A 72089-nucleotide genomic window follows, 5' to 3' on the forward strand; every position below is an offset into this window, starting at 1 on the left:
TCCATGTTCCATTTGGCTTTCCTTCTGTTGTGTTTAATCCACTCTTAATACTGACTCAACCCACCTTCTGTGGGTAAACCAGCTATATGAATCACATGACAAAGACTGTTGTGCCACATATACTGTGTGTAGTCCAGATACCTCATTTATTTATTTACATATTTATTTATCTTTGCTTACAGATAGTTTTTTTTCCTCTAAACCGTGCATACATTCATTTCTACACATAGAATCAGATTGATCAGTTTCTTCTTGTGGGAGAGAAACTGCATGAATTCAGAACTACTGATCATGTCTACAAATAGACTTCTATAGACAGACAAGTGTAATCAGGAGTAAATTGATGCCAAACACTTTATGATCTTGGAAAAACAAACTATATTATAAAATATACACTGTATAATATAATACTAATAAACCAATAGAAAGCAAGCTTTTTTAAGCTTTCACCTGACATTTTACAAAAAATACAAATGATATAAAAGGAACAGATATAAAAAGAAATGATATAATTATTTTTTCCTAAAATGTCACATTTGGTAAAACCAATTCTGATATCAGCTTGATAAATTAGTATGATAAAGGACAGGTAATATGAAGCTGTCCAAATGAGTCAAATCAAATTAACATATTCAACTTCCAAGTATCTTTTACAAATTTCCCTTTTTGTGTTTCTCTGGACAGTAACAGTAACAAAAAGTGACATTTGTATTAACAAAGGATTGTAACTTTGGGAGATATACAGTTGATTTGACTCATTTGTACCTGAAGTCTCATATTAGCTTCAGATAAACTTCTTTTGGAAATACATTTTTGCACAAACTGAGGACAGTGGATTTTGTCCCCCTTTGAAAGCACATTGAGGAATGATTACAGCAAGAGACACATCTTACAGTGTTTATATGGGCACCTGACATTTATGAAACATTGTGAACTTGTCCTTTAAGTAGCATATATCCATGTCTGAAAAAAACACCAACCGTACTAATGCAAGTGAATTATTATAATGTTATTATAAGGTGCCCTGTGGAGTTTTCTTACAACAAAAGATTATATTCAGTGTTTCCCACCAAAACATGTTGAGTGCATTTACTTCCTCATAGAACATTTGTAAAGGTGATTGTTTACATCTCTTGCTGTCTTCTTCCTTGCCTTTGTTGTCACATTACTATGCTTGAGACGCATCAGAATCTGTCCAGTGACTGACTGACTGATTGATCGCGTCGTACGTTCGATTTGCAGTAATTCATCAGAGCAGCACATTGTTCTACAAGCTGGGAAAGTGGAGGCAAACAACTCAATCAAGTTATAAGCAGTTGAGGATGTGCCTGGGATGACTTACTGCACAAACACCTGAAGTTTAGTTTGAAAATCACCAGCTGAACACATATTTTACCCAAAAAGAGTGGATCCATATTTTGTTGTCTTTGTTTTTCTACCTCGTACCGTGCCCCATCTATTATTTAACTCTGCTCTCAAGGTACAAGTTTCTCACAAGGCCTTATAACTTTATTTTGAGAACAAGGAATCATTATTTTAGGGTAAAACTTTCATCCATCCCTGATGACAGCAATATCTATTCCATCTTGTGTGCCTTGTACTCGCTCACTGAAAACCTGTAGTTTCATCACACCGCAGACCTTCAGCTGTATTTGGATGAATTAAGTCAGATGTGCTGAAACTAGTTTTTTGCACTGCAATTCACCACCACAGTTTAATGTCAAGTTTTAGCCTCTTTTTAAACTTTGTGGCACATACAACATCAAATGCCTTTAGTCATAACTGTCATGTAGCAGCACCTCAACCGATGTGATGTCTTTTTCTTCTGAATTGATATATTGTTCCGCAAGAAGTATTCCTAACTAGGCTTAATGCATTTAGGTATATCAAAGTCAATGAGCATGAGTGAATACATGCAGAATAGGTGCAACAGAGTCAATTATATAGCAAATGTGTTATAATTACACAAAATCTGTAAATAGTTACATCCTGACGTGCTACTCCACCAGGGTCAATATGTGGAACATTTGAGACCCCTACGTTCACTTCTGTGGGTGGTGGGGTGCCCGGGGTGCCCCCCCCCCCCCCCCCCCCCCCCCCCCCCCCCGCCTTTACCTCTCCCTTTTTCTTGTTGTACTCCATGGGAGAGGTCGAAGCGACATTGTGCACTCCTGTTGAATTATGGTTGTAAGTTTGTCTATTAGCTTGAACTTCTTGTGCAGTATGCTAACACATTTATATGTTATTTATTCGAGATTCAACTGACCGGAGGATTTTTTTATTTACTTCTGTCGTCAGAATAACTGGTTGCCTCCAAAAATATCCTGGTCTGAGCCTCTTCATCAAACACAACGCATGCAACGCTAGAATCCGCCAGTTACATAGGTAGGACTTACTATTGCGATACAATAGGTATGTGACATCTGTGAAGATTCTCAGTCATCCAGGTCATCCAACGAGGGTTGGGTTAAGGGCAACTGGGCTTGCTTGTAGATACTTGAAGACGTTTCGCCTCTCATCCAAGGGGCTTCTTCAGTTCTAACTGACTGGCGGGGAATCCCAGGTATTTAACCACTTGGTTCGTTAGTGCTCCTGGCTGTTGTAATGACAGTCGTTAAGAGTCCTTGGAGTCACCTGAGACCAAGTGTAAACAACAGTCGTTGGAGTTGTCACATGAGGCCAAATGTGAATGGTTGTTAAGTCTCCCGGGAAGGGTTGAAAGGACGGCATTATAGGTGGGGGATAAGTGGAGTCCTAGACCTCCTCCTCTGTTGAGGGATGGTTTCTCTACTTTGATAGAGATGGCCTCCTTCACTCTTTCAAACCATCTGTCCTTCCTGTTGATGTCCTCGAAAGAGTGTCCCTTATCTTTCAGGTGTACTTTGACATGAGGAGTTAGCCTTCCTGTGTTTAGCCATGTGTTTGTTTAATGGCTGTTTAGTTTCCAAGATATACAAATCTGTGCATTCCTGACTGTGTTGGACTGCATATACTAGATTGCTTTTCTTGTGTTTGGGTGTGCGGTCTTTCGGGTTTGAAAAACACAGGGAAGCTGTGTTTGTTGAAAATCCTCAGATCTCAGATATTCCAGACACATATGGAATTACGATGTGTTGTTGTGTTTATTCTTCTTTTCCTCACCACCCGCAGTGTTGCTGTTCTTCCTGGATCTTGTGGCTGTCCAGTTGGGGTATCCACAAGCTTTAAGTGCATCCTTGCAGGTGTTTATGCTCCTTCTCTTGGGCCTGGACACTTGTTGGTATATTAACAGCTCTGTGGTGCAGGGTTCTGATAACCCCTGGCTTATGCTCCTGTGGGTGGTGAGAGTCAAAGAGTAAATATTGGTCTGTGTGTTTGTGTGTGTGTGTGTGTGTTTCCTGTATACTCCAGTGTGGAGGCTCCTGTCCTCTTCAGTGTATACAGCATAATCCAAAAAGACCAAGCTGTTGTTCCTGACGTCCTCTCATGTGAATTTACTGTCCACTGAGTTAATGTGTTGTGTGAAGACTTACACTTCCTTGGTTTTAATTGTGACCCATGTGTCTTCCACATATCTAAACCAGTGGCTCAGTGCTGTTCCCCTGAAGGAGTTCAGGGCTCTGGTGACAATGGGAGATCCTGATGAGTTCATGGCACAGCTATGCTTTTGTAGGTGTGTATATAGGTAGGTATGTGAATGCACATATTCGATAAATACCAATCTTCTTGTGCATACTGGCAGGATTTATATGCAGACTTCGAAATACTGGACTGGAGCAACTCACCAGTAACATCTAGCTAAGACTGAGCTAGCTAGGTTTTACTTCAGGCTAGTCAGTTGGTAGCTTGAACTAAAACCAAGCAAAGACTAAGTAAAGAAAAAACCACACTCCCAATTCCCTGCATCATAGAAACGGTGTTTAATTCCAACAAAAAGAAAAGGTTTTCACACTCTTTACATTTTACTTTAAGACAGTTTTGAAAATGGTTCAGAATTTCACAGAACAATGCAGGTCACAACCATTTTCTCTTCAGTATGTCTGTTTTTGTTTTGTTTTTTTTTTTTAAAACATTTTCTCATATTTAAAATTGTTTACAGGCAATTAACTCTAATCAGTTGTACTTTAACAAACTTTCTTGAAGTCATGCTGTTGAAACTCATCTCTTACTGCAGCTGTTTCTCAAGGAGTTTTTAAGATTGTTGCATAGTCTTTAATGCCAAACAAACACTGTGTTAAATTTGCATCAACCCTTTTGAAGTGGGTATACCCAAATTAAAAATGGACTATTTATGATTGCAAGATCCTTGTTATGAATTTTGATTTGTTTTTATGATTTAATAAGAATTTATTGCAGTGTTTGACTGCCAGACTGCTTGTAATGATAAAGTTTACTGTCACTATGCTGGGACATGATAACGGTCTTATCTATTGATACATTATGTCACAAGTTCATTTTCATGTAACTTGTCATAAACTAGCAGTCCATTGAAGTTTTACATGGTTTTAACATCACACAGCTTGAAGAGTGTGTGGAAAAAGGTCAGTAACAGTTAATTATCAACGGCAAATATATAGATATATAGAACCAGTCTGATTCCCTCTCAAAATAAAAGTCCAGTATTTGAGAATTTACAGCGTTAGCCGATTGATAAAACATGACTTCATTTGTGTGAACCTGTAGTTGTGTTGGCAGTGTAAACGGATATCGTATATCATCCTCAGTATTGGGTTCATGTTTGACCCCGTGGGTCTTTCTCTGGCCTCCCTACCACCTGTATGTGAGGCTTGTTAAAACTTTATGAACGTATGAAGGATCTGGGATGTGTTTCATATGACATAGATAGCTTAGTAGAGGTGTGACAGGGTCAAGTAAATGTGCAGGCTGGTGTCATATAGAACAGAGTCAGCACATATAAAAGATCTGGGAGTGTGCCCAGTTTGAACGTTTGCCAGCAAACCTAATATGCATTTTTATACATTTACAGTATTTACCGCATGTATCTTAATCTGAAATTGCTGATTTCAACCAGCTGTAGTTTTTTCACCACAATTTTGCCAATTATACTGCTTTTAATTACCACATACATCTGTTTATGAGTGCATGGATGCCTCTAACACAAGAGTAAATACACATTTTCTTACCCCATAGAGCATAGATTATTTGTACCTGCACATGTGAGACTTAAGTGTATGTACCATGTGTGTACAGTGTTTATTAAAGAGTTAACCCCACTGGGACCCGATGGTGTAATTCATATTTTAATTCATTTATTTCTCCAGTTAAAACTCTCAATGATTCCCCAGATAGTGTTTTTTTTATTGCAGTCTACACTGCACATATTAAAGGCAAACAAATACACACAACCTTGGAGAGGACAGCAGCCTTATTTCATAATTACATTTAATCCCGCTTTAAGCTCCAACCATAACTGCCTGCTGCTGTTCCCATAAGTCTATTCCTGGTTTAGTGAGCATGTCTTAGCAAGAAACCAGCAAACACTGGTCTCATCTTTCATCAACAAAACAACAGCTTCTGGAGATTCTCTGTACTCAAATAAACTGTCCTGTCCCATTAGAAATCCACCCAAAGCTTTTAGAGTTGAGATTGTTTGGGAAGATGTTTTGTTTCCCCAAATATTCTTCACCTGCCCCTTCGCCACCATAATCACATCAGTCACAGTGTCACATGAATGGAAGACTTTTTTATGTTTCCTTCCTGAGCTCCTGGGAATCTTTTACAGTACATATTGTTGTGAATCTGATTTGTTTTGTCATTTTAACCAATACCAATGTTCCTATGTGGATTGATCACAGCTTGTATTTAATTTTCCTTCTGGAAAGTTGTCTAATATATGGAATTTGTTTAAGAAATCTTTTTTTTAGAAACTACTGTGGCAGGAACGTTTGGACAGAACTCTTCAAAATACATCAGCAGTCAGCCATAGCAACCTGCAAAATAACCTTTTTTGTTCACAGTGGCTATGTTTGCTTCATCAATGCTTCCTCTTATTATGGATTTCATAGAAACCCCCTACTTACTTTTTTGTCTCACATTTTTGGGGAGAATAATACAGTCATAACTCTGTGGAAGCAAAGACCAAAGTCAACAATATGTTAGTCTGTCTCATAATACTTTCTGACTCTCCTCCCTCAGATCCTAAACAATGAAAACAACTGATGCATTCTGAAGATGTAGATTTTTTTAAAAATAGACACAAATATGCAGTTTCATTTTTAAGAAAGCCTTTCCTAAATTTCTCAAAAAAGCTGGACTCTGTAGTTTTTAGCAAATGTTACTCAAACAGAAGGAAACAGTGTGTTTGTTTGGGACTATTTTCAGTGGCGGATGAATCCACATTTGGTACTAATGAGTGTTTCTGACAGCAGGGCGGTGTGTGTGTGTGTGTGTTGAGTCAAAATAAACTACAGTGTGTGTGTTCATGGTAATGAAGGAACATGTCACCCAGTGCAACAGTGTGTGTGTGTTTTTAATATTTTTAGGAACACAATTGAGCTCTACAGCACAGAGGAATAACATTTGTCAGACTCTGGATAGACACACATAATAACAACAACAACAAATTGATATTGTCTTCCTGCCTTTCTCCAAACTGCACACCTATTGAGTCACTCTGAGAAAACAATATATACAGAATATACTGTATATAATAATAATAATAGGTAAACATGAACAATCACTTTGTTGAATGCCCTTTCCTTTCTGTTGTAGATTTGTATGTGGGCATGAACATACTTATACTGAACACATGTAAATGTTATGACCAAAGACATATATATACAATATATATACAGACGGGTGACAAATTAAAGGAAAAACCAACATAAAGTGTTTTGTTAAGGTGTTGGTCCCCCACGTTTCTACAAGACTCTGAACTCTACTGGAGGGATGAACACCATTCATCCAGAAGATATTCACTCATTTGGTGTTCAGTGATGGTGGTGGAGAGCGCAGGCTGTCTAACACGTCAGTTCAAAATCTCCCATAGGTGTTCAATTGGGTTGAGATCTGGTGACTGTGAAGGTCATAGCATATGATTCACATCATTTTCATACTCATCAAACCATTCAGTGACCCCTCGTACCCTGTGAATTAGCAGCCTATTCTCACTCCCAACATGTCGACGCTTGGTCAGGTCCCCGTGGCGTCACTTTTTAACGCACTGGGTACCCCTTTAGCATCATTTCTTCTGCTGAGCTCCCACAACGTCTGAAATAGACACTATGAGACCGATGACGTTTAAATAAGGTGACAAATTTCAGCCTGGTCGCCAGAATAAAACGTTGTACGTGTACATTTCTGCAAACTACAGATAACGTTGAATATGTACACCTGTAATATGGAGCATATTAACATTTCTGAAGTGACGTAAGTTACTTCACATGACATCTATATAAGCTGACTTACTTTATTATTAGGAGGTGGAGGGGTTGGTGGATGGCTTGTAATGTAGGCAGAAAGTTGGAAATCAGCACAGAGCACGGTACGAGACCACCTCACCGTTTTTATTTTATTTTTTATTTTAACCCAAACCATGATCTTTCCCCTAACCCCTAACCAAGTGGTTTTTGTGCCTTATTTTTTGAACAGCGACTGCCGTGATACTGCGCGTTGAAAAATGACACTAAAGGGGTACCCCGTGCGTTAAAACGTGACGCTGGGGGGTCCTGACCAAGCGTCGATATGTGACCAGTTGGGAGTGAGAACGTGTTGGAATTAGGGCGTTGTCATCCTGGAAGAGACCACTCCCATCAGGATAGAAATGTTTCATCATAGGATAAAGGTAATCACTCAGAACAACTTTATATTGATTTGCAGTGACCCTTCCCTCTAAAGGGACAAGTGGACCCATGTATATATATATATATGTATATATATATATATAGATAGATACTCTATGTCAGCTGAGCATGTGAGGCCATGAGCAGGTTCATGACCCGGGCAGAGGGTCGTCATTCTTTCTCTGCCAAGGCTCTGTCACCTCCACCTCATCTTCGTCCCACCCTTCATCTCTCCTCTGCCTGCGTGCCCAGCAGTGAGGCTGGGAGGCCGCCCGGAGCAGAGGGCCAGGTGTTGTGAGTTAGAGAGAGCGTCACTTCAATAATATCAGTGCAATCAGAACCTTACACCGCTCGCACAACGGGGCGCCTCCTCAGCCGAGAGGTGTGAACAGCCGGTCGCAAATTAGTCGGCTTGCACGCCTCATCCATCATCCCCTTCTTCTCTCCTTTCCTTTATTCCTTCTTTTTTTCTAATTCTCTCTCATTCTCTGGCTTTCAATCTTAACATTTTCTGTCTGTCTTACATTATCAGTTAATTACATAAAGATGGAGAAAAAGCAGTTTTTAGATCTGTGTTGGTCTCCTCCCTCGTTCTCATTTCTCCATGGTGTTCAGTAAAACAGGTCTCACGTCGCAATTAGTAGTCTGATTAGAGAAGGAAATTGCAGCTTCATCAAGTGGCATTTACAAATGGCCCATGAATGCATCAATAGTGGGAATAAAATGCCTGTCAGTGGCTTCAATACGACACAACTGCAGTCTGTGGTAATCACACAATCAATGTTCAGGGTCATGAAGTCATTGTGCAAGGCTGGTGTTGCATTGATTTGTTGAGGCTGTTGTATGAAAGAAAAGGTGCACAGACTAAAAAAAAAAAAAACAACCCATGACTTTGTGTTGACGACTGGCATGCACAAGCGTCTTATCTTCGTGTTTATGTGTAATGGTTTTTTGCGGGCTCGCATGCTTTCTGTTTGCTTGTGGTTCATGCAGTTTATTTGTCTGTGTGTTGCCATGTGTTGTGGGAGTGTATCTTTAACACATGGGCTTCTGGCAATATACCACAGTATATCCCAGAGCTAAGTAAAAGGATAAATAAACCATGGAGGGAACTGTGCATTTTACCGTTTCCCTCAGTCTTTCTGGAAAAAAAAAAAAAAGAAAGCTAAGTGCACTCGCTCATGGTCGATTTTCAAATCAATAAAGTGGTTATCTCTGAGATGACACATAGACTTGCAGATCTCCTGTGCAGCATGAATTCTGGCAGCGATGCATTTCGTATTCTGCACACACACACACACACAAACACAAGCGCGGCCCTACATGCACGTTCGAGCGCGTATAAAGGAATACGCTCACTTTGTGTCTGTTTCCTGTTTAGAAATGGATATCCCTTCGTGGGAGACGGAGGGAGGACAAGGGACTTAGAACTGGGAGACAGAGAGACTGCAGACTGAGTTATGTGTTGTTATTGTTGTGAAAGATGTCAGTTAGCGGGGGTCATAACTCACCACCCCAATGGCAGGGGGGGGGTTAGATGATGTAAAATGAAACTTGTGTGTGTCACTTATGAAGTTTTAACCTGAGATTTAATCAGAAATCAGCTGGCAAGAGGGGTGTGTGTGTGTGTGTGTGTGTGTGTGTGTGGACAAGTGTGTATTTGTGGACATTTCTGATCAATGTCAGCTCTGGCATCATCTACGGAGGCCCAGAAGGGAAACTAGAGACAACAAATAAATTGATATTTCACTAATATGAGTAAATATAAGAATAAATAGACATAAGTTAATTACAAATAAAACTAAACATTTGCTTTTTTTATATTAAGTGACTGAATATCTGTTTACATCTGTATTTATTTATTCTTGTATTTATCCCCCTGTTCATTTTCCTATGTATTTATTTCCTTATCTGTTGCTGTTTTTCTCTTCTTTATGATAATAAAGGGATGCTGGAAGTCAGTTGCCTCACAGTTTCTCATACTTCTCATTGGCTGATTGATGTCGGGGTGCGCTGGTTTGTAGTGTAGCAGGTTTCTCATGAGGCGGCAGCTACGACTTTAAATTTCTATCAGCTGATAATAAACAGCAGCGTTTGGTAGAGATGCTACAATAAACTTTACTTTGATCTTCTCAAAGAATCTGCATGTTTCCAGAGAGAGTAAAGTACCTTTTCCCGTTTGGATTCAGCCTCTGTAAGCCATGTGAAATATTAGTTCATTAGTGTTCATTGTTTTACGGTGCTGTTGGTGCATGTGGTGTTTTGTTTACTCACTGCTAAGAACCATCGATGCTGTTCAGTGACTAATATGGTGTAATAATGCTGACCCGTCTCAAACTAGCAGCTGCACAGGTCAGGTGTTGGAGTGCACACACTGATTACACCTTCCTTACTGCTTACTCATTGGTCCTCACTGTTGGTTACATTGATCAACATCAATACAGTACATTCAGTACCAGTCAAACGTTTGCACACACCAGAAAGTGTGTCCACATTTTTGACTGGTACTGTACATTAAAATACATATTGTACTTTCTTACTTACATACACATGCAAGTCCATACATATAGTTTTGGTTTTATTTGTCCAAGTTTTCAGATTTCTGCATTTATCCCGATATAATAGAGGTGAATGGGATTTACACCACATAAGACCAATATCAACTGAAATAAAGGTTAATTAATAAAAATGCAGAAGCCACCAAAAAGGCTTTTATTTTAGTGGGATGCATATTACCAAATAAATGTCTAATTAATTAAATCGTCACAACATTATTGCCGCTGTGGTGCATTCAGGGCCAGTGAAGGTCTGGGGCCAGTTGGTTGCGCAGCGTTGTACCCAGAGTAACTGTTTAACATCTGGAAAGATGTGTTGCTGCTGCATTATTTTCATGTAATTATTCATAACTTTGACCTCCACAAACTAAATTCCAGTCAGAAAATGTGTCTTTTTCTAAAGCGAACCAACCCCAGGCTCTAAGTATAGAAGGTGTCCTGTGATGTACAGATTATAAAGCTAGAGGCAGATTTATTATTTATGATCTTCTTAGAAGGAGTCGTCTAACTCATCATCATCATAATCCTCATCATTATTTACATGACGTACTGTACAGCCTCAATGCAAATTATGTTTTTTTTTTATCTGATGCATTTCTGTAAAATACAGTTTTATCATTGATAATATCACTGTCATCATCTTCCTCCAAACATTAACACTTGTCCCTCCTCCAGCGTCTCTAAGCCCAGTATAAGTTAACACATCTTATTCGCCACATTTCCCACGTTGCTCTGAGCTTTTCCAGGATGGGAACATAAACCACAATATGGTACCGTATCAAGTGTGTGTATGCAAAATAAAAGTGTTCCAGCTGGCTGCCAAGCCTGGATTCACTTTGTAATCCCCGGTCCTTACCTTCAGGCTGACTTCCATTATGTTTTCACACGTTAGCACGTTCACCCCTTGGTTTTTCTGCCTCTCCATTTTTCACTCTCTGGTTGAGTAGGAGGAGAAGGGAAAAGAGCCTAGGACGGGCCACCTGTGTTGTGTTGTTGGTTGTGTAAATCAGTAATCAGAGGATTTAACTTCAGTGTGTGTGTGTGTGTGTGAGAGAGAGAGAGAGAGAGAGAGAGAGAGCAAAGACGGAAAATTATGTATGACGTGTGTGCATGTGTGTGTGAGTATGTAAGTAATCTCACGTGTGTGTGTGTGTGTGTGTGTTCAGGTATTCCACTGGTGGTGAAATTTCATCCTTCCACACCGCTGCACATTACTTGCTTCTACATATTCAGCTTCATTAAAGAAAACCATCCATAAATGCAATAGCATTAAAATGGGTTTGCAGCAATATCACAACATTATAGAGGAGTAAAGACTTCTTCTTCATTTTCTCTCTCAGTGAATGTACAGTTTTCCTTTTCTCTAAATTGCTGTAAATCAATTTTTGTAGATTATTGCAAGTCAGAATAGATGCATATATAAAGCATCTGGTAAATAATCTCTTAAAATACACTGTAAAAACAAAAAAACTTGAAATTGTTTACATTTTTTGAAAGTTATTTACTTCAAATAACTATTTTCTTGTGAAAATGTGGTTATAATAATAATATATTAATATATACAATAATATTATTTACCAAAATGTAAGTACACCAGTTTAAATCTCTAGCAGTGACTGGGCCAGTTTCTTTTGCGTGCTCATGTCCACCATGTTGTCTTCTTCCATTAGCTGAAACAAGCCTGTAGGCTATGAGGCAAATTTTAGCACACTGGCACAAAAATCCTACATACATACATTACAAAAGAAACAGCCGTAAAAAAGGTGAATACATTTTTCTGAACTTCAGAAATACCAAGACATGACATAATATCAGAATTTCATTCATCAGTTTCAAAGACCTGTATCAGTGAATTATTTTCATGGGATTCATGCGTGCAGGAAGCCGGAGGGAAGTGAGTCGGACCAGCCGGAGAAGAATTCTGATGCTCAACGTCTTTGCGCCAAAAAGCAAAGTATCCCCGTTCAGATTATTGATCGATACGATGCTTGTTGGAATTTTTGTAGACATTTGTCTGTTGCTGTTTTTCATGGATGTAGCAATGCCATCCCCATTATTCATCCAGACTACAATGTTCTGATTAGTTGACTGTTTTTCCAACCAGCGGTACCGCTATAATGGATACAACACTATACTTGAATCAAAATGAAACACTGTAAACCCTGATGAAGACAGATATCTACTCCAGTGACTCCCTCATACTCTCTCCTTTTCTTTTTAATGCACTTTAGTTAAAAGTATCACATTAATGGATCAATACTGGTCCTGATCTGAATGTGACTTCCCCCAGTTTGTGATGACACAATACACATAACTGAAAATGAAGCTTAAAAAGCAAATCTTGTCAACTAAACATTTGTTAAAATAAAATTCTTTGTGCATCTCAAACTTTTATTCATTTTAACAAGAAGAAAAGTTAGATTATTATTAGATTACATAACTTTTCATAGTTAAAATCTTGGTAACTTGAGTCTTTATAGTTTCAGATTAAAAGCTGATTTTGCTTTTCTAGTATTATTAACTTTATTGATGTTAAGTTGCCTTTATATTTGGAGCTTGCTCAACCTCCTTATCTTTACAGTGAATTGATGATAAGCAAAGCATGAGCTTATGCATGCACGTATGCACGAGTTTCAAGGCAAATAGAGGGAGATTACACGCTGGTGAACACAAATGTTCATGCTGAAAGTGTTTCAGTTGATACACTTTATCTCTTTTAGTGCCACCTCCAGCCGTTGAAGTGTTGCACATGAAATGCCCATCCTAAGCTGAAAATCAACACGACACCTTGTCAATGACAACACTCGTACGACACCCCGGCCTATACATGCTATATATACTATGTTAGCTCTTGTGAACCTTCAGAGGCTCCACCAGCTCCATTCGTAGCAAAGTAGTGCTGAGACCTCTCCTCTTCCCTTTGCGGATCATAAATAAATAAGAAGAAATGTAAAGCAGACCTCTATGTCTGGGGAGGGATCTTAAAGACACCTATTCAGATGGAGTGTCGGAGTCACAGGGGGCCCACAGCACACTCCACCGAGGTTTGTTTGGCTAACAGACCAGAGCCGCCATCTCTTCTTTCAGATAAGCAGAGGGAACCAGGGATGAAGGGGGGGCGGGGGGGAGGAGCAGGAAAAGGGGTAAAGAGAAAAAGGATGTATAGAGGTGTAAAAGTATTTTCAGGTGGAATCAGAAATAGACGTGACAGCGGAGTCTGACGTGTGTGTGTGTGTGTTTGAAAAAGGTGAAAGAGACGGATGCTGAGCAGCTACAAAGTAGACACGGTTTTCAGTCACACTGAAGCAGGAGTGTAACCTGATGTGCCAGATGGTTTGTTACACAGAACCATCTGAGAAGTTGTCCTAAAAAACAGTTTGGGAAAGGGGCAGCCGCTTTCAAAAAAAATACCTGGCAGGTGATTGGATGAACCGACTGTCCGTCACCTATCACGGATATATCGCTTCTCACGTAGCTGCCAGTAGTTCCAGAACGCCGATCGGCCCAAAAGCACATGACCTGAAGCCTGACGAGATGGATTCTTGCGTGATCTTATCCAGCTGCCTCGCGAGGTAAACAGGAGTGGGTGATATGGATCAAATCTTCTGTCAGAGTATATATAATTTTATATCGATACAAATCATGATATAGTACGTTTTCTGGAAAATCAATTCAGAGACGGTTGATTTAATACCTGACAATCAAGACCCTGCATCACATTGATGCAGAAATCATACATGCAATATTACCATAAAACAGTCCTGCTCATTGATTTGTATTGCCTGTAATGGACTAAAACATGCAGAGATTAAAGCGATAGTTATCACGGTATAGATTACATGGTACATGGTAGACAATATTATATAATCTCACAGTATGTCTTCTTATATTGCTCAACCTTAAATTGAAGTACACATTCCTAAGGGTGTAAATGAATATGAATACATTACCACCATCTCAAAATGTGCATGCAAACAGGTCAAAACAGCTTTTCAGAGTTTTGTCAATAACTTTCTCATGTTTTTCATTTCAAACTTCATTTTCATCCCGACCTCCATCCACTGCATTAACAACGTCCTTTGTTAAAATGATGGGCCTGTTTTTTGGTCTATAGATTTCTCATTTTTTTTATAATAGAAACTTCAAGCCAAAGTTATTTTTTACTCAGCCTCCTCCCATTATATTGAGATTTAAGATTCAAGAGCTTTTATTGTCACATGTACAGAAACACAGCAGACGGCAACACTGAAGGCAGTGAAATGTGGCTTCTTTAAGCTCTAGTTCCAATTAGAGTTTATAATAATAAAAAAGGAAGATAAGAAAGAGACAAATAAAAATATATGCAATTATACAATATGGATTATATACTACTATATACACAAATATATATATAAAATATATGTTATATTGCACACAATTTTCTAAAGAAAACATGCAGTATGACGCAGTGCATTTCTGGCTTATTATTGTCTATTTCCACCTGCACCTTTAACAGTTACACAGATAGACAGACTACTTCTTATTCTTTTTTTAAAGGTGACCTTTAAAGAAACCTAAGTAAAAATAAAGAACATCACACTTATCCAAAAATAAAAGCAAAGAGGGGGACCGGACTATGTGCAACCAAGTGAAAGTCCAAAGCACAAAAAAACAGTTTGCACACACAGGTCAGTTAAATCCTTTAGTTTTCTTTGTCAAACTTGAACACAGGAAAAAATGCGCAGACGTTTCGGCTTCACCTTCTTTAGTGTGCAATAGTCCTTCAGGTTAGTGGTTGGGTCCTTTTAACTTTTTTATCAACAGGTGCACCGAGTGGCTACCTGTAATCTGCCTCACAGGGCCACTTCCCAACATTAAATCCCCAAAAACAAAACCATAAACACATTTACAGAACAGTATACAGATATACTTATATATTTGTGGTATACAGGCCCACATTCATATCTGTGGTGTACAGTGAAAGAAGAACGTACCAAGACAACCATTATACATCATTGTAGTATCAGACAAAACACGGTTCAATAAAGTTTTCTACAAGTTATACAAGTTCAACATCTTTTTGCTCAAGTTTGATGAAGAAAACAAAAGAAAAGGAGCAATCTAACTGATGTGCAAATTCTTTTTTTGTGTTTTTAAGAAATCTGCCCTTGATCCTTTATTAACTATCGACCAGTCTCTAACACTGAAGGACACTTCACTATTGAACACGGAGCCTCTAACTGAAGCATTGTGCTGTCCCATCTACACTGATTTTCCCCTAAAATTACACAAAATTAGCTGCTGCAGAGTCACCATGATGACAAGAGCAATGTATTTACCATTAAAGCCACCGCCATCCCCCCTCCCACCCCCCCATACATATGTTGACAGACGCAGCAAGCAATAGCGTGTCTGCTGTCTAATCGTACGGTTACCCAAGTCACCCAACCACATCAAAGAGTTTCATTTGATGTTTCTTTAGGTGTCTCTTTAGGGAGACAGCCCAGGGGTGACGAGACTTAATAGGACTTGTCTGTTTTAATGAACATTCGCCCTGTCGCACACCTTGAATGAACAACACCTGCATTCAAGGTTTTCCAGACAGCAGACAGTGAACACAGCATGGTCAGTCTTAAAGCTGTACTATCACATATCACCAAATCGGATGTTCTTCTAAATTAGTATTTTAAACAAACAAAATGGTGTGTTTTTTCTCATTTTATTGCTGTATTTCTTGTCATCAAAGTATATGTCCTTTGTTGCTTTTGTCGCTATTGACTATCGTACTAGTCTAGTATCTGAGGTACTGCTGATAAAGACTATGGGTCCAAGCCAATTCCCTTATTTGATTGTTCCTCACTCCTCACTTTGACCCGGAAATCATTTCCGGTCCTTAATCTAGGATGATATTATCTTTCAGCAAGAAACTAATTTTAGTTGTTTATCATCGTTTCCATTGAGTCACATTTGAGGTTGAAAGTCTCTGGCTGTCAGCTTGTAGAAACAGTTTGATGTGAGATATATTTACACCATTTCCACTTTTTCCCCTAAAACAGTCGGCCTAATAAATCATTTATAAAGTTTACAAGATATTCTAAATCATAACCTGGGTTGTTAAATAATTGATTTACAATCAGAATATCAATAGCTGTGCCGGCGTCATCAGAAACGGCGGTTCAGAGGAAAGGGCGACTCGTTTCTCTAAAATCGTCTTCCCTCATTTCCTCTCTCCTTACATCTTCAGAGGGAAGGACTAAAGATGCAAGTGAGGGAAACATGGATGCAGTTAAGAGGGGATTTGCATGGATGCCATGTTGGAAGCTTTTGGAACAAGCGAGTAAGTGAACCTTGAATTTAGATTGTTTAGACAACCGATGTTTCCAAGGTCAAGAATGACTTGTCAGTTATACAAGCCTGGGAAGATGAGCTTGGTATTGAGATCGAGGATGAAACATGGGATGAAATATTAACTAACATCCAGTTTAAGGTAGTTCATAGATTACACTATTCGAAAACCAGATTAAACAAAATTTTCCCTAACCTCTCTCCACTATGCAATAGATGTCACGCCGCAGAAGGTACTCTTGCACATCTCTTCTGGACTTGACCCAAACTACACAACTTTTGGTCTCTAATTTTCCAATGGCTTTCTTTTGTCTTTAATATCATTATAACACCTGACCCTGAAACTGCTCTGTTAGGACACTCCAACACTTTGAAAAATTTGTATTGTAACATACGTATTGCTTTGATTCAGGGTATGATGATTGCTAAGAGATGTATCCTGAAATTGTGGAAGTCTGATCTAGTTCCCAGGCTTGAGCCCTGGCTGAAGGAAGTCATAAGCATCCTGCATGTGGAAAGACTGAGATATGAACTTTCTGGTAACACTCTGAAGTTCTCCAGGATACGGAGTCCAATGCTAAAGCACATGAAGGACCAATGATACTCTCTTTACCCTCCTATCTTGCTCATGTACCTCTTTGATAATATGGACAGCTGTACAGTGGAGCAGATGGCATTACTGTGACTGTTGACCCCCCTTTTTTTTCTCCTTTTATATATATATATATGTCTGTGTCACTGGTGGTTCTTATCCTTTATTTCCTCATTATTGTTTATTGACTGGTCAATGTCTCCTTGTCACTTACTTAATGTAACTTAATTTGAAAATCTTCACAAATAAAAGGTTAAAAAAAAAAGAAAAAAGAATGAACTGTCAAGCCCACCTTACTTTTTGATGAGAGTAAATCAATATTCTGTGAAGGTTAAGGTTATATATTCCAAATCCTTAATCATACACCATTAAATGAATATGTGCATGTATGTGTAAGGTGGCTCAATCCATATCAGTCCTCCACAAAACACAAGTAGCCTCAAGCTAATTTTAGTATCCAACCAGTTTTCCTATAAAGTAGAATTAAATTTTAATAGGAGGAGGCGTTTGGCCTTGTCACGTACCTCTTAGGACCTCTTGTGGAGTGGATCTATGTATGGCCAGATTTTAGCCCCGAGGGCCATGAAAACAAAGACAGTAGAGCAATGCCGGTGTGTTTGTTTAGTTTGCAGTGAGAACAGTTGGCTGATGTGGTAGCGGACCGGGACGAAGCCGTGCCTGCGACGGCAAAGCATCGAAACCAATCTGTCACATAAGCGCATGGATGGTGACCAGATTGTGTGTCGGTCTTGCCAAAGGAGATGTGCCGCCTCTGATTACAGACAGGTGTCTTGGTCAGCGAGACAGACGGCTGAACGGGCAGATAGAGGAAACATTTTGATAGTTCATGCAAATGGACAAAACCAAGCCAAAACATCCCTACGGGGCTCCGCTGAAGGTCACATCCTCCAGACACTGACTCAAATGTGATGACAGGAAATCATAAAAATGTGATGTGTCAGTGATTACTGCATGACACCGCCTCAGGACTGGTCATGGTTTATTGATTTTTCTGGCTCTTCACTTTCCAAAAATAAAATCAACATAAAATATAGTTCTGAAATTTTTACATTATCACGTTATAGTAACTGACAGACTGTAATGCTCTCAAATAGAATTAACTGAATGATAAAATAACCATTAATATTAAATTACTTGTGTGCTAAGAGGTTTACACAGCTGTAAACCAATTGATTTATTTTGCTTTGAGAGTATTTGAAGCTTCATTTACCCACACATGCCTGTTTTTCTCAAAACAAGAGTTCCAGCTTTTGTATAAGCAAGCATCCACTCAGATAAATCCCAACCAAGCAGCAAATTGAGCTCGATAATAGCTCAATAGCTTATCAACTGTCAAATTATAACATAATTAGCTGATGTTGGAATGACTGTTTGCAGGGTGTTGTTATAACCCTGTTACAAATGGTTCTCCTTTAATCACCACCAGGAGCCACCAAGGCTAAACAGTGATGTTTTCCTTCTAGTGGTGATCCGGATCAATACATCCACCAAACGGTGTGTGTTACACTAACAACCACTGAGTGAGTGAAGTCAAAAAAACTCTATTTTCCAAACCAAGCTGGCATTGCTCCTGCAAAACTGTGTTGTTTCATTAGATTACATTTGATCAATGCAGCTGGTGTGAAATCAGCAGCGTTAATCATGTTTTGGCTGCGGTTCTGTCAAAGAGGCATATGTTGTGTGTTTTTAGCAGACTAATAAACGTGTGTTTTACATTCCTCCTGTGAAATGTTGTAGATAGTATGTAACATTGACCCTGTAACCACATGAAGTTGGCAATTCTCCCTTCTGGACTGTATCAAAGAGGGATGTTGGTCTGACCTACATGGCTTTCAGATTCATTCTTTGATGGCATCTTGCACAAGTTGAGGTACTTCCCACTGTAGAAACATGCAGTTTTCATGACAAATATGATGCTAATGCTAACCTGGAAGTTAGTGGGAGTAGAATAAAAACATAATTTAAATAATCATATAAAAGCTAGTATTCAAATAATGGTCAAGCCTCTATTAACTAATATATTCTGTTTACTAACAGGCTGGGTAAACCCTTATGAAAAAAATACATGTGAAGTGCTGTTTCACATGTGATAACTCACCTGTGTTTTAACATGTGAAATATTCAGGGGCACATGTGGTTTTCAGACATTTCACATGTGATGCATTCAGAGGCACATGTGGTTTTCGGACATATCACATGTAATGCATTCAGGGGCACATGTGGTTTTCGGACGTTTCACATGTGAAACTTCAGGAGCACATGTGAAATATGTCACTTTACATATGACACATGATCCTTTTCACATGTAAAGTTTGCATTCACATGTAAAGTTAAAAACATGTTGTCTTTTTTCACATGTGAATTTTAAGATACACATGTGAAATCACAACATAACATGTGAAATGTCTCAGTTCACATGTGAAAGACTGAATTTCACATGTGCTTTTTTCTTAAGGGAAAAACACATTAAGGGGGATGGAATTACCTGCAGCCTACTACAATGGCTCACATGATAAAGTATAAGTATATACTATAAGTATAACATCAATTTCCACAGCACTAATTCCACAGAGAATAAGCTGGTGCAGCGACCCTCTAGATCCAGGCCCCAAAGATGGTAGCGGAGTAACATCCACTGAGAAAATCCAGCAGAGTGTAAACGACTGCAATTAGTGAATTTCTGTGGAAACAGAAACTGAGAGCAGCATATTGGTGGCATGACTGTTGTTGTACTGATGGAATTAGTGTAGTGGGAATTATACATTATACCACAATTATCAAGACAAAAAGGTAAAAAATTATGAAAGTTTTGAGTTTGCAGCGTCCCTGTGAGGATTCTCAGTCATCAGATGTTTCGCATTAACTGGGAAAATTAGGGATAAAAGCCTGTTTCTTACAGCATTGTATTGCTGCCACCAACGGGCCACTTCATGACATTAAAGTGGTATGTTATATTAAACATTTCTTGGTAAAACTAAATAATTAGGTGTGTAGCAATAATGAGAAAATTCATATCTGTTCAGAGCACAAATATCTTCATGGTATGGAATTAATAATATGAAAAATAAGAAAAGTTTGTTGTTATAATGGAAAACTGAGCAAAAACTTTTTGTCATGGTGGCTCTAATATAAAACTGTTCCATATAAAGTCTTAGTTCTCTCTTCAGGTACATTTTGAGAATTTGAACCCTCAAAAAGTGTTTTTCTTTCAGTCTAGCCATAGATTTGTATAAAGTCTCCTCTTGAGTAACCACTGAGTGTTTTTTTCTTTTCTCCTTTCTCCTCTCTCTGTTGCTCAGGTGTTTGCTGGGAGAGAACAGCAATTCAGAGCTCAAGTAGTCTTAGTCCAGGCACACAGGCCTCAGGCGGGGGACTCAAGTCATGAGTCCCTCCCAGCATGGAGGCCTGACAGTGGGGATTACCTCCATCTCATCCCCTGCTGAGAGGCGCCAGATATGGATTCAATCAGTTCTGTCTCTGTCCCTGGGGAGAAGGATAAGTAGGTAGACAATGGACTGAACTCAACACGTACACACACACACACACACACACACACAGAAATACACACCTAATTGAATCCCATTTGTCTCATCCCTGGACATCCATGAGGTATAATGACAGCTAGAAATCTGTGCTAAATTGCTGCAATGGTAGGAACTCATTTACACCCTCATCTTCATCATTGGAGGAGGGGTGGGGGGTGTGGGGGCGGAGGGGGGGACATGGATAATTGCTCATATCTAATGGCACGCTAATTATCAGTGTAAAATCACCATTGGTTTCTCGCTAATTCTAAAAATATCTGCCGACAGGTGGAACAGCAGCAGCTGGGTAATTTTAACGAAACTCTTGGCCTTTACTGTCGCTCTACTTGTGTCTCTCGACTCCCTCGGCCCCGATCTCAATGAACACCTCTCTCATTTCTCTCTGTCTCACCGTCATCCATTATACACTGCAACACTGGCGACGAAGCTTTAGGGTTTATCCCAACGTTGCACTTGTGTGTGTGATAAAGCCTACAAACCTCCACAGTCTCTCTTCTTCCACTGGCCTGCTGAATACATGATGATGCTCCTTTAAGGTATTAACCTTAAAAAAAGGAGAATCATTCATCTCTCCTCCGTACAAGCACTACTGTCACGTTTTATATTGCTAATCAGAGTATTAATCAGGCCTGAGCAACAAGGTGAACAGGCTAGTCAGCCACAATAAGAACTTAATGAGCTCCCATTGACAAAGAAACAAACTCTGTTGGTTTTGTCCTAAGATTTATTATTAAGAATGAATTCTGTCTTCTGCCTGAATAAAAATTTCCATTGCGGAGGCAAAGATTTACAGTAATTTAACAGTCTCTAGGCCACACGTTTGAACATAATTGTATATTTTCCTTGGTTAAGACGAAAAACGCCAATTGAGCATCTTTTTATACCTCTGGCTAAACAGCATTTGTTTAAGTAGTGAGCTGAAAGTTTGAGAAATCTTACAGCGTTAGACTGGTAGGGCAGAACAAAATGCACTGAGCATATGCACTGAGAACCATAATTCTAGCTTAGTGTCAGCTCTTTGGAAGCGTATGTGCAGATGGGGAGAGCTGGATGCTCATTTAATGGTCAGTTTAGCTAATGCAATAATAGCTGCAGAGAGGGGCCGTGTAATGACCACCTCACTGGGCTTATTCAAGTGAGCCGAGCCTTTCCAGGATGGCCCTAATAAGAGATCTCAAGGCCGTAGCAGACACTGGACACGCAATTGTACATCTTTCAGACAGGGCTCAACAGATTGTAAGATGTGAGAAATGAGAAATAAAATGGAATGGGGAGGAGGGGGTATTATTTAAAAATGAGTAGGTTATGCTTTCATGAGCATGCCTGAGGTGGAATAGAGGTAATTGTTTTGTTTGACATTTGGTTCCTCTGGATGTAATTATGAAAGGCTTTTTGCTAGAATGCAGTTGAACTATGACTATAACAACCATCAAAATTACATAAATACTTCTGTCTATGAAGCATGGATGTCCAATGGGTGCAATAAAACCTACCTGGTGTACAAGGAAACAAAATGGTCCATACCTTCCTAGCACGACACTACTGTAATAGATGTGGGACAAGAAACTCAAGACAAGAAAGTTCAGCTGAAGTTAAAGAGGCTTCGGCAGTTTGAACAAACCACGAAATGGGAGCTAGCCAAATGAAGCTGGTCTCTTTCAGTACAAATTCCCTCTTTCTATTTCGCGGTGGTTCATTGCTGAACTGCTGCAAATGGATAATAAAATGGGGTTTACATACAAAACTACAGGTGGACAGCTCAAGGGATCACCTTTTCCTTCCTGAACATCCCAGAAAAACACTGATGCAAACAATGTTTAATATCTGTCCAAAGAGATATGAGTAACAGAGGATATGGATAAAAATATGGGAGAAAGCTAGAGTTCATAGCAAGTTCTGAGCTCTGTTCAAATATGAGGTCACCTACACACACTGCGCACTGAGTCTGAAGGTGTTTGGTTAGCTTTGTTAGCTCTTAAGGCTCATGTCTTTACTGTTAGATGCATCAGTCATTGGTCAATGATCTTTATTTTGAATAAACAGGGTCAAAATGTTTTGTTAGCTAGTTAGGCTAAAGCTTGTGTTGTTAGCTGCTTTGCTATTTGTGTCAATTAAACAAGGTCATACTGTGTTTTGTTAGCTATCTAGGCTAATGACTGCTGTTAGCTGTACTGGTCATTTGTGTTCAATAAACAATACAAAATGTGTTGTTATCTGATAGGTTAATACCTGTACTGTTAGCTGTGTTAGCTATTTGTGTTAAATAAAGAGGCTCAGATTGTGCTAATATGTTAGCTCTTTAGGCTAATGTCTGTACTGTTTGATGCATTAGTCATTTGTTTTGAATAAACAGGCTCAGAGTGTGTTGTTAGCTAGTTAGGCTAATGTTTGTAGTGTTAGCTTTATTGGTCATTTGCATCAAGAATGCAGTCAAATGTGTGTGAAAATGCTCAGCATGCCTTTAGTGCACCAGATCTGCTAACAAACCTACATGTGACTGCAAGAATGTATCCCTGCAGTTTAGCAAGAAAAGGGAATTTTGTACAAACTCAGACTACAAAAGCTTAATATTAGCTAGATATTTTTGCACAAAAAAACAATGACAGGATTTGTTTTTATAGTTGAGTCATGGTAGGAAGTAGCTACGTAGGAGGGTCAGTATGGACAGAAGGAAGGATAACAGTGATCAATAATTTCAGCGTACATACAGCATGTGACTATTACTGTAGACTTGAAGAAAAAAAACAACAAAAATCAACCGGAATTAGAGAGAAAAGAAGAGAACATTGCTCATTAGAGAGTTAAAGTTCTCCTCCCTCTGTAAAGGACAGCTCTGTCATTTAATATTTGTCTTTTTAAATCACAAGCATTGTGTTCTCTGCCCTTTAAAGAAAGCAAAATGGTATTTTCCCTGCACTTTCAGTTTTAAATAGGAGGTTAACTGCACTGTAGCTGAGGAGCAGCTGAACTGCACATTTAATTTTAATTGCAGGCCAGATGAAGCACAGGTTGACAGTTGGCTGAAAGAAATCAAGCAATAAATGGACATCTGGTCTTTGTGCTTGAATTAGTGTAAGCAAACCAACCAAATTCCCATCAATACATAAAAATGTAATAATGTAAAGTATATTTAGTATTACTGAGTAAATTGAAATAATAATAAGTAAGAAACAGACTATCTAAATAATACGATTTTTAAAACTGGATCCCATGCGTGAAACAAAAGACAGAACTGGAAATCCAAATCACCCACAGCTACAAAAAACGTAGAGAGGGGAAATGTAGGGTTTGACATGAGCTCCATTGTTTCATCTGCTTCAAATTCACTTCCACTGTCATTATTCCCCTGGATACATCACCCTATTTTAATTACACTTTATATAAAGCATTTAAGCAGGGGCCTCTTCGTTATCTTTTCCCTGTTCCTGTCTCTTTCAACCCCCTTTTCTTCCTCATCTGTGAGAGGTTGGGAGACACGCCACACTCTCCGTAGGAGACGTTCTGGAAACTGGCTAATTTCAGCTTGCAGACCGTCTTGTCATTTGAAGCTAATTGCATGGTTTAGCCCAGCTCTGGCAATTATAGCCCCCCTCCTTTGTGTAAGTGCGATATCTTTCAGAGGTCTGGTGGTTAAAGAAGATGGGGGCCGCCGCTTTTCCTCACATGGTTCAATTCTGTGTTTTCAGACACTTTGAATGCGGTTGTCTTATAAAAGAGGAGAAGGAGCTCAAGGGAAGAGTAAGCGTGAAGGCACTGACACTTAACGTTGAAACACATTATAACAGCCAGAGTGGCATAAAGCTGCTATTGTGTCAGGGCTACATATAAATAGGACATTTATCTCCCCCAGTGTTATTTTAATCATGAGGCCGAGTGAGGGTAAAGAGGGGATATTTGTTTTTCTTCACTTTCTTTCGCCTCATCTTCCAACATTCTTATAGGAGTGCATTTGGCATGTGAACACAGTCAGAGCCACTCAAAGACACACACACACATGCACACAGGGGAACATTAGCAAAGATGGAGCCTTTGGGGTCAGGTCCGTCTGGTGAAAAAGGTCAAGTGTCTGGTCTGTCTTTTTTTTTTTTTTTTTCTCTCCAGACGTGTGGAATGCTGAATACAAAGTTTGTGGATGTGTGTCTGTGCATTTGCTTTTAAAGTGCTAATCATATGGACAGGAATGCCTTTGGTATCAGTTCTTTCTGTGAAAATATTCAGATAATGACTTCTGGATCTCTTGGTCTCTTAGTGAGTGCAGGAAACAGCCAACACAACCTTGCACGCACACACACACACACACACACACACACACATACACAAATACTTGCATACAAACAGAAGAGCGGGGCTAAAGTGCCAGAGGCATTTGCCAGAAGGCGCCTCAGATAATTTCACACTCTAAACAGAACCCAGGAACCGCTGACAGACCATAAGCATGCACACCACAGCAAAGACGGTAAACATCGGGCACCTCCCTTGTGGCTGGAAACTGTTGGAAGCGGTGTAAGGGTGCTTGGTTTGAAGCCCACTCAAACAAGACTAAAGCTAATGAGTCCTTCGTTGGATAAACCCAAGCCTGATTGGGGCTGTTGATGTAGTCAGAGAGCCAAATGCACAAGGATTATGAGGGAATGTACCAACTACGAGATTGATCTAGAGGAATCGTTTTAGGAACCGATTAGTCAAAGGCTGTAGAAATGTTTGGGGCTCACGGTGGCATGACATTTATCATAACTGCTGTTTGATTCAATCTGGGTTTAGAAACGGAGTCAAAGTTGCCCTAAAAAGTACTTTTACACTTTACACACTCCACACCTAACCACAAATTATGCAGAAACCGCTGCCGCCTGTCTGTGTCTATTGTTTTCTCTTTTATTCTGTAAGATCTGTTCTGCTGGGTCTTTGAATAATGGCGACATGGTGAGATTTATTATAACAAAGAAGGGTTATACATTTATACAAATCAATTGCCACCTTTTTTTTGTGCATGAAAATAATATCAGTCTGTAAGAATGAATGACAAAGTAAGTTTTGATCAGCAGCAAATTCAACATGTGTGTTCATACACCCTCACACACAGATACGCAGGCGAGATTATTGGCTTGATTATTGAATCTGAATCAATTATCAAAATGGCTTATGGAATCTTAAACCTTTTCGAAATCCCTTATCAAATCTAATTAGGTTTAGCTTTCAGCGTTTGCAAATTATAAATAATTAAAACCCAAAGACCTATAATCAGCTTTGGTTCTCTGAGAAGGCAGAAACTCTTTAGTGATAGCCGAAATTAATGTTCACAACATGTAGCTACAGCCTGAAAATAGACACGAACGACATTAAAAAATGAAATGTTGATTAAATGACACATTGCCGTGTGTCAGCTTTGCACATCTTACGTCTCACGAGCTACTTGCTCCAGATACCGCAGGTCCCGATTCAGAACTATTAACACGGTAAGCTTAAAATATTAATATGATGTGCATACAAGTTTAACAGGGAGAATTTCCTAAATATGAATAGTTGATAATGTCTCTAGAGAACAGATGCTCTTGGTTGGTGTTGTTGAACTACGAAAACACACAGTTGTCATAGCGTGGTGATAGAGTGATATTTATTTTCCCACACAAACCATCTTTGGTGAAGTATAGACATTGGCTTGCAGAGAGCACATTAGCCAGAAAACACAGCAAAGTTTCATTTTAGCCCTCACAGAATTAACATTAATTAGCTACAGTAATGAATATAATCTGCCACCAGTGATGTTGTGTCATTTTAACCAGTAAAAGCAACAGTTAGTGTGTAAAAATGTTATCTGAATCATTTTTTATGTTCTTTACTTTAAGCCCCCTTTATTTAAGATTTATATAAAACGGTAAACAAACATTTGAGAGGCTTTATAACACACTATATGTAGTCATAAGCAGATATAAGTGTTTGTTAATGTATTAGTCATGAACTATAACTCTTCCTGTGAGTGTCCATGACTGGTATATAAACAGATAATGACAATATGGTAAAACACAGTTGTAATAAAATAGAAGAGGTTATTGTGGACAAAGACTGTTCATTATAAACACTTCAAATGTCTTTATATCTGCTCAGTGTGTCATAAACTCTTTATTAAATGTCTGTTTAAATGGAGGACTGAGAACAAATAAAAGTTTACTGGCAAACACAATGCTACCATGAAAGGCTTTGACCAAAATAAATAAAATTTAAGTGTTGTAATTTTATGTGCATGACTCATTATAACTTCTATTGTTACATATTTTGCAACTGAATGATAAAAGGGTAAAAACCAGTGTATGGTTAGGGGAGAGTTACTGTTCTGCTCTCCTGAGATGTATAATTGCACATATAGTGCTGGGACCAGTTGTTAAGGGATCAATGTAATGACCGTAATGTTTAAGTAGCTTTCACCCTAAGGAAGTTCTTGAACTTTGAGACCCAAGGAAAAAAAAAGAGAAAAGGTCACACAGGCTCGAAAAAACCCACCTTACTGAAATGTGATTTAAATAATGAATAACAATTTTATTTATCAGTATCTTTATATCTTTACCAAAAATAAACACTGCAACTCTTTCACACTATGCTGTTTATAAATGTCCACCCTGATGGTCAGCTGTAGTTAAAACCACCACAAACACACACAGTAGCATTCCTGGTGTCCTGCATGGGCGGATCAGTTCACTCCTAACTGAGCTGAGTGCAGACAAAGCAGCAGAACACAGTTATTGTAGAAATGTAGATATATAGAGACAGAACAGCAGTAGCTCGGGGAGTAGGGGGCTGCAGGTTTGGAAAAGGGCCATCCACCGTAGTGCACAGCCTGGCTTCATAAATGCAAAGTGCACAAAACACCAAAATTACCAACTACACTTGAATTACAAGTAATGCAAACTCACATATACATACCAAAGAGAGGTCCAGCTTCCCAGCAGCGAGATGGGGAGAGCCGCAAAGCTGCAGCTCAATCACTATCGACAGCAGATCAGAGATCTAATAAAAAAAAATAAAGAATAAGAGTTAAATTTATCTGGAGGCCAGATAGAAGCTGCCTAAAGTTAGCAAGATAAGATTGAGCCAGCCTACCTTGACTAAGATGAAGCTGCGTTAAGCAAGGTCTCTAAGAGAGGCAAAATTACTCAACTCTGGTCTGCAGCCAGGAGACGAGCCGACCACGCTGCGAAATAAAGGAGCAGAAGATATAACGCCAATAGCAGACGCTATAAACATGCGGCACAAGATAAGTGTAAAATGCAGGATATAGCACTAGCCAACCATTAATCATCTATTAAATAACTTACAATTACCATTTATTTTGCCTATTAATGTACTTATTTGTTTATTTATACCTATCTATTGATGATCAAACATATGAATCAATTTCTACGTTCATGTAATGAGGCATTTTTTAACTTTTTGAAATGTGTTTGATGCACGAAAATTAAATGATCACTTTAAAGATGAATTTATTCATGAGTCTGTCAGTGTTCTGGTGTTATAAGAGATTGTAATTTAAGAGAGTAAGATTCTCACTTTCTTTCTCATCTCAGCTGTTCACATCACATTAATATACTGGGAGCTGTGAGTGAGCTGACTGAAACTAGATAATGTGCTAATACTTACTTCTGAGGGGAAATCCAAAACTCATGCACGTCTGAATCATGTACTGCAGACGACAAGATGATTGCTTCCGTCGTCTCCGCGTCGAAAGTACTCTCACACGGTGGCTGGTAAGAGACGGTTGGATAAAATAAATAAAAATAATGGAGAGTGAACATGAAGCAGGAGCTGCTGTAGACCCAGAACGCTAAGGTACAATTAAGAGGAAACATGCTCACATATATAATATACTGTAATTTGCCTTTAAATAACACTGGAAATGTTTACGTTGAGTGTGAGAAACAGTTTTCATTCAACGGTAGCTCGGACTGGTAATGTTGTAATTGATAATAATGTGAAGGGTCTGCTGATAATGGCATACTTAATCAATCATTTAGTAGGCAGTATGCAACACATAGTGATTGAGTATGTAGTAGGCAGTATGTTAGTATGTGATTTCAAACATAGCCTGATTTCTGTGCTCTTTAATAGGAGATATTTTTTGTGATTTTATGTCATTTATATGCTGTTATCAGATGTTAAACATGGTCAAAGTTCCAAAACTTGAGGTGGATGAATGTAAAAATGCTCCCTGCAGGACAAAAGCCTGGGTTTCCTGCTCTGAATGCTTTGTTTGCAATGTTCTTTTGTTTATTTTTAACTTTCCCAACATGCAAATATGTCAGACGTCTGTTTCGTTATCTTAGTCCACTCATATTCTAGATCTGATTCAGGCTCCAACATGTAAAGATGCATTTGAGATGTCGCTATTTTGAGTAAACAAGGAGAAAAAGTAGTGAAATCCTTCTACTACTGTTTGTTTATGTAGCCTTTGGAGTCGGCAGAAGCCTTCCAGAAGCTGTCCAATCAGAACAGTGGGCTAAGCAGGAGGCGGGCCTTAAAGAGACAGGAGCCTGTTTCAGACGGAGGCTGAACTGAGGGGCTGCATAAAGGGTCAGTATAGTTTAAGGTGTTTTTTTTCAGTTGTAAATCAATCAGATATTCCCAGTAGAACAAATGGAGCTGTAAATATGAATAATATGTCCCCTTTAAAATAGTTACTTTTTGAAACATGAGTCATGTAATAAAACATAACTCACAACAAGACTCAGTTTTGCAATGAAGCTGCTACCTTTCACTGAAATAAAGTCTTCCATAAAATTGTAGTAACCAGGAGACAGAATCACCAATATCACTTCATTTACTACTATTAGCCAGTAATACATCAGCTAGTGTCATATCTAATACTACTGAGAGGAGAGCGATGTGTCATCATTTATGGAGGTGAATGCATCATTATCAGGCAACGTCTGAATACATTGCTGTAACTGCCAAATGACATTAAGCATTTCCTATTTCTATTGTATTAATTATTGAATTACATCCATGTTAAAACACCAGACAGTTTTTGATGTTTAATAAAAAAACTAAATTTGTACGACTGTGCTGAACGAATGAAGTGATCGCTACAGCAGAGATGTCACGGGTCAACAGGATTAAAGATCAAAATGCAAACACTGAAGCAGAACAGATAGATGAAAATGGGACTTTATTAACTACATTCAAATAAACAGGCTTACATGTAGGCAGCCCCAAACAAGCAAACAAATCCAGAGGGGTACAGTAGACAGGTAGGTCAAAACACAGGTAGCAGATAACAGACAGAGTATCAGGAAGAAGTGTAGGTGGGTTTAGTGCACAACATGACAATCTGGCAAGGCAGAAGGGCTGGTGAGCTGGTTATATAATAATGAGGGACTGAAGGGATAATGAGAGGCAGGTGTGTGGGCAGGTGGGGATGATTTAAGAATGAGATCAGGTGGATGTAGAAAGTCAGGTGACCGGGATTGGTAGGAAAGTCCGAGGGCATCAGGTGGAGAATGGCAGGTCTGGAAAAGTTCTAAGAAATACATGAACCTGGAGGAAGTGAGAAGAGGCTGGAAGACAGAGACAGAGAGGCAGACTGACTGAGCAACATAAAAATAACTGAGACAGCCGTCGTGACAAGAGAAGCAAAGAGCTGGCACTACGAAGATGTGCCCAGAATCTAATATGAGAGGCACTGATACTAAGTGAGTGATTGGATCAGATGTTATTTCACATTTACTGCAGCTGCACTAACTTACAGCACAGCAAAATCCCAAAACTACATTTGACAACTTCATATACTTCATACACTTACACACACCAAAAAGGCAGGAAGTCTGTTAAATGTCAGTTCTCAGGAATGACTTCATGCACACCCTGTTTACAAACCAGGCCTTTCTGTGCTGCTTTGCCAAAATCAAAAAAGCAAGAGAAGAGGCAGCTGCAAATTAGGAGTCATTTTAGTAACATTTTTGCTAAGACGAGCCAATCACAAATCCATCCTATAAAAAGAAAACAGAAAGTCAGCCACCAAACCATAGTAGTAATGGATAACTTACCTTAAGCATGTTGCTACACTCAAAACTCCAAAAAAGGTGAGTAATAATGTAAAGATATAATCAAGTGAATGAAACACAGAAAGAAATCACTCAACAAAATTGACAGCGTCCTCCAAAAAAGCTCTGCAATCATCAGTCTGCGTAACAGATGGTCATTTGAAATCTTGGACCTCTTAGCGAGAACTTGTTGAATCACCAAATCTTCCTCTGGGTGTACATTAGTTCAAAGACCAGATTTCTATTTCGGTAAAAGATATGATGAGGTTTAAAATAGGGATGTGGTGGTAAAGCTTGTTAGTCAGCCTGAAAAATGGAGATAAACACAAACAAGACAAAGAGTCTACAGACATGCTAGCTAGTGCTGTAAGCCTGTTCTTAGTAGCTTTGAGCTACATTAGCATGCTAACATGCTCACAATGACAATACTAGCATGATGTTAAGCAGGTATAATGTTTATCATGTTAGTTTAACATGTTAGCATGCTAATATTTACTAAGTAGTGATAACATTCGGCTAAGCTAAAGTAATTAATAGCTGCTTGTTCATTTGTTTATTTATTTGCACAAATAACAAGACACCAAAAACCCAGAATGCATTAAAGGAGTAAAAAAGAGGAGTGAGCTAAGACATATCTGACCAAAACAAATAAATAAATAAACCCATCTGAAATGGAAGTTTATCAAACGTACACACATTACCACAAATATATCAATAACCAATAATATAATAATAATTATATGTACCAATAAAATAAACACATATGCCTATATGATTGCTATTAGCAAGCTTAGCACACTATAACTACAAATGCTGGAGAATAGGAGAAAAAAAAGAAGTCTGCAACACACAGAATTCAATTAGTTTGGCTCAGTGTCTTTAGTTCTGCAAGGATTTGGTCATAAACCAAAGTATTATTAATTAAAATGTTGACCTAATGATGCTGCTACATAAAAAAGTGATCACCAAAGTTATTACCATTCATCCTGAGGGGTACATGACCACCCATATGTTAAAACCATTGTGCAAAGTCAGGGTATCACTAAAGTCATTAGAGGTGCTGTCTTTATAAAACAAACAGCAGTCCTTCTGATCTTACTTATGCATTCATTGCGGGAGCTCTCGGGTACTTTTTCCAACACAATCAAAAACAAAACCCTCTGGCAGCCTGGCAACTTATGCATCAAATACAGTGTTGTAGGGAAATAATTGAGTCAGCAGGGATCAGTTGGCAGGGGTAAAAAAAAAAAAGTGAAGTGGAGTTGTTGGGCATGTAGTTGAGGACGCTGAGATGTTAAAGTTGTATTGCATACAGCCTATGATTGTAAAATAATGGCTGGTTGTTGTTTTAAAGGGATTACTATTGCATTATCCATCAGCCCTCATCTCTGTAAACTTAATCTGAAGGATACTGTGGGGATGGGGGTTTGGTGGTTTGCTAATGTGGTGCCAACCTAAATACAGATGTACAGTTTGCCATCATGCTTTTTAGGGGAAACACTATTACAAAACCATCTTAAACCAAGTTACATCTCATTGAGTTTCAGATGATCGATGCGGTTCAGCCAACTGAGTCAGCACTCAGAAACTGGGTGGGATGAATGACGACCGCACGGGGACGAATGTAACAAGCAGCAGGAGGGATGCAATGAGATTTATTCTGCATCCTCAAAGGTCTTTAGAGTAATGGAACAGTAAATCCAGTTCTTCCAGTAAGTAAATTATGTGTTAAGTCACTCTATCATACTATTAATAGATCTGGTCACAGCAGGTAGTGTTCATTGTACAGCCTGTTTTTTTTTCCAGAGACGATTGAGTCATTCTGTCCTCTAGAGTTGTCAAGCTGGACTGACTATACAGAAATATTCTTTTCACTGATTGAATCAGTGGAGTTTAACAGTGGAGGTCCTCTCAACGGTGATTGAGAGTCTATAATAAAGGCATTAAAATGTGCCAAAAAATACAAAAAGAACCTCTCTCACTGCTGAGATATTAACCTTAGATGTGAGTCACAATTTACATCCTTCTTTGAGTCACAACTCAGTCAAATCTGAACACACAGACATGATACACTTCTTTAGATTCAGTGTGACATGTACTTCCCAAGAATATCACTATGTCAGTATGTGTCATTAAACTTCCATAAATTAGAAACACTTGCCTGAGAATCATCACTTTTTTTTAAAAGTTCTCTCCAGTGTCAAAGTAATCCAGTGATAGATGTCTGTACACTCATGGCTGCAGTGCAAACAGGGACTGCTAATAGCTGATTCAGCATACTTTAAATGGAGCCAATTTGTCAGACTGTAACCGAATATAAAAACTGGGCCTCAAGTTGTAGCCCACAGCTAACTCATGGAATCCAGGGTAATGTTATACTTTCTGTTTATGTCCCCCAAAGAATTATGGGAACTGTAGTTTCAGAATGATTATCCTCCAAATCAAAGTAAGACAAGGAACAAAGTCATTTTGTGAACCCCTGCTGTAGACCAAAAAATATATTTGTGAAAAACATGCTGTTGAAACACTGTACACTCCCTTTTTTGGAGTTGTATTCACAAGTGTATGACCAATAATATAGTTGGATTGGATTGTAGTTACACAAGTCAAACATGAGCCACCATTGTTGAAAACTTTGAGATAAAAGACAATAGTGACTGAAACATAGCCAATGTAGACAGGGGTAACATAGCTGGATGCTGGAGTAAGTTGATCCTTGAAAACCCTGTCTCTTTCTCATAACACGCTGTACTTATATCGCAGTATCTGTAATTTATTACATTTGCTTTATTCATTAGCTGGATTAGCTGTCTGAAGATATCTCAAAGACTTACAGTGAGTCTTTATTAAATTTGGTGCATTGAAAAGCCTTAGGCCATGGAACAATTGTTTAGGAATTTGGGAGTGATCTGGATCAGGGATTTACATTATTAAATGATAATTGCTGTTTTGTTTTACGCATATCATAAATTAACAGAGATGGATTTGATTCCAAATCCTCTGGGTCTGTTTGCAGAGTCAAAACAAATCTATTAAAATGTCAAATTCTAGTGGTCGGGATGTGTTTTTAGATGAAACCGCAAGAGGACTGAGGGGAGTTTGTACACATTCCTCTGTTCATTGTCCAAATTATGTTCTAGCTACAATTTCACAGTGTAATGCTTTATCAATAATTAATGAGTCACTGTTTGTGTTTGCTATGGCTCAACATGCCCACACTGGAAAACTATCATCCTGTATCTACTGTATCTCTTGTTTTAACTGGAACACGCCTCATGGAGATAAAACATCATCCAAATGATCTAATGATCATGTTTCCTTGTGACCTGTATCACTTATTCCTTGTTATTGCTGTTTCTTTTCTTCAAACATCCTCTCTTTCTCTGGCCCTAGTCAACCCCCTGTGCATCTGGGGCAGTAACTAGCTGGCAGTTATGACCTTGAGGCTGTCCAGCAATTTAAAATTCAGCTGCAGGTTTTCTGTTGAAATGCTGGATTTCTTTATTAGACCCCCACGACACATCATTATCTGCCTGGAATTGAGCGTAGACCACTGCCTCTTATCCCATGGATCATCGTAGCTATCCCACACCCACCCACCCTCAGAGATGCAACAGCCAACCTCTTGTCATGTAATGTAAGATATTGATAGTGGAAGCCAAATGTACGCGAGTCAGGATCCCACTGCATTCCATCATAGGTTCATGGCACCACTGAGATTACATGAATTTATTCTAATGTTCAAATTTTCATATGCTTGATTTGGTGAATTGCTATGTCAGTGTATTCCAAGTGTTTAGTTTGGCTACCAAGTCATATCCCTTCATGACAATGTCCTCTAAATATGTAGTTAATGGTGAGTTATCATTTGTCAAGTCAGATGGGTTTGCCAAGTGGTTGGACGGATTATCCCTGAAGGAAAGTTACAGTTGTTTTACAACATTAGTCCATGTTTTCATGATTTTTTTTCCAATCGCTGTAGCAGTTATGACAACATTTTACACCCCATTTCTCAGATATGTGGACACAGTTACTCCAGACATGACTTTACAACAGAGTTTATGGGGCAGAAACATGAGCAATCAGACATGTTTTAATCTAGTCCACAATTTAAGAATAGTCTATTATCCAAACCACTTATGAACATACAATTTATAACCCTAGATGACTTTCGTAAATGCCCTTTACATATTGCTGAGTATGTGGTTCAGCACTGACCAAAAAGAGAAACTTTGAGCGTACTTATAATGTCATTCAACGTCACTTCAATTCAGATTTCAAAATGAGATGTGGTTTAAATGAGTGACCCCTCCCGTGGGACACATGATGATTATTTGAGGTAGGAAATAAAAAAGTAAAAAAAGTAAAATAAAAAAGTTCTCTGTATATTTCATAGTTTTCTCTAACCTCTGCTTTTTTCTTGAGATATAAAGTATTGTTTTGTTTATAAAGTTTATAAATGTCCATAAAGTTCATAGTTCTTTGGGTCTTGAGAAATTGTTTCATATTAAGGAGTCAAATGCAAAAAACAAACAAACAAACAAACAACAACAACAACAAAAAAACCCAAAAAAGAAGCTAAGCTAGAACCACTGGTTTAGATCACTGGGTTAAACTAGAGATTTGTTTACAGGGGTAGAGGATGGAGTGTGAGTGTGTGTGTGTGTATTGTAGCATGTACAGTCTTTGGTTTGTATGAAGAAACTAACTTGTAATCTAAACTAATCTAACTCAACTCTGATGAAGTCCACAGCTACAAAATTTGCTTGAAACCCACCATAATCTGGCCAGAACACTACTTGCCAGCAGGGATTTCACCTGAAACTCACTATTACCACTTGACCACTGCCTGTGAGTATTTCCACACTTCCACTACATTTCCACAATTAGCCATAACTGGATGAAGACACACCCTTAACCAGCCTCATGTCAGTATGCTGCCTGATCCACCAGTTTGTAAACCTGTTAATGAAACAAACGGGAAACAAGTGCAGTTGTTCTGCCTGTTAGAGAACTGGTGAGGTTCTCCAACAGCCACAACACCTGTCATCACACATCGCCATTACGCATGGCTCTGTGGCCATTTATAGTGTCATGCATCACCGCACATTCTGTTTTTGTACATACTACATAATAAATAGCTTATATGTAGGAAATGAGTCCATGGGCCAGGCCAGAATCTGGTACCAAAATCTCTTTGGCACCACTTTGTTTGTAGGGTTCATAAAAGTACTTTGAAACATGATAACCGTTTCAAATGAGTAGCTTTACTAGTTTTTTTGGACAATCATTGTTTTTCACCCCACAGTATCTGTACAGTAGGTTTGTGTGCTGTCTATCGTAACATGTTATGTACCAATATATGCAATAATTAAGTTTGAATCATGCATAGACTATATCATATATACAAAGAAAATAAACAGGTTCTATGAGTTGTCTTTTTCAGTAAGTGAACGTTTAGAGAAAGAGTCACCCACAGCCAAGTTCCATGACAAAATGAGAAAACAGAATCTGAAGACATTCTCAAACATCACTAAAAGTGATTAAAGTAAGAAATTAGAGTAAACCAAGCACAAAACAAGGAGGTGGTCTTGGAAGCAGAGGGAAATCTCTTTGGGCATATGATCATGGCTTCACAAAGTAGAGATCTTCACATTAATGATGTCCTGGCTCATCCACTTGGTCCATTGCCTTGGGCACTCTCAAATTCAGATGGTTCATTGCAGAAAACTAAAAAGGCTGCTCTTGCAACAGAGTTAGAGAGATCAGCATCAGCAGTTGAAGATACTGGAGAGAACTCTGCATGCATCATTGATGCAATGTGCCTTGTTCAGAAACTGAAAGGTGATGGCAAGACTTTTGGAGAAATGGCTGGTTCTGTGCTGAACCTAGCATTGCACGAAGGAGGAAACAGTAAGCTGATAGATGAGAGTGGTGTTTGATGTGCACTGGAAAACATCAATCAAGAATGCTGAGAGATGCAGTCATGGTTCAGCAAGTAGCACTCAATGGAAGAACATTGCCCCAGGACACAATGTTGTGCAGTGGAGAAAGCTGTTAAGAGATAGAGACAGAAAAACAGACTTGATAACATTCATCGTGGACCAGTGGAGGCAGAGAACCAGGTAAAGCTTCAGGAGAAGCAGCTACTTGCAACCTGTGGAGAGATATTCTGTTTGTCTGAGCAAAAAAAGACTGGAATGTTGCTGAAAAGCTGAAATCTTCCCTTGAGGAGGCGGATATCTGTATGCTCCTACATGTAAATCATGGCTGCCAGAATGGCTATGAAACCACAGCTTCTGTGAGTGAGGTTACAGATGTCATGATCCTTTGTCTCGAACACTGTAAGAAGATAAACTGCCCCCGTATCAGAAATATGGCACTCAGAATTAGACAAGGTTCATCAACATCAGCGACCTTTCTCAGCTCCTTGGAGATGACCTACTGTATGTGATGCTCTTGTAGGTGTACATGCTTTTATGGGTTGTGATAGAGTAAGTGCTTTTGCAGGACGAGGAGATGTCAGCGCTCTCAAACTTGTCAAAGGAAACAGCATATTCCAAGAGTCCTTCAAATCCCTGGAAACATCCTAGGATGTATCAAGGAACCTATAAAATCTTTTATCTTTTATAGGTTCCTTGGGATGTATCAGAGGGATTATACAGCATCATTTGGAATCATTTGTTTGCTGGATGGATGCACCATCATCTAGCATATGCGATGTCAATGATCTACGTTACCTGCTGTTCTGCACCAAAGCTGCATATACAGCATGCCAATTACCAGGCAGCAGTCTGGAGGCACTGCCTGGATATAGTCAGACATAGCAGAGCCAAAAGGACATGGATGGACAACTGATGACAAAGGTATGCTTATAATAAATACAATTAATTCATGTTCATCATCTTGGCCTAATAATAAAATAGTATAAATATGTATAAGTAATTTCTAGATATTTGGCCTCCTCACTGAAATGGATAAGAAATATCTTCCATTTATTCTTACAGGTGTGCTGATGTTACACTAGACGCAGGACCCCCAACACCGATGGCAGTCCTGGAGCTTATGGCCTGCAAGTTTGTATGGACCTGTAAGCAAACCTACAGCAATCAGAGGGAGGAGTAGGTGGATGTAGAAGTTGTTGTGAAACTGGTTGACTATGATGACGATAATCAAAGAGAACATGGATACTTGCGAATGGATACTAGTATGACAGTATAATATGTTTGATGATGATGATCATCATTGGTACATGTATTAAATAAGTGAATGAAAGAGGTAAAATGCTTCTTTTTTTCTATGTATGACATGTTCTGTTCAAATAAAGTGACAAGATTTTGTAATTCTTTGGATCAACAGTTGGTGTCATTGAAGGTTGATAACTGTGACTAAGCTACCACTTTGGAAGGGTTATCATGTTGAAATATTATCCAAAGATATAGACTTTTTCTGGCCTTGGCCCATGGACTAAATGGCACATACATGGTTTTTGTACGTATGCATTGTTTATAATACACTGGTTATAATACATCTGGCCCCTGGAATAACAAAATTATACACCCAGTGTTGTATTTGGTTTGACTTCAGAAGTTACATGACTCATAAGATGACACAGTTACATTAAAATCATTCCCACAGTAAATCATAAACACAGCACACGTATTAAAAGTAAAATATCACATTTGACAAAAACAGCCCTTGGTTGTTCTGAGTGGTTTATCTCATTAACTTTGTTGAATAAAAATCCCACTCCATGTATTTGGCAACAAATGGCCGTCCAGCTGTTCCCAGTCCTGCGTCTGTAACTGCCTTTGCCATTACTGGTGAAGGCACATCTCTCAATTCCCATTGCACAGAAATAATTAATATGATGACAGAGCTTGTGATTCAACACTTAGCAGTGATGCAATTGGGCCACTTCCACAAATGTTACCCCACCCAGCTGTGCTTGTACTCTGTGTGTCGTGTTTTGTTAATTCGGTCTCGTCTCAGTGCCATCCCATAAGTTCATCATATAGAATCCCCTCTGCATTCAATAAATTATGTCGCCCTGGGAGTTACTGGGTTTGATTAGCCAATAAGAGTAGTATCTTAAGTTACTTTTTATCTTTTGTCTCTCCATCAGTCTACCGAGACCATCATACATTCTTAACCTCTTAAACATGCGATCACACTCTCACGTTTACTTGTTTTTATTCTTCATTATCATTCTCTTTTAGATGACAGCCCGCTTTTACTGAACTCCCAATTCATCAATAATAACTCTTTCTGTCAACATCTGTTGAGGCTTTACCTCCTAGTGTTTGAGTCTGACACTGAGTTCAGTGGAGTGCAAGGCTTTCCCACATTCAAATCCCACTGCAAGTGTGCAAAGATCACAGGCTGCCAGTATCAGATGGGGCTGGAGGAAGGCGATTATTAATGCATATCTGACTAGAGAAGGGGCTGACACACAGATTAACATGCACACTGGCATCTGTAGTCACGTTTAGACGTGCAAATATGTGCATGTAAAAATATGCATGTGCATTTTGAACACATACAGACAATTACACAGGAGGGATGTCACTTTTTTGCTTAGAATTCAAACTGCTTGAACATGAGGAGACATTAAATATTTGCACTGTCCAAATTCAAAATTCGAAATTCACACTGCATAAATGTAACAGGCACATCACTGGCATAGTTTTTGAGGCAGAACTCAACAAAGAGCATATTAATTTCTGTCTGATATGGTCTTTCCACCAAAAAGCTTAATTACCTAGTTAAGAAATATTTACAATTACATATACTACTTCTCCCTTGTTGAAAAACCCGGAATCTATGAATATGCAAATAATTTTAATTTCAAAAGTTTAACTGCTGGGTTCAAAGTTCATTCTCAGTGTTTGTGCACCGGAGGCTTCAAGTTTCCACATCACACATGTGTAAGTTTCATACTGGACTACGATTGGCTCCAAATTCATTGTGATGTCACAAATCATGCTCATATGTGCACAGCTTCAGCTGAAATTCAAAGTGAGAAACAGAGAAACTTTTTTTCTCCTGAATGAGAAAAGTGAAAACAGCCTTCTGGTGTCAAACTCTGCACATATATCATTCTACACAGTGAAGCTCAAATATCCAAGTGATCTAACAATAAGCAAAACACATTTCTGAGTGGAGGGGGACTTTAAGCTGGTAGATAAATTGTCAGTGTGCTGTTTTGGTGCTGAGCAGGTTGCTGTAATCAGAGCTTTTTTGCTGGAAGCAGGATTGACAGTGTTGAGCTAAAACAGTTAAGTTGAGGGCTGTGAAACCAAAAGAGTGAGCTGAAAGATGCTAAAAGAGCACAACTACACAATAATTCTCTGTGAGTTTGTCGCTAAGCAACACCTGTCACTCTAGTATTTGAGTATCAGTACATAAAGATATGGATAGATATTAGTGCAGCTAATACCAAACACCAAACAGAGGAAACAGCCCACACACATACACACACATACACAAGAAAATAGACTTGCACTCCTTGATATGATTTAAATAATTACTGATGAAACTTTTTTTTGTTTTATCTCATTTTTAATTAATTTGCTGTTTAACTGCTGTTTAACTGCAACCCGTATCTTTCTAACATAAACAAAACTGAGCCCTATCCTGTTTTAAATTGCTTTGACCTTCTACCCTCCTCCATTCCAACAAGGATGACGATAAATGCATTATTCTGATGGCATAATTGTGTTTACTGTTGTAGAACAAGTGCAGGTTATATTTGTCATTTATTTTTGATGAGGTGCTGTGTCGTTCTCACTTTTCTCATTACGCGAGGCAATGAGAGCCCCCGCGACAGTTCTGTTCTTTTCTGTTTAACGCTATTATTGTAGTAAGAGAATGAGACAGTTAGAAAAAAGTAAGAGCCACAGAATAAGACTACAGGGAGAAAGGAAAAGAAATTGCCAGTAAGGATAATGATTCTACCCACAACCTGTCAGCAATATCACAATCAACAGGTAAGCCCTCTACCCACTTAAATCTCATCAAAATAGACGCTGGCAGGAGACAGGAGCTGTGGATGGAAGGGTAAATGCTAAAAAAAAAACAAATTATATGTGGAGAAAACATAAGAGAGAGCTCTATGTGTGGCAGCGGTGTTGTTAAGCCTTCCAGGCTACAATTTTGGTCATTCTTGAAAACAATGCAACCATCTAATTAAACACCTACGACGTAAAGTCAATTCAGTTCAGTTTTATTAGTCATATGTAGGTTAACACAAGGTCAACGGTACAATGAAATGTGTTGGATGAGAAAAAACAGGCCAGCTCAGCAATAAGAGCACTAGTCATAAAATATAACACTGTATACATATATGAAAATGATTTATGTCTAAAAGTAAACGTGACGAGTGTATACAACAGTATTGCACATTGGGTATGTAGCAGTCCTGGATCAATAGCAGCAGTCATGGTTGATAGTATTGGTTCAATAGCAGCAGCCATGGTTGATAGTGGGTTTTTTTATGTAAGCAGTGCAGTAAACAGCAGACAGTATCGACAAGCAGGTAAGCAAATATGTGTTGTGCAATATTTAGATATATGAGTTTAGAAGCCTGATGGCCTGGTGGTAAAAACTGTCTGTAGGTCTGGCGGTACGTGCAGCCATGCTCTTGTATCGTCTGCCAGATGGTAACAAAAAGAACAATGTGCATGCTGGATGGCTGCGGTCTTTGCTGATGCTTTGTGCCTTCTGCAGGCACTGCTGGTGGAAGATATCCTGAACGGCCGGGAGTCTGTTGCGAGTGATGTGCTGTGCTGCCTCCATTACTCTCTGTAGTAACTGGCAGCTGTGGGCAGAGCAATTCCCATACCAGACCATGATGCAGCCCGTCAGCAAGATCTCAATGGTGCACCTGTAGAAGTTCGTGAAGATACTGGCGTTCATGCCAAACTTCTTCAGTCTCCTCAGGAAATAGAGCTGCTGGTGAGCTTTCTTGACCATGGTGTCTTTGCGTAGTGACCAGGAGAGGTCCTAGGTGATGTACACACAGAGGAAGGTGTCCATCCCCCTGCTGTCTCCTGTAGTCTAAGATCATCTCTTTAGTTTAACTGACATTGAGAGAGAGTTTGTTGTCCTGGCACCAGCTGGTTAATGTCTTCACCTCTTCTCTGTAGACCATTTCATCGTTTTCCATGATGAGGCCCAGGATGGTCGTGTTGTCAGCAAACTTAATGATGACGTTGAAGCTGTGCTTGGCAGCACAGTCCTAAGTGAACAGGGAGTACAGGAGGGGACTGAGTACACAGCCCTGTGGTATACCCGTGTTGAGGATCAGTGAGAAGGAGGTGTGGCTACTGATTCTCACCACTTGGGACCTGCCCAACAGGAAGTCGAATATCCAGCTGCAGATGGACATCTCCAGCCCAAGATCAATGAGCTTAGAGATGAGTTTTGAAAGAATGATGGTGTTGTATGCTGAGCTGTAATCAATGAAGAGTATTCTCACATATGAAGTCCCTTTGTGCAGGTGGGTAAGCGCACTGTGTGTTGCCATCAGTGGCCCTGCTTGGTATAGATGCAAACTGAAGAGAGTCCAAGGTGTCAGAAAGGGAGAAGCAGATGTGATTAGTCACTTGAAGTGCTTCATGATGACTGATGTCAGTGCGACAGGGCGGTAGTCGTTTAAACAAGAGACTACTTGTTTCTTGGGGACAGGAACAATGGTGGATGCCTTGAAGGGGGCAGGGACCAAGGATTGACTCAGGGAGAGGTTGAAGATGTCATTGAACACCTGCCAGTTGATCAGCGCCCTGAGAGCTCAGCCTGGGATACTGTCCAGACCCGGAGCTGACCCTTTTGAAGGACTGTCTCATGTCGGCCGTTTCTAGTGTCAATATGGCAGCCTCCCCACCCACATGTGGACACATGATGAGCGTTGTGTTGTCCGCTAAAGCAGGGCAGGGAAGAGGTTTGTAGAAGTCTCTGAATGAGGTGTAACAGTGATCCACGTTCTGCTCTCCCCTGGTGGTAAAAGTGATATGTATTTTGGGAGAACCCTCTTCATGTTAGCTCTGTTAAAGTCTCATAAAATGATAAACACAGCCTCTGGGTGTCCAGTCCATTTACAACGCTATACAGCTTGTCCAGGGCTAGAGATTCATCCGCATGTGGGGGGATGTAAACGGCTGTGAGGAGGACTGAGCTGAAGTCTCTGAGGAGGTAGAAAGGTCTAACTGATGGTCAGCAGCTCCAGAACCCGGGAAGCAGTGCATTGTTAAAACAGACATCTGTGGCCCATGAAGCACAAACCCCCTCCCCTTGACTTGCCTAGATGCTTCGTTCTGTCTTGTCAGTAGACAGAAAAACCCTCTGGAGTGACGGCACATTCAGGCATGCCTGGCTCCAGCCAAGTTTCAGTGAACACAAGAACACAGCAGCCCCTAATGTCCTGTTGGTGTTTAATCCATGCACACAGCTCGTCTAGCTTGTTGTCCAGGGACTGAACATTAACTAGCAGAATGCTGGGCAGAGGAGGTTTGTTGTTTCTCTGTCGGGTTCCTCACAGAGCCCTAGCGCACTTCTTTCTCTTTGTTTTCCTCCAATGACATGCAAGTAAACAAAAGACCAAAGGGAGAACTTCGTCCACGCTGTCAAAAGTCGACTTAAAGTCTGAACTGGCTCATAAGTGTTTGTCGATCATACTAAATGTATGGTAGCAACGTATGTACAAAAAGAACCAGTAATAAAAAGTAAATCTACACAAGATTGCTGAGTTGACTCGGAGCTCTCATCGGTGCAGCCATCTTACAGCCGACGGAAGTGCCAATTAGGTAGTTCCATTCATGTGGGCCAGACATCCATCATCATACTTTTGTCCACACACACTGTCTTTGCCATGGGATCAGGGTTTACAGTCACAACTCACCTCACCGCTGTCACTTCAAAAGTTATGGCTGAGTTACACTCTGGACTGTGGTTCTACTCGACTGTGTGTGTTTGTGTGTATCCTCATGTCCTCTCGGCTGTGCGGAGGTAGGTCTAGATTTGTTTCCTTCAAAAAGTTTGATCAAAGTGATGTTTTAGTTGTTGAAGATACTTCACTTACTTCAATGTTATAACCAATAGAAATGATGGCCAAACCTACAACCAAACAAGTTGTGATAAAGCATCTTTTAAAAGGTCTCATTTGTCAGTCATATACTTTTTAAGATGCCAATGTAACTTTATAAATCAGCTGATCAAAACCCTACAGCAAGGAAATGGGCCCCTTTACTCTGAAACATCAGTTTCATGATCTGTGCAGATTTTGCAGAGGCCCCCCTTTATTCCCACTTGACAGATTAATTAAATGTTTAACGCTATCATATTTGTAAGTAATACATTGCAAAAATTCCACAGCCATCAGAGAGGAAACATAAAACTATCAAAAGAAAAAGACATGCACATACATGACCAAAACCACAAATGTACAAGCTTGCAGTACCATTCCTGCTCTCGTTTTCTCTTGATCAAGCAGCCATACTTTAGAGAAGTGGATATTGCCTTATTAAGAGTAAGTGCAGAAACACTTTGCCTTCAATACTTTTCCAATCCAGACTGCTGTTTTTGGCACCCAGACTCTGGGTGTGCGTGTGTTTCACATAATCATCTCTGGAGTCCCAGAAATCACTCGTACTTAAGACTGTGTTTCTCAGGTTTCTTTAGTTTCATTTTTCTCGTTCGGATTGAAGGCCCTCCATTCTTTTGCTTACTTTGACAGATTGCCTGTTCTCCATCTCTGTTTTCAGCACGACTGAGTCTTTGTGCTCCGAATCCTGTGTTGTGGAATATTTCCCACCTGGAACCTTTTCCGTCTCCATCTCATTTTCGCATTTCTGCCTGTTAATGTGATGAGGTGTGTTGTTTTTGCTTTGCTTTGTACCTCGACATTTGTGTTTTGCAGACTGCTGGAAAGTTTCTCCTTTAATTTCCTTACCTTTGCTGATACCTCTCCTTCTGTCGACTATTTCTGTGCCCCTTCTGCTTCAATTTACAGCGATTTTCTCTTTTCTGTAATCCTTTCTCAAATGTACAGTTTGTCCCTCATGATGAAGTCTGACATTGTCAGTATGGTCAGTAGCTATGTTTACATTAGGGATGTCTTGATTCAATTTTTCTGGCCCCGATTACAATCAAGTCCTGTAATATTGAATGTCTACCAATATCCAGTCTGATCAGATGGTTGTATTTACATAGCAGCAGATGATAATTATGACAATAATGTTGATCTAATATGTACATGACACATTTAAAGCCTTCAGACTCCACTTTTCTCACAAGGCCCTTTGTTCAAAACTATTAAACTGATCAGTTTAAATTATTGATATGATTTGGATGAAAGTTTAACTGCAGACAACAGTAATAAAAGGATTTGCATTTGATCTGCTTTGGTTTAGCCAATAAAGATCAGTTTCTCTCCATCTGGATGAAAAAAAAATCCCATCTGCTGAATGATAAAAAAAATATTTTCAACACATTTCTAAAGTTGCTCTGTTTCCTATCCAGGCTGCCATCTTTGTTTTGAGTTGTAAAAAGAGGTGCAACTTGTAACTTGCACCACACAAACACTGCCGGTTAATTATCTTTTAGAGAAACTGATGGTTACCTCTGTGACCTAAATGTATTTCTGGCAGAAAAGCAGTGCATGTCGCTATGGTTTGTGCAGCCACTTTCTCCATTTGGGAATAACAGCTTCATTGCCAAAGTGAGATGAGAAGATTGAGTTCAATTTTATTTCTGTGTAGAGTACAGGCCTGCAGAGAGTATGTAGTTAGCCTAGCTTAGCAAAGGCTAGACTAGAGGCAAGGGGGACACAGCTAGTAAAAGTACAGGTTTCTCTCAACATGAAAAGTGTCAATTACCATATAAATTTCACACCTTATCATATCAATGATGTATTCCGGCTAATATTTTGAGGCTTCATTTTCTGCTTTTGAATATTTTTAGAATGCATATAAAACAGACAAAGTGCAGAAAGAAATGCATCTGTGCTGATATGCTGTTTGCGGGATGTGACAGGTCTGTACCATGCTAAAACCTTAAATAGCCAGTATTTATTTATAAAGCATGGATAATGTCATCTGTAGGCGGCTGGCTGTGGCGATTTCTCCTTCTCTGCCTCTATTTCTCTGTCTGGGTCTTCAGACCTAGAGACAGCCCTGAATCCCTTGGCGGGCAGACATGGAGGCCTTCATCAGTCATGGGTCATTAGTTTGATCTTCCTCACCATAATGAGGTCACTGTCACCTCAGCCTTTCATAATTCTCTAATTACTCTGTGTCTAGAGGTGGACTCTCATTAGAATGAACCAGAAAGGGGAAGACATGTTTCGTAGCATAATAAATGTATACACTGGGATCATGGACTATGATGTTTCCTTAACTGGCAATTACAGTGACATGTCAGCACTACTGCAAACAAACACTTCTTAAAAGGGGCACTCCAGTGATTTTACATGCCAAAGTCAATTTACTCATGAAGAGTTGTACAACTCAGCCTGTGACAACAGTTGTATAACATCTTCTGTGGCTCTGGGCAGTGTTGCCAACTATTTTCAGTGGGAAGAAACCATAGACTGTATAAAAATATGGACGTAGTCACCGTGACATCACCCGTTGGTTTCTGAAGAGCGGTTTTGAAGCTCAAAGCGAGCCGCTCCGGCCGTCGCCATCTTGGCAGTGCGTGACTCTGCCTAACTCCCTGCCAATCAAAAATGGGCAAAGAGGTGGGCCGAATAGCTGAAACAAGCCACCTGTCACTCAAAGCAGCCACGTCCTTCATTATGCATAACTTTACGGCTTAATAAAATTTAAACGGGTCAGTTATAAAAAAATTCACCCCCCGTACAATTGTCATGAAAGAAGAAATTAGCTGTAGAGACCAAAACCATTTTTTGTACCAGGCTGTAAACATGCTTATTTCTGCTGTAAAGTTGGGCATTTTAACATGGGGGTCTATGGGGATTGACTCAAGTGGCCATTCAAGGAACTGCAGTTTTTGGCACTTCATCATTGGCTTCATTTTTCAGCCCTGGAGGTTGCCGCTTGGAAGAAACTAAAGCCTGCTGGAAAAGTTACCGTGTGTCACCAGATGACGTCAAACACTAATTTGCATATCTGTGACATTATAACTTAACTACACATATACAATACCAGTCACATACAGACACAACTTCCCATTTACTTGAGTGAGAAAGAGTGTCCAAAATCTTAACTGGTACCTTATATACACAAGATTTTATAAAATGAAAGTCAAGAAAATGAAAACTCAACAGAGTCTAACTAGCTATAACATTGTATATTCTTAAATAAGAAGGAGTTCCCTGGACAAACAATGGGGTTCAGTGATTGGTTGTTAAGTGAGCACATTCACAAGGGCTCATTGGTAGGGGAGCCTTAAAGAGACAGGAGCTAAAACAGCCTGTTTCAGACAGAGGCTGAACTGAGGATCTGCATAAAGAACCAGTGTAAGATAAATAAGGAGTTTTTTGAACTGTAAATCATGCAAAGATATTCCAGCCAAGCTCCATATTATTAATATAGACCTGGAAATGTGCATGTTATGTCCTCTTTAAACTTTCTCTTGTCTCCTCTCTTTGTTTTTCTGCACTTACAGTAAGTGTTGATCTCATATTTTGTATGTGTCAGGACCAATTGAAATCATATTTCTAGCTCACTAAAAAGCAGGCTTTGTATACAGATATATGCATTAGAACTGACACTAATATATTTTATTGTACAAGTGTGTGTAGTTGTAATATGACTACAAGAATATTTGTGTATGAGACAGGAGAGAAGTAGCTATTTGAAATTTGTAGCAATGTATTTAAGTAGAGTGTGTTCAATTGAAGCCTCAGACTAACAGGGCCTATAACAACATGAGGACAGGAGCTGTTTGTGTCTGGCTGTCTCTCACATTCAATAACTCCATACATCCATGCATGATCGCTAGGCGGTTGTCATGGCGCCCTGACACAGTGACTTACCTTTCACTTCATCATTGTATTTACGATCAATTTCATTGAATTTCACCACTATGGTTCATTTCCAATTTTGCATTGCATTGATCTCAGGTGTTGCCTGTGGATGTGATGACTGTATTTCTGTGGAAATATACAGTATGATTGTTACAGTATCTGAATAGAAAATCACATGTGTTTTACCAATAAAATGTTGGCTGCAAGAAACTGTATGACTAAGTTAACTTAGTCCCAACTAAAAAGAAGAAAAACTGAATCTATTCTTATGACTTTACTTCACTTCACTGTGCCTGGTGGTCACTAAGAGCTCACAAATAAATAGATGTGTATGAGCCGTATTAGTAGAGGTTAAAATAAGACCTCACACAGTATTTCAATAATAAGGAAGGGCAGTTAGAAACAGGATGAACTGTTTTGTGCTGTGATATTAAAGTACCAGACCTGCCAACAGTGCTGTTTTTCCTGTATTTAATAACTTTGGTGGTTTTCTTTCTTTTTCATCATGCTGACATCGGTGGTGGCTTTGGTTTCTGATGAAACTAATGACATTCCCATCAGCCTCAGCTGCACAACTAACATGGTAAACATACCCGCTAAATGTCAGCATGTTAGCATTGTCATTGTGAGCATGCTAGCATGCTTATCTTAGCATCTCACCCTAACCCTAATATGATTATGTGTGATTCACATTTTATTTTGTCAAAAGTCCAGATATGTGCTTAAAACGTGACAAAATTTAATGGAAATACGCTAACTAGTAGTTTGTAAACCAAGCCATGAATACTTGAGAGGATAAGTTGTTGTCACATAGCATATTCTGGTTCTGGTAGATTCTGGTATAACTACAAAAAAAAAAATCAGAAACACCTTTGACTTCCTCCCTCCCTCCTACATAACATCTATTGCCAAGTCTGATGGAGTACATACAACAGAGGAAGACTTGTTGTACCGAGCAACTCTCATTAAAACACAACTTAAAAAAAAAGGTGACTGACTGACAAGACATTACACTGTGGAGCACAACCAGCCAATCAGTCAACCAGAAAAAGCTAATGTTAAAAACAGGCATTGCTTTATATTTGCCAAGAGTAGTTTTTTTTTTTTTTTTTGCGGGAAACAAGTTAGGTAGCTTAGTGTTGTGACACCACATCAGAAAAAAAACAGTGTGAGGGAAGGAAAGGAAAATTCTTCTGGTGGTTTTATAATCCTGGTTGGAATAAAAGCCGCACTTACACACCGCGATAACACAAAAGACACATACACACATGCCCTACGACACACATTCATGAGCATAAATCTAGGACATTTATCATGTTCAATTACACAATTACCTTCAGTTGGGATTTAGAGACTGATCTGTGCCAGGATTTTAAACCACACACCTCCCATTCAACCTTACTGTACAGCTGGAAGTTTTCATGGAAAACACTCGTCCCACCCTCCCCTTGCGTTCTTTACTTCTCCTTGTGTTGAAGTCCAGTACGTCGACACACAAACACAGACAGAACATGAAATGATGTTCTCTTACCTCTTCTGTTTTAATGTGAAACAGACATTTCATAGAAAACTTTGGAAAAGGTTTGACATTTGGAAGAATGCTTGGATTAGGCATCATTCGCCACCTTTTTCTCACTACAAAGCAGGTTGATTTCTCTTATTAGACAGTTGGAATAGGCTATCGTTGCTGCACTGAAGCTTTTTTAAATCCAAGAGTCTCTGATGACACGTTTCTCCTTCATTTCCTCCCGCCGTTCACCCCATTTCTATATCGTGCACTCAGTGAAAACATATATGGTATTTTAATTGGGTTGTGGATAGAATTATATGAGATGTCAATCATAACCTTGTAAAGAGGAATTTACTCGTCAGCACTGAAGGTTCGACCAACCTTGAGGAGGGTTCATCATCTGAGGTATCTTGGAATGTTTTCGTGGTTTGTTGCCAGAAAATCGGATAGCTTTCTGCAGCCTTTTTCTCTCCTTCCATCTTTGTGAACGGGTAAAGGATACTCTGCTATAAAGTCGGAAGACAAGGAGCATATTCACCTGCACGACAGCTAACCGTAGCCTTGTTAGCTTCTCAAGCTGAGACAAAAAAAACGTCTTAAAATGACCATTTTAAAATAAACCAATACTAACTCTGCTATACCGAGCATGTCCCCTTCTGCCACACAGACAGCAGCCTCCCATGTTTGGGTTGGTTATTCATCTTTGAAATCATATGGCAGCTGATTTTGATTGGGCAATTATAGCTTTAACAATACGCACCACAATTACAGAGCAATATGCACGAGTCCTAATCGTTGAGCTTCATTTAATCCGACAAGCTGGCAACAATAGAGAAAACTCCCTCAACGTCTCTATTAGCAAATGCTTTAACTGTCTCAAGTTGGTTTCCCCCTAGTGCACTATCTCAAGCCGTCAGGTGGGAACAGAACAATAGCTTTCCTGATTGAGGACCTAAACCCAAAATGGTTGGATTGGCCGAGGAGAAAAGGGATAATGAGGTTTTAATTATGGCCTTTTGGAAGAATTCCAAAGGGCATCTGCTGGCCTGGTGGCCCAGCATGTCCAACCCTCTAAACTGGAGAAACACTGGTTTGATCTCCGTATCCAGTCATACTGAAGTGTCTTTATGCTGGGAACAGACTGATTGCATGATGATACCTACATGCCACCTTATGTATCTTGATGAACATTGATGATGATGTTTTTGGCTTTTGTGAATGAGCCTGCCAATAATTTGTTGTTTGTTCTGATGTAAAAGGTATTAACTAACTAGCTTAATAAACAATTACTTGTTTTGAGTGATTATATTTCAGAAAATTGCTCAAATTCTCTGGTTCCACCTTCTTAAAAGTGAATATTTCTGGTATTTTTGGCTTGTGGACTGTTAATTCGAACAAAATGAAACATTTTATGTTGCATCTTGGGCTTTTGGGAAACATTGATCAACATTTTTCTCAATTTTCTGACATTTTAAAGACCAAATGACTAATTAAGAAAATCATTGACAGATTAATTGATAATGAAAGTAACTGCTAGTTTCAGCCATACTTGATAGTCAGAACAGAGCATTGAATAACTGAGTAAGTAGAGCAGAAAACAGGCCGGAAAACTGATAAATTATGATTAAGATGAGATATATAATTGATTAGTTTCCAACTATTAAATTTATCATCAGCTATTTTGATAATCGATTAATCGTTTTGATTAATTCTTTAAGAAAAAAGTAAAAATTCTATAATTCCAGCTTCTCAAGGCAAAGCAATGCAGTTTTATTTATATAGCCCATTTCAGCAACAAGGCAATTCAAGGTGCTTTACATAAAACATTAAAAGCATCAAGATAAACTGCAAAAGAAATATCATAAAAGGAGACACTTAAATGCAATCAAACACAGTCATTAAAGAGCTAAGAGAATAGAAAATAAAAACAAGCTAAAATAAAAATGAGACCAATAAAATACAAGAATAAAAGTTACAGTGAATAATTATTTGATTTAATCAAAGGCAGCAGCAAACAGAAAAGTCTTCAGCCTTGATTTAAAAGAACTGAGAGTTGCAGCAGACCTGCAGTTTTCTGGGAATTTGTTCCAGATGGTGCATAAAAACTGAACGCTGCTTCTCCAGGTTTATTTTTGACTCTCAAATGTGAATATTTTCTGGTTTCTTTAGTCCCCTGTGACAGTAAACTGAATTTCTTCGGATCATTTTCTCACATTTTATAGCCCAAACAACTAATTGATGAATAAATAATGAAAATAATTGTTAGTTGCAGCCCCCAAACAATAAAAAGGACACAATGAGCAATGGTGCGCCCAGTTATACATTTTAATCCCATTAAAATTAAGGAGGAGAATGGATAAGAGTACAGATTTGTGTTGACACAGACAAGCAGTACTAGAATCAATAATTGTATCAATAAAATCCTAACATTCCCATCCCTTATACCAATAGTCTTGCTCTTTTATGGTGCAGTTTTCACAGATAAGATGGTTAAGATAAGACAGATAAGAAGTTGAGAAAAATGCTACATTTGGACGAAATGCTGGATGTGGAGACTGTAAAGTCTGCAGAGCTGGAGGTTAGTGAACTTTATGAGTGAGGTGATCCCATCGTGAAGCCTCGCCATCTTGGATTTTTGGAGCCAGAAGTGACCATATTTGGACGAGAGGATGGAGCTAATGCTAGCTGCTAGCTTGGTTAACTTGGTGCATTTACAGTCTATGCTCAACTGTGATAATGCTAATTTTCGCTAGTGAAAAACAGGCTTAAAAATCTGAACATGCCACTCCTTAGTGGGTCTTTTAATACAACAAAACGCTGAACAAGACTTTTTTAAGTGACCAAAATGTTACAATTAAATTAATGAACTGAAAACACACTGAAATAGCGACGGAATCTGGGGTTACGCCATGGTTATATTATCTAACCAGCATTGCTGCCATGGTAGCAACTTGTCAATCACAACGTAGCTTTATCATCTATTTTAGTCTTAATGGGACCATAATTTACAAAATGAACATCATGATGTACTGAAGAACACTTGAAACTAGTGATTGAGACCATAAACTCATTAGGAAAGTGTTTACTGAAAACTGTAATAAATCAAGTGAGAAGTAGGGTCATTGTCCCATAGACTTCCATACAATTGGACTTCTTTTTGGAGCTGAATGAGTCACCCCCTGCTGGCCAATAGAGAGAATGCAGCTTTAAGTCACTTAACCATTCCCATTGTGATTTCAGGACTGGAATGAATTTTATACAACTTGATCAGCCATGATGCTCAAAATCAGAACTATAATCAATCCAACAACCGTAATGTGTGTTCCCTTTAGAAACTGATCCTCTCACCTGCACTCATTTTAAGCCACTTTAACATCAACTAAATACCTAAAATATTTCTGTCAGGTTTCGAGGCGGAGGCTGGGATTGAGGGCTCAGGTTCAAACCCAAAGGAGGGAAAACTGATCGGAAGTCCCTTAAAAACAGCTGGCTTGTTTGTAAGCCCTACCTATTCAATCATCAGCAATTTGCCACATATGGTAATTCAGTTGAAGGTTTTGCTGGGGTTGCAGCTGCTTGAAGGAATTTGTTTGCTTCTCTCATGTTCTCTCTCTTTTTTTTTTCTTTCTTTCTTTCTTACTCCACAGTCTGACCCCATTTATCTCCAGTTCCCACTTCCTTTACTCTCCAATCTATGTTCTCTCTCACGTTCCCCCTCTCTGCCCACAACTTAAAGAACAACATCTGGTTTTCTGTCTTCTCTCCTTACCTTGTAGGATATTATCCCTCTTAATTTCTCCTGTCTCAGAAATCAGCAAAAATACCTACTATCCTTACTTGAATATATTATATTGATTGCATGTATTGTCTTATCTTGTAGCTGCATTGCATTCTGGTCAATTGAGGCTACTGTATTTGTTAATCATGTATCTCCCTGCTTGTATGATCACTGAGTCTAAACCTAAACCTCTTGTATATTACCATTACATTCGAGTCACAGAGCTTAGCATCAGAAATCCCCCCCCCCAAAAAAATAAATACCCAGCGATCTTTGAAAAACCCAGAAAGTCTTTAAACTAACTGCTGTTCTGAAGGTATTTCTAGAATCCTCAGACTATATGAAAGAAAAAAAAAAAAAAAATCTGTCCACTGCATGATGAAAAAGATTTTTAATCCGTTTCCCGAGTCGCAACTTTGTTTCCTAATCCTAACAAAGATGGTAGCCAGAAATGACACATTTGCTTTCTCAAATTGAACAAACTTGAAGTATTGCACAATCCCTTACGTACTGTTCTATCACCGCCTCGCTGTTGCTGTTACTTTTTTATATTGTCAAATAAAATAACAAAATAATATTTTCTTGTAATATGCGTTGTACAAACGAGCAAACAGATGTGTCATTCTGTGCTAACTGGATAGGAAACAAGTCACAAGTTGAGAAACAATATATGGTGCAGAAAACAGAATATTTTTCATCATCCAGATGGTTAGAAGAGTCTAACTTTACCTTCAGAACAGTACTTTTTTATTTCTAAGAAAATTGGATTAGTTCTCTGATTAGAATGTAATATCAATGAGCTGCACAAATTTAGGCTGGTCTGACATTAATGATGGCCAAATTGAGGAAAACCCTTGACATGATATGACTAGATGTCATTTATATTCAGTCTGTTATTAACAAAAAGGAGAATGAAAGTAAAGGAGCAGTATAGTGATCGATAGGTTTACGGTGAATTTTCTCTTTAGAGGAACAAAAATGTAGAAAAGGAGGGAGAGGGGGGCAAAGGAAAGTGAGCAGAGAAAGAGAGAAGGAGGAGGCACAGAGGGAGGCAGGCCATATTGTAACATCTGGGAACCCATGTTGAAACAATGCACCCCCCACACACACCACCACCCCCCACCCTCCATCCCCTCCAGACCATTAGGAGACTGATGAGTGAACAGTTAGCTGGATCAACTCAGCATGTCTGGTTCTCCCGCTCGCTCTTTAATCATTCCTTATCTCCAGCGACAATACCACATCTCAGCCCCCCCCCCTCCCCCCCCGCCTCCCTCTCTTTTCCTGTCCCTCTCCCTCTCTCACATCTGTCACCCCCTCCTCTCTCTCTTTCTCCCCTCCACCTGAATGTTGTTCATGGGTGGTGCTGTGTTTTGTTTTTTCTGGCTGCAGAACAACACGATTCGTGGTGGTGCCATTGTGTGTTGTGACTAGAAACAGAGGAATGCCACAATGCCAGGCAGTGATGAATGCTGGGTAAATATAGACGCTGGATCCTGATTGGCTGGGTCTATGATTGGAGAGACTGTTGGAGCTTGAAACAAAAACACATCTAAAACCTCTAAAACTGATATCTACATACACATTTTTTACATTTCTTTTAATGTACAGATTAAAAAACTCTACAAATTTGACATCACAGTGTGTCTCCAGGTGTTGGGGAGTACTGCATATGTGAAAAAAATGTTATATAAAGCTTTTTTTGTGGCGACAGAGGGTGGCGGTGCACGAAAAATCCGAAACATTTTTCTTGGACTGGCGCAAGTGACTCACCAGTCAAGGCCTCAGTGTGTCATTTGTAAAAGCGGTGCTAGCTAATGATAGCATGCGGCTCTGCGTCACAAACGGAGGCTGGAGGCGTTTTTGAGGAGGAAGGAGGGAGGAGGAGGAACCGAGAGGCTTCGTAATGAGTCGCACCACTCATTGCAGGAAGGCTATGTGGAAATATTCACATAAAGATCAAGTGTAAGGTTTAAGACATAGTAAAGATGGTAACAGTGTAGGGTTATTGGTTATTATACTCTTGTGCTATGCTAAACAGACAGAAAAAAACTCAAAACCTGTAATATTTAATCATCTAGGAGACTCACACATTTCCATGTTGAGTAATATTGAGAATATCATGAGTAGAACATTTTAAGGAATTTACAGTGGGAGGAAAAACATTTCAGGAGCTCCTTTCACTTCTTCACCCGCAGTTTTAAAGTCAGCTTTAAAAAATGTTAGTCGGTGTATTTTTAACTTTGGATGGAGCCAAGCTAGACGTTTCCCCGCTGCTTCCAGTATTTATGTTAAGCTCGGCTAGACACGTCCTGACTCTCCACACACTGATATCAACCTCCTCATCTCGTTCACAGGAAGAAAGGAAATAAACATATTTTTCCCCAAAATGTTGATCCATTACTTTAATCATGCTTACACTCTCCAAGAATCTCTCTCACAGCTTAATTTACAGGGAGCGTTGATTTACATAGAATCTAATTTCGGTTTTGTTTATTTATTTAGTTATTTTTGTTGTTGTTGTTGTTGTTGTTGTTGTCATCGCCGGCACACCTGCAAGATATCTCCCTATAATGTGAAGTTCATTAATTCAGTGCAGAAGCGCTCATATCTCTCCATTGTGGAGCTTCATCCCCCAATTACAATAAGCTAGGAGAGCTTTTGATGCAGGCATCCCTTGAAGAAACTGTCAATATCAATACAAGCATAATCCTCTTGAATTTCAATACTTCATTATTGCACAGCACCCAGACCACACTGATTTATCTAATTTGCTTCACACAGACATCTCCCCCCCTTTGTCACGGCGAACTATTGTCTGCGATCGCCTTTGAACACGTTTCACCGAATCAATCTGGCTCTCCTACTTTCTTCCTCTCTCTCTCTCTCTCTCTCTCTCTCACTCACTTTTCCATCGGTCTCTCTTTCCCCCTCGGGAGGGATGTCATGAGTTTAATTGCCGCCAGGTGACGAGAAGCAAGGAAAAACAGAATTAACCTTGTCAGCTAGGAGCCATCCCTCTCTCCCTTCCTCGTCCTCTACTCTATCCGATGCATCAATTAAAGTTAAGCCACCGTGCCCCCTGGTTTCAACAGGGCTCAGAGTCAGGTACACATAGAAAGAAAGAAAGAGGGGAGAGGAAGATGTGCGAGAGGTACAGTAGAGAAGGGAACGAGTGGGATTTACAGAGAGGAAAAAGGAGAAACCGACAAACGGACAGGGTGGATGAAAAAGGGGAAGAAGCGAGACAATGAGCCAAGGAAAGATAGACAGACATGCTTGGCAGATACAGTAGACTGGAGGAGGGATAAAGTGGGATTCAGCCGGTGCGGGATTAAGAGGAGAGGATGATGGCACAAAGGCAGATACAGCGACGAGGAGAAAGGAACACAGGATGTGAGAGAGATGGGAAGAGATAGAAATATAAGCGAGAAAGGAAAAATCCAAGATGAAGGGAAGAGGGAAATGACAAACAAGAGCGATGAGAGGTACAGATGGATTTTTTGGAAGAGAAAGACAGAAGGGAGACAAGAAGGTACAAAGAATAAGAAGGTGAAGACGAGGGCAGAGACAGAGAAGAACCATTGATCCTTTCAGCAGATCATTTGTGTAGGAGAGTTGAGATTGTGGTTCCTGTGAATTACAGAACAAGGATCACAACAACAACAACAACAACCTTGTTACATGTCAGCTCATCTCCAACACTATGGTGGCTGATAAAAAAAACCCACCACAGGTTACATGAGGACCAGAAGCGACAAATTAATTCTTATAATAACACAAAAGTCATCACAGGTAGGAACAGTGAAGTATCAGACATAATTAACGGAGACAAACTGGTGCTCCATTAATTATGTAATGTCATCATGTACTCATGAATACATTTGCATAAAGGTAATTGATGAAAACATGCACTGATGTTTTTTGTTTTTTTTTTGTTGTCAGAATTTCATAAACATTTAATGGAAGCAAAACAACTGTCAAACCCTGCTTCTCTTCTTTCCAGCTGCACTAATCAGTTTTTTTGTATGAAAAATGGGTTAAATGACAATGTTTAGTGTGAAAAGAAGGTGATTCATAGTGAAGAATCCACAGAGAATTATCAGCCATCTCTGCCCAGCGTACTTAAGCTTATTGTTTTAGTTTAACAGCCTGAAACTTTACTGTTGTGGTCGGCTCTCTCGCTGCTCTCATCATTATTGTTTCACAATGCTGCAGGCAGCTATTTTAAGCAAAAAAAAAAACAAAACAACTCGGCCTACCTGCCAAGCACCAAACAACAGATTAAGTTAGCAACTAGCTGGTGAACACTGTGGAGCATTCAGTAGCTAAAAGAGATAGATATTTGCTTCAGAAGCTGGTGGAAAGGAAAGTGAATAGTGGACTCACATTCACCAGGTGGTTTAGTTGCATGCTCTATACTCATTTCCTGTCTCTGTGCACTTCAACAACTGTCAAATAAAGGCAAATAAAATGCCAAAAATGATCTTTAGCTAATTCTGCTCATCAAGAAGAAGATTTAAAGTCACCCTTCACTCAAAAATGTGCTTTTCTTCTTGTTAATTCACTTGGATGTTTGAGCTTCACTGTGCAGAATGATGGATGTGCAAAGTTTTCACATTCATCTGCTGAAGAAGGAAAGTTTCTCTCTACTTCTCATTGAAAATCTGAGCATGATTTGTGACCTCACAACTAGTTTGGAGGCTAATCGTGGTCCATCACCCAACCACCTGTTTCCCCCCCCAGTAGTATATATATATATACCGGCCCACTTTCACTCACCCCTTTGCCAGATCATCTTTTGTACTTCCTGCCAGGGTGCTGCAGCCACTTCTCTACTCTGTTTTTGTTTTTTCCTGCCTTTTCTTTTTGGACTTTGCCCCTTTGTTTCCTGCTCCCAGTCTACTCAGTGTGTCTTACCATCTTCTCGCCCGCTCGGTTTCGACCTCTTTCCTGTTTTCTTCCTCTTCCGTGATTAAAGCTCAGCATTTTTTCTTTACCTGCCCTCGCCTCTGAGTCATGCTCTTGGGGTCCAAGTGTTTGTTTACTGAGCCTTGACACATTTAGATGCTGTTGTGGCCCTTCCTGTTTAAAACCACTGCGTACAACAACACACTATACGGCCACGGGTTGCAAACACACAGCACAATATTGTTACTTCTGCTACTCTCTCAGAGCTCAACCTGCCAACAGCTGTCAGTCAAACACCGACACCGATACACTCCTCCTCCAGCCAGCTGAGATGAAAAATAGCGTTTCTGATATTTATGAAAAGACCTGCTTTTACTCCTCTTTTAAAAAATAATTATTCCTGACTGCAAAAATGTCTAAATGTGATTTCAGTTTAACTTTCTCCCCTCAGTTGAATGAATGAATGTCTTCATGAGCAGTATAACAAAGACAACTGTTTGTGTGAGGTTCACCTGTCCTAACAGTAGTGTCTTTGTTTGATCCTCTAGACCCGTGACGCCAGGCCTGTGCACCCTGACAGTGTGATAATGGAGCTCCGAACCCTGCACACACTGTATTTCTCTCTTTCTCTCTCTCTCTCTCTCTCTCTCTCACACACACACATGTACACAAAAGACTTCAGAGCTTTAAGTGGCTCTCGGTTACAACCCTCTCACCATCTCCAATAGCGTTCTTATCACCTGCCCTTTTGCTTAGTCTCTTTCTTTTCCCCCTGTCTTTCTGACACACACACACACACACACTCCTCACTCTACAGTTGTGCATTTGGGTACAGGTCACATTTCAAATATTAACTGTCAGATATTTTCCGCAATGATAATCCTGATACACATGGCCAACAAAACACACTGGGGCAGTCACAAAACCAGACACTTTACACTTGTACTCAACGTACAAGCACCAACTGGGAGGGTTTCTCTAAATTAAACTCTAAAAACTAAAACAATAAACAACAGAACAGAAAGAAGAAGCCTCTTGAATGCGGTAACAGTCTATAGTCTAGACAAGTATTTCATATTCTCTTGGATATTGTTGTTGTTGGTCGGCTGCTCCTCCACTTCTTCAGTCCTGACTGAAATATCTAAACAAATACTGGATCGCCATGAAATTCTGTACACGCATTTGGTTCAGAGTGAATGTCTCGTCAGATTAGGGGTGTGCCCGAATACAAATACGTTATTCGGCGAAGCACAAATAGTGGAGTTTTTGTTTGTTTTATACAAATATTTTGAAAATTATTTGTTTCAGGGGAAAAAAAAACAAGTCAAATACCAGCATGCAGGTCGGTTACATCACTGTCTCAGTCTCTGTCCCTTGCTCCGATCTCAATGAGGGGAGTCACATCCACCTGCTATATGACGCACATTTCCTAATTTGGACATCACTCCCAGAGTTGGGGGTGTTCCCCAGAGATAAAGCTGAGCTACTGACACACGCTTCATGAACACTTATCGTAACACTTTAATTTTCTAAAATTAAAAGTGTAATAAAAACAAAAACAGGATTTTTAAGCCTCTTTCCACTTTTATTTGAACACAAATACAAATAATTTTGCTGCCTCAACAAATACAGATACAAATACAAATACCGGGTGTTCTGCACATCCCTAGTACAGATACTCCTGTTTCATACATAACATATGTGGTAATAATTTTTCTGATCCCCTGACTTTTCATCTAGCACCAACACCTTGTCAATAAATGTATAATTTCTGGTTTTATGATTACATTACGAATTATCTTTGCATTAACCAGTTGTAATGTTGTTGGTCTCCGTCTATGTAGATGCAAAACTAATAAACCACTTATAAGCTACAGTTTCCAGCACAGGTTCACCTTCCCACTCAGCTGTCAATCAAACACAAACAAGGTGTCAAAAATGCCAACTTTTTTTTTTCTATTTTTAATAATAAAAAAAATATTAACAATGAATTTAAAAAGTCCCACACTGAGTTTCTGTTCTTGAGCAGCACTGCTGTTGAGTTATATGACATTTATTTATGAGGAAATGTCACATGTTATAGTTTTACTATATGGCTGACGTGTCAATTTGCTCGGTTGAATCATACATAAAAGAAAAAATACCAGGAAGGAGCAAAGGTCACCGCATTATGACAGCTCAACTGTCCTATGTATGTTTAATTAGCTTAATGTGCTTACAACTGCATACATTAGACCAATTATCTTGTTAAAATATGCGAATGGGGACGAGTGATGAAGCGTTTACTGACACAAAGCCATATGTGCTCAGAGCAACCTCACCAGACGACGCAAACAGCAGGGGGGGGGGCTAGGTGTACAAGTTCAGAAGAGAGCTAATTAAATAAAGAAGCTAGTATGCCTGTTATCTTATCATCGCGTCTATCCCAATTACCCCCTCTTCTCTTTCCTGTCCCTCCTCCCCGTCTGTCCCTTTTCCCGTTATGACTTAATTTGTTTCCAATTCCTCCCCTCAGTCACTCTCTAACTCTGGGAAAATATTTGAGCAATAATAGCCGTTGCTTCCTTGATGTTTGGCGTGTAGAGTGGGGGGTGGGCTACTTGTTGGCTCATGCACCGAGGGGCACTGAGGGCATGATTTAGTCAATGCAACCACCACCACCCCCCCCCCTCCCACGCCGCCCTGTTCACCCTCACTCTGTAGCACTTAACTAACTTTCACAGGCTGATAAAAAATAATTGCTGCCCCAAGGGTGGGGGACTCCAAATACATTAGCACCACAAAGAGAAGAGCTAGGATCACATTACCCAGAGCACTGACACTATAGTCTGCAGCTTGGAAAAAAAAAAAAAAAAAAAAAAAAAAAATCAAACAGACACCGGAGAGACACAAGAAGAGAGCAGCATGCTTGTGTGCATGCGCTCGCCGTGTGTGCAACAGCGTGGGCCGCATCGCGAGATAGCGTCTGTAAAGGGGCCCTGAGAAAGGAATGTGCTCTGTTTTTTTTTTTTTTTTATTTGTGCTCCGATCCGCTTGTATTTCTGTCTGTGTGTCAAAGGACCTCATCTGCCGCCATGCTCCATTGCAGACCAATAACACGGGGCAGGGAGGGCCGGGGGGGTGCGGTGTCGGGGACGGCGGAGGAAGCAGAGAGCAAAGGAGAGAGTCAGGCAAGCGTGACTCCGTCGCATGAAAGTTCTCGTTGTGAAAGAGGAGAAGTCGAGGAGATGGAGGGGTGGTGGTGGTGGGAGGGCTCACTAAAAGGCCTGTAGCCAAGCTGCTTATCCCATCCTCGTGCATGTGTGTGTGTGTGTGTGTGTGTGTGTGGTGCACTACCTAGCAATTATACACACTCGAGACACCTGTTGGACTTAACTTCTCTATTTGTTTTCTGAAACACCTTTCTCAGACCTCTGGAGGTCTTAAGCGTAATCCACACTGTGTTCTTCTGAGCATGTCTGAAGTAGACACAGTGCCATTTTGGCAAATATAACAATCCGCAGTGAATCATAAAGACATACAAGCGTCTTTTGTTTCTGTGCTGCGCTTAGTGAGGCATAATCTCCACAGGCAGCCGTTAAAACCACACAAATTAATTGCCGTCTATATACGAGGGTGGACCCAACAATTCGCGGAAGCCATCGATAACACAGGAGTACTGTGTTGTTATCGGAATTGCTGCTAGGTAGCATATACATTAGGGGTGTGCCCGAATACAAATACATTATTCGGCAAAGCACAAATAGTTTTATATGAATATTTGTTTCATACAATAATTGTGTTATGGGTGTACAAATAGATAGGTCTGGCTGCAATGAGGCGATGAGTAGTTTCATCCAGTTTTAGCTCAGTAATCATTATAATTTTCTAAAATTAAAAGTGTAATAAAAACAAAAACAGGATTTTTAAGCCTCTTTCCACTTTTATTCAAATACAAATACAGATACAAATAATTTTGCTGCCTCAACAAATACAGATACAAATACATATACTGGGATCTCTGCACATCCCTAATACACATACAGCTTGATGACACTAAAATTGGGACTGAAAGGGAGAAGATTTGCTACTGTGGAAGAAATTCAGGCAGGAATGCAGAAGGATGTGGACATGATTGTGAAGGAACTGGTGGAGAGCTGGTTAACCCAAAGTGAAGAACTTGTCAGGGGACCGAGATGTTCTACACAGGAACATTTATTGAAGCTCAATCGAGGAGAACAGAGTTACAATACAAGTGAAAACACTGTAACAACGCTACTCATTTCTGCCGTCTACTTCCAGACAGGAGTATTGAAACCAATCACCAAATCCTCACCTTCACTACCTTCACTAATACTCAACTACTCAAATATCACTTTACTATTTCACTCATTTCTATGGCATTAGGGTAAATAAATCATTAACGGCATTGGCAACATTTTCACCTTTATTTCCTTTCTTGGAGCTTGACATTACACTTAGTGTGTGTTTGCACTGAGCTTCGTTTGAGGCTGTTGGTTTGCCTCATGTTGAAAGGTCAACGTGTACTTAGTTTCATTGATGAAGTCAGTCGATCAAAAATACTGCAGTGTGAATGTTACTGAGCTCAGCAAGACTCGGGCCAAAAACATTTCAACTTTAGCGAAAGGATGTTGTTGTGCTGTTAAATGGTTATTACCAGTCTCATAGCAACAGCCGGAGATTTGACTACCGCTTCACCGGAACATCTGTTGAGCGCTGATGGTTAGGAAAGAGAGAAGTGCTCTGTGGACTGAAAGGGCCACGGAGGCAGGGATTATCAAATAGCTTAGCACCAGAGCTGCTTTTGGTGACACACAGGAGGATATACGACACTGTTGTCTTGTTTCCCGCTTCAACTTTTTGTTGTTTAACTTTGTATCTTCATGTAAACTTTGGGTGCGCTGGCTGCTAATCAAACTTAATGCCATTCACTAAAAAGTCCCTGGTATCTCAGTCTTTAAAGTTTTTTTTGTGAAATGTCAAATGTAAATATAACACAGCTACTTTTACAGATTTAGAAGTTGTTTCTCTTAAAGGGAAACTTTGCTAATGTGGGTAGTATATGCAAATGAACAATATTTAACTTCCCTAAATGTTGCCTGCACCCAGAGTTCCCCACTCATTTGCCGCCAAAAGTCCACCGGGTGATGCAAAACACAACATCTGGAGGAGTTTGGAGATCTGGCTTAGACTACAAACTATGATTCTGCATTTTCTGTAGTGGCGCCTTCAAGGACTGTAAAATGTGGGTCTCCCAAACACTCCCGTCTACCATGCTACGCTAGCGATAGGAAAAAGCAGACACTATAATATCATACTATTAAATACTTTAATATATCAGTATATTTGGAAGAAAACTAGTTTGATGATACAATGCTGAATATCATGTTGCTGAATCAGACACAACAGAGTCTGGAACAGGAAGTGACCACCAGACCAGAGCGACGTTACAGCCACAGCCTGACAGCTGCTGAGTTTCTCCGTGATCCTAACACTAATACAAACAAACAACCAGCTTTACAATATAATGTTGAAGCAAAGATGTGGTGCCACTGTTACAACTTATGAGGCTGAATATAGTGCTGTGCAATCAGACAAAAGGTGGAGGAGGGGAGGGGAGGGGAGGGAGGAGAGAGCGACCACAGGAGCTGTAACAGTGAGCTGAGTGTCATTTTAAGAAGTCTTCATATTCACAGTGATTAATTTTCCCTTTAAGTGTCTCTTGAAATAATTCCCTAAATCAACCGAATAGCCAAAAAATCAACTCAGGGATGAAAATCACTGAACCGATGGGACTATTTCAGTGACATTATCTGTTAGTAAAAAAGTACAACCAAATCAGAAAAAGATTAAGGAAATTCAAGCTAGGTTTTCATCCAAATTTAACAAACATTTTAATTTTAATTAATACCCACTGAGGGATGTGAATATTTGGAGTTTGTTAGTCAAGATAAACAGCTAAATGAGCCTATAAAACATGACATTTATGTTTGTTTCATGTATTAATTTGAAGAGAGTTACAGCCTCCTTTTCAAGATTTTTTCAAAATAATTTATAGCATTTCCACTACACAGGGTTTTTTATGCGCATATTAAAATGCAAATAATCCAGATGGATGGAAACACACTTTCAGACGTCTTTGTATGACCTTACACATAGGTGGCCTCTGGATGAAGATGTGAGTCACTGCAGGAATACGTAAAGATCTAAAAAGGAAGGAGCCAAAAATACAGTGAAATTACACTTCTATTTGGCTTTACAGCTTTTAACAAAATGACTCTTTTTCTCTCACATCTCCAGGACGGATCGCAATCTCATAAAGTAGGGGAGCCTGAGGTGCATCTTCTAAAAACAGACATAAAGGTTGTAATTGAAGTTGGCATTTGAACTAAATAACAATGGCAATGTCTTGCTCACTTACTTTTATCTCCCCGGTGCTACTACTTCTGCGCTTTGTGATGCCAAACAATCCCCATTCCAATCTACTGACTGTGTATCCAGCAACACAGTGAAATGAAGCTGTAGCTCTGCATAATGATACACTATCCAATTAGTTTTTTAAAAAAGGATTACAAGATCCTCCTCCCAACGTCATTTTATTTTTCCTTCTAGGCATCAAGCTGACACTTTACAGAATAGGTGAAACATTACAATGAGATTCAGCTCTTACATCGGTGTCACTGAAACCAAATACGTAGAAGTCCCTCCAATCACATGCACACATTCCCCCACTGAAATATGCATGTGTGTAGCCGGCCAATCAGGACGCACCTACTGAATATGTGCATCCCACACAGTATATAACACTGCAACAACTCCTTCAGCTGATGGCGTAGGAGCAGCAGTGTCTCTAAGTAAAGGGTTCTGCCTGTTCTTATAAAACCAGGGTTACAATATCATAACCTTTGTTTCCTCTCGCTCCCAAAAGGCAACGATACTTTAAATCAGTGTTGGACTTCAAACCGTCAAGATAACATCCTGTGCTGTCATTGAAACAAAGGCTTCGGTAATAAAAACAACAGGTGAACTTGACCCGAGGGGTAATTCTGCTGTTAACCTTGTGAACGTGGAGGCGGAGGATAAACTGATAATGGGCAAGTTACTTGAACAATGTAATCAATTCCTCACTATATATTTCTCATTAAAAAAAACAAAACTATTGCTCTACTAATTACTCAACAGCAGAGATAATTAGCTGCATTACATGTTAGATAAAGTACTTTATTAATCCCAAAAAACAATAGCACTGTTACAGCAGCTACTTCACATAAATCACACAGAGAAAACAAATGGGGCAAGTGAGAAACATACAATTAAAAGCCCAAATTATATACAATAACTAAAATAGACTAAAGTAGGATGTAAAAATATATATAAGAGAATAAAACAAAACAAAACTGACAATAGAGACTATAATGTTAACTTTAATATGTATATACACTGTACAATGATGGTAATATACTGTAGTATGGTCAAGTCAAGTTGATAGTAGTTTCTAGCATTGTCATTGAATCTGTGGATAATATAGAAATAATTTACACTTTCTATACAGATGATTGTCTTGAGGGTCTGATGTGCAAAAGAAAAAATAGACATGAGTATTACTGGGATTAATAACTGTAATGTAGTTACTGAATTTTAATCCTTCACTTTACTCATTACTGAAAAAAACAGAATCTCATTACCGCGACAACACCAGTGACTTGATAACAGCTAATAAAACACAATGTTAATAAAACAACACTGGAGTTAACAGAAGGTCAACAACCTGTCACTAATAAAAGTAATCACATTACTGTATCACTTTACAAATTATTTAGTTACTGAGCAACACTCGTTATAACTGATCAGGGTTTATCCTTTATTATCAGTGTTAACAAAGGCAGCAGGTTTTGTGGCATCTGATAAGCTTTCACACTCATGGATCTCTCTCTCATTTATTTTCCATTGTTGTTTTGTGTTGTTTTTAGTCTGAATGAATGGTTACGTCTGAGCGGTATTAGTTCCTCTTTATTTTAGTCTCTTCTCTGAAAAGTGAGGTGAACTTTGTCTGTTTGTCCAGCATTAATAGAAACACTCATCCAAAACTTCACCCTGAAGTTTAAATTGTAAATTTGCAGCACTGACTCAGTGAAATATATTAATTCTCCCCATCAATTGATTTTTTTTTAAAATCCTGTAAGCTGTTGTTACAGCTACATTCCTTCCGACTAATCCTTAATGGCTTTTCAGATTTTTACGTTGAATTGTCCTGGCCGTAATTGTTTTCTGTGTTCACTTATTCAGACTTTGAATTAACTCCGGCTTGTGTTGTGGCCTGCCCTCTGTTTCCTCTGTCCAAAACAGCTTACCCAAATGTAGTGTTGACCCAAGCCAATGCTTAATTACCTGATTAGATTAATCACCTTGCAGCCAATGCTGACATCATCGGCTCTCTCCTGGGCGGGTGGAGACAGGAAGGGGGCGGTCGGGGGAGGAAAGGGGAGCCGGGGCCAGGAATGAAGCATATCTCGTCTTCCTTGCCTGGCAAAGGATTGGTTTATTTATAGAGGGGCGATGGGGGGAAGTGGGATGGTTCCAGGGGGAGTTAGACAGGTTAACATCACACTAACTTGAGAGGTCAGGACTGCATCCCCCCCAACATCCATTCATTCCTCTGTTCCCTCTTCGATCTGGAATTCCCACCTCTCCTTTCTCTTGTTCTTTGTTCCGTCTGGGGAGCCTTGTCCACCATGAGAAGACTCACGAGCTTAATTTATTGCAGGCACTAAACTCAAAGTAACATGAAAAACTAAGTTAGTACCCTCAGGTTTTGAAGTGGACCCTGAGGACATGTTAGGAATTCCCTCTCACGTCGAATAAATTGGCGGGGCCCCTCTCATCGATCTCCTCCGCTTAAGCTAGAGATGTTACGGTTTTGTCAATTCTCTTAAAAGCTGATTATGCTGGATCCGATGTCATCCTCAAATGTAAAGCAATATCTCCCTGACCGCTTTTGGGAGGGCGGTTTTATCATAAACAAAGGAAATACTCTACCCCCAGCAAAGCCGTCTCTGTCCCGCTCTTGTTGTCTCTGTCTTCTCATCTGCATGTTGGCTTCTTTGATTTCTCTCCCTTTTCATCTTAATGGATAAGGCTGGCACTGTTTTAATTTATTCTTACTATAAACAAATTCCATGTAAAGACCAAAGCCAAGAACACGTCAGTACTTTTAGACTCCTTTATCTGTGGCACTCAGACTCAAGCCTGTTTGTTCCTACAAAAAACAAAAATCTTTAAAGGAGATCTATTATGTGTTTCCTTATTTTCAGTCATATATATAATAACACAATCATGGATGTATTAAATGTGGCCGAAGTGTCAAATAATCAGGTAAACATATGTAGAAGTAATCCCTATGAGCAAAAAGCACCGGCTTCACCTGCTCTGAACGCTTGGTTTCCAACAGTTTTTTCTACTTTCAACCCGAGCTGACATTAACTTGTGGTGGATTTCTTTATATGGTCATCGTCTCCACGCACATTGCACGAGTTCACTGCTCCACTCTGCGAACATTATGATGTTTTTCATGGTTTTATGGTGTTCATCAAACACCTTCATCACTGTGGCTGTTTCTGCTTGTACTGTTCCTCTCTGCGTTATTTCTAACTGATCTGCTGAACAAAGAGCGCCGAATAACTCCATATGTTGTTGTGTAGACCGTTTTTTTCAGCACCGCTAACGAAGCTCTGCTAGCTCAGTGAAGAAGATGTTTCATTTCCTGTAAATTCATCACAGTAAAAGTCTCCTGTTATTTACTCATTTAAAAGCTTTTAATATGAAGCAATAAAGCAGGAAATGTTGGGTTTGCATCAGCGGTAACTTAAGACGACTCTGATATGGCTGCCCCTCGGCAGGCTTCTGGAAAGCTGGCCAATCAGAACAGAGCTTTAAGGCCCCCAGAACAGATGGGGGCCTTAAAGAGACAACTGAGGGGCTGCATAAAGGGCTGGTATAAAATAAATAAGAGTTAGTAAATAAGAGTTGGAAATGAGCTTAATATGTCCTCTTTAAGAAAGGTCACAGACAAATAAAGGAATATGTCACCCAGTGCAACGGTGTGGCTCATTGATGTGTTTTTTAATAGTTTTGGGACAACAGTGGAGCTCAGGGTAATAAGATATATCAGATTTTGGATTCACAGATTATATTTGTAGAATTAATTAATTTATCATTCATTAATTCTTAGCACAAAGTAAGGTACCTGAATTTTTCTACACCTTTCAGCCACATCTTGTGGCCTTCATAAGCAGAAAGAGTCACCGATCGCTGATTCTGATATATGGTGATAAACTACTGAAAATTTCTAAGTGGTCTTGTGCAAAGAGATTTTTTTCAAGTTCATTTTGTTTTTGGTCTTTTAATCAGATTTATAGACAATAAGAAAACCCCTATCTGAACCCTATCCTATGAATAAACAATTAAATATAACAACAAAAGAACATGTAAAATAGGTGCATTTACATAATGTTGGTGTAAAGTTGTTTTCCTGATTATCTCAAGTAGTTCATGTATTAATTGGTGCTGGGCCAAGTCACTGTCTCTTAAAGTGACAGTACCTGGTTGTCAGGGTTGATGAAATTCTAAACTAATGAATTATTAATGAACACCCAATATCTGCAAATTACTAAATTGAAATACAGATGTATCATTAAACTAAAATACTTACAATTAAATATTAAGCCTTTCCTTTTTATAACAAATATATATTTAAAACACACTTTATTACCTAATAGTCCTCATGCATGGTGTTATGATTCTAGCAAGTCATAGTGGACATATATTTTACATCCAGTCTTTCAGAATCTTAAGAGCCCCTTTTAAGTTAATATATATATTATAATGTGCAGAATGTAACCATGACAGCTTTTGATCATATATTTGACTTTTGTATCCAATCATAGTTCACAGGTATTTAAATGGAAACCCAGCGTCTTATTTTCATGACACATTTTGTCTCCTCACTGACAGCGTTTCTTAGCCTTGAACATCAGGACCCTGTCATAATGGCTTTCATCTTCTCCTCTCAGTAACAATTTATAGCAGTGAGGCAAGTTGAATGCAATGAAGTAGTTTACTTGCAAATGAATATGTATTGAATGATAACTTGTCTGACAAGAAATCTTTCAAAAAGAAATGTGAAGCTTTAGATCTGTTGCAATAATCACACATCGGAGGCAAATGTAACGTGTCTTCACTGATCATGCAACCTAAAGCTAACAGACCGAAGCAGCCTCTTTAGATACTTCCTGTAACCTCTTAAGAATGAATAATGTCTACAAGGATTTTGAGTCTTGATTTCTTTGGTTTGATAATGACCTTTTGGTTTTTCTTTTTTTATCCCTCCTGTCATTTGGTCTCTCCTTCCTTGAGAGTCACAGGAACTTTTACCCAGCGATCCATCTGTCAGCTCCTCTCCAGAGAGCTCACTAGGCCAGAGTCATGGATGCTCCATTTGCACCATCAGGGATACACTCAACAGCACATGCCCCTCTCGTCTCTCATCCCCTCTTTTCTTCCCCCCTCTCGCCTTGCTCCATCTCTCATCAAGTCATCTGCTCACCTGTTACCCGCCCTTGTCTTTCCTCTATACGCCCCTGACCCCTCCCCCCAAACACCTCACTGAAATCTAAATGATAAAAATGAGACTATAGGGAAATAGAAAGAGAGGACAAGGACAAATGTATTGGAATTATTAATTATTAAGATGCTGAAGAACTTTTTATTGGATTCACTTATCACTTATAGTATTACACCTATGTCAGTGTGTGCACATATACTCAAAGACATGTGCATATACATATTTATCCGTTCTGTTGTTTTTATCCTGATTCTGTTTTATCAACTCATTTGCTAGATTTAAAACCCTAACCAGGGACAGGAGCTGCAAATTAGCTTCATCTACACACCCTATATTACATATATTGTATTGCTTATGTGTATGTAACAATGCTTATCTGGATAAATAAATACATAGTACCACCCTCACTGCTTCTCAACACTCCATATTTCCTAGTAAAGCATTACATTGCCATTGCCAACTAATAATACTCAAGAGGTACTTTTTACAGCCCGAGCCTCTCACCTGCCATTGAACGTGGAGAGCTTGAGAGCAGCATTTCAAGGAACCACAGATGTAATAAAAGGTAATGAAGAGAACATGATGAAGCATCATCTCAGGAGCCTCTGTCTATTAAAGCTGCTATGATGCTAATGAGAGGTGTTTTTATTGTAGCGATGCGGGGTTGAGCAGATTATTGGGCCTGTAGTTTTTATGGACATTAAGTACGAATTGTCTCCCCACAAATCAGTTTTATACTGTTTTGGGGACTGCTGCTGTGTTTAATAGAGAACAACAGAGACTGGTGGGGAATATGGGAAGAAAAGGAAAGCTGGAAAATACTAATGTGTCTGATGTAAGACCAAATGTTCAGCGGGGGTTTTAGAGGTCAAAGAGAAGGTGAACAAACTGCCAGATTGTAATGTAAACCACATTTTCAAGTGTTTTAATTATCTGAACTTCTTCTGACCCAGTGTCCATCAAAATGGACATTATATATTCACTGGTTTCACCCCATGAAAATCAAACAAAATGTCCAATAAAATGTGACTTTGGCCTTAGAAGGCAATCTATTTTTTAACCTCCAAATATCAACTTTTGACATACAAGTTTCCAGGTGAGAGCATGACAGAAGACCAGCATGAAAAAGGAAGAGGAAGTATCAGTTAATATACATGCAAACATCACTTTCTTGAACTGGGTGTAATATTGAAACACTAAATACATCACATTAAATGCTGATTTTCAGACCTAGATAGGTTTGTTGTTGTTTTAATAGTTATTTATGATATCCAGTTTTCAAGTTAACAGCAACAGAAGTTATTGCTTACTGCAATATGCCACTTACTACATTAGAGATGGCTCCAGATAGCTAGTAAAGTGGCTAGCTTGAAAAAAATTAATTCTATCAATCAAATCAATAAACATAAACCAGCTGTAATAAAAGAATACTTACAGATAACGCTCCAACGAGAGCGTTTGGGGAGCAGATAAAAGATTTCGGTCAATATTTGCTGAGTCACAGATCTGATAACACGGTGGATGTAATGATGCTGTAGGACTGTGTCTGTGGTGGTTGCTACTAGCAACAGAAGGATCAACTGCCTGCAGAACAGATACGTTATGTTGGAGAAAGTCTGCTTGGATGACATCAGAACCGTAATTGGCTGTAAGCAAAATACAAATATGTTATTTCATAAAAACGGTTCTGTTTTTTAAAGTAAAATAACAAAATTTGAGACGCATGTTTAAAACATTTTAGACTTTCAGAATCTGGAATAATATTGCATGATGATGTAAACCTTTGAGCTGCCAAGTTGTCAGCTGTAAAATGGAGTCACACACAGCAGGACGTTGTGTGGAATAGAAACAGATTTCATTGTTTAGACTTAAGTCTCTCTTTGATTCAAAGAATAAAAAAAAAAATTGAAATTAAATTTACCCAGATCTCTTTGGCACAGACCTCCAAGGATGCTTGATGGGAACTTTCTGTTCCTCTGTCCCTTTGCAATAAGGTAGACCGAGCGTGGAGCACAATAATGATTATTTTCACAGAAGTAGTGCTGGATCACAATGGAATATGAGGCACATATTGACTTCTAGTTAATTTTAGATCAACAGCGAGAAGCCCCTTCATCCTTATTCTCTTTGATTCTCCTTGTGTTTGAAGGCTAAATTCCTTTCTGTGCTTTTGTAGTTTCCTTACAGTCTAGTCCAACTGTGTGATGATGTATGAAGAGAAAGAAAGGATGTGATGGCATGACAGGAAGCTCTGTGAAGAGACGTTCATGTCCTCTCTCGCGCATGTTGCAGTTCAGTCTCTCTGTGCGGGATCACATCGCCACATTAAACTGATCGATTGATTTATTCTCCAGGGATGTAGCACAAAAACCTCAGCCTCAGTCCCCTCGTAGGACACTGATTCTCATGTATGTGATAATGAATGAATCAGCAACTA

At 39.3% G+C, this 72089-nt stretch overlaps 2 long non-coding RNA genes across 2 annotated transcripts; one reads left to right on the top strand and one right to left on the bottom strand.

Moving 5' to 3' along the window:
- Window positions 1-27737: 27737 nt before the first annotated feature.
- On the bottom strand, window positions 27738-28950 carry LOC121907312. Its single transcript, XR_006098836.1, has 3 exons — window positions 28448-28950; window positions 27911-28001; window positions 27738-27817 (listed from the first exon to the last, which is right to left on the bottom strand). It is a non-coding gene; the product is annotated as an uncharacterized LOC121907312 (long non-coding RNA).
- A 6548-nt stretch (window positions 28951-35498) lies between these two features.
- Window positions 35499-38184, top strand: LOC121907437. Its single transcript, XR_006098871.1, has 2 exons — window positions 35499-37712; window positions 37854-38184. It is a non-coding gene; the product is annotated as an uncharacterized LOC121907437 (long non-coding RNA).
- Window positions 38185-72089: the final 33905 nt, after the last annotated feature.

The sequence above is a fragment of the Thunnus maccoyii genome, chromosome 11, assembly GCF_910596095.1.
Source record: "Thunnus maccoyii chromosome 11, fThuMac1.1, whole genome shotgun sequence".
Lineage (NCBI taxonomy): Eukaryota > Metazoa > Chordata > Actinopteri > Scombriformes > Scombridae > Thunnus > Thunnus maccoyii.